Source organism: Puntigrus tetrazona, chromosome 20 (assembly GCF_018831695.1).
Source record: "Puntigrus tetrazona isolate hp1 chromosome 20, ASM1883169v1, whole genome shotgun sequence".
NCBI classification, from domain to species: domain Eukaryota; kingdom Metazoa; phylum Chordata; class Actinopteri; order Cypriniformes; family Cyprinidae; genus Puntigrus; species Puntigrus tetrazona.
In genome coordinates, this window is record NC_056718.1 from 9400695 (window position 1) to 9459131 (window position 58437).

At 38.5% G+C, this 58437-nt stretch overlaps 1 protein-coding gene across 1 annotated transcript; it reads left to right on the forward strand.

The window, feature by feature from the left end:
- The first annotated feature begins 9040 nt into the window (after positions 1–9040).
- On the forward strand, positions 9041–47221 carry adcy1a (adenylate cyclase 1a). The gene is made up of 20 exons (XM_043220091.1): positions 9041–10272; positions 14802–14951; positions 20675–20793; positions 22281–22392; positions 24542–24669; positions 26515–26673; positions 26807–26948; positions 27896–28051; positions 29392–29586; positions 31925–32022; positions 32188–32272; positions 34004–34093; positions 34473–34726; positions 34994–35120; positions 39142–39258; positions 41161–41307; positions 41437–41535; positions 42908–43022; positions 44140–44264; positions 44344–47221. Exons 1-20 carry the CDS (start codon positions 9655–9657, stop codon positions 44650–44652), a joined length of 3345 nt encoding a protein of 1114 aa, XP_043076026.1. The 5' UTR covers positions 9041–9654; the 3' UTR covers positions 44653–47221.
- Positions 47222–58437: the final 11216 nt, after the last annotated feature.

The following is a 58437-nucleotide window of genomic DNA, read 5'->3' on the forward strand; positions in this document are numbered from 1 at the left end:
CTCCTGGGAAGACTAGCTTGCTGTTGGTAGAGGTGTTAGAGGGATCAGCAGGGATGCTCACCCTGTGCTCTGTGTGGGTCCTAATGCCCCAGTACTGTACTGTCAAAAGAGCACTGACCTTCGGATGAGATGCTAAAATGAGGTCCTGACTCACCGTGGTCATTAAAAATCACTTCCCGTAAAGAGTAGGGGTGTCCTCCACCGACCCTTGTCAATCACTTCCGCTGCTCTCTCATTCCTCTCCATCTGTAGCTGGTGTGTGCGAATGTGCAAATCCTTACGAATCCCCACCAACACCCTAGCAACCGCCTAAAAAAAGGTCCTTACATACTAGCCCTAGTACCTGCCTCCAGAAAATGAATGTGATTTCTTTACAGTGTGATAGCACTTTTTGCACCAGAAGCACCACTCACATTTTGTTCATAGGTTTTATTAATCTAATTCGTCTAGTGACTTTCAACACATTCTCTCGGTATAATGAGTAACCTCAGCAGCATCTGCTTTGTCTTCAAGCATCAGTGCAGTAAAGCTATTCATGAAGTTAAATCCATAAAAGAAATTGTTTAGACAAAGTGCCCTTTCACAGATCTTCACCTCAGGTGCTCCTTTCATTATCATCTGAGTGATGTGTGGCTGAGGTCTCTTATTCAAGATAAACCTGCAGTCAACGAGTTCTTCCTGCTTGAAGCAACCGTTCCATTAGGGGGTCTCTAATCCCAAATCCCACCGCAGACAGGTTTTCACTTGTCTTTTTTATTGAGAACCTAAAGGATCTAAGAATGAAATTAATTTCCATTTCTTTGGGGATTACATTTTCAATCCAACTCTGTTCTTTCTTTCTGTATTTTTGCCTTTCTGAAGAACGCTTTCCCAGCATTTGTTCTCCCGTCTGAATTAATTTACTTCCTGGAATGCAGCTGAATGTGAATACAGAAGTAAACACGGTCTGTGGTCTACTCGCCGTGTTTTCCTTAAGCGCTATGCACTCAACGCTATTATGAGATTCCTCTCGAATGTTAAAAGGAGCACAGAAAATGCTGCCAGCAGACATTAGGAGAAAGTTTATAAATAGTTCAGTTACTGGACTACAAGGTGCAGGCGGTTATCCAGACTATGCCTATTTATCTGTGCTGCCAATGCTGCTGGCTACTGCTGAGTGTTATGAAGAACAGGTCAGTGAAGAGCTTCAGGCTTGTTAGCACTGCATGCTAATAAATGTGTCAAAATCAACAGCACAAGCAGCTTTACTAAATGCTTCTGAAATTGCACGCCACACTGTAGATAATAACTTTATTACATTTTTTGTACATTTCTTAACCCTTGCGTTCTGGCCATGTTGAGTGGATTCTCACCGTGCTGTGTTGGGGAGTACATGTTACATCATTTTATTACAAAATCAGGTAACACTTTATTTTAAGGTGCCCTTATTACATGTGCTTTCTATTTTAATAACAATTAATTAGGCATAATTGCATTAAATTAACCCTAAGCCAAGCCCTAATACTAACCCTAACCGTATTAATTAATTAATATTACTCACACCTTAAAACAACGCTTAGGACACCTTAAAATAAAGTGTTATTTAAAATAAATGTCACTGTGATCTGTCGCAGTTACTGATATTTTTTAATTAAATTAGATATTGATTATTACAAAGGGGGTTACATCTGAATTTCCCTTTTTTATTAATTACCTATTAATATTTACTAATTCTTAAATCTGTAGCCTATTTAACCTCAGAATGAGCTCAAAGCAGAAAGAGGTGCTCAAGTCTGATTTTGTGGTGGCTGTTTTAAAATGAAATTATTAATTAATCTTATTTGAAGTGATGAAGGATTTTGAAACTCTGACAGTAATCATTGTAGAGTACGGATAATCCTGCCTGGTTTAAATGTTTGAAAACGATTAACAGTTGAAAACATTAATTAGAGATTTAGAATAGTAATCAAAAAGTAATCAAACGCAATCAGTTTCATTACTTTTATAAACTAATTTAAATATTTACACTACTTAGGGTAACTTGTAATCTGTAAACTATTACATTTCCAAAGTAACATTCCCAAAACTGACTATAAGTGGTGCATGTGTGATATCAATACATCTTTTCTATTTATTTTATTTCTATTTAGTCTTTTTATTAACTGGTTTTCTTTCAATTAGCAAAGGTTTTGTATTTCTGTCTAAAATCGATTTCTGTAGGCTCGGATGGTCCAATGAGCCGATGCAATTCAGTTTTTGAGTAAACGAAATCATCAAAGCTAGTAAAGTTGGAAGCTTCAGTGTTGTTATTTTTACTTCAATTTTTGCCCTGATTTTTGACGCTAGGTGAGGAAAGTCAGAGCCAGTCTGCAGATTAAAGCTGACAGATTCCACAGAAAATCTGGTAGCGTGATGGTCGCAGACTTTGATTCCATCCAGTCGGAAAAACATGTTTGATATTTTCAGCCCACTTTAGAACAAATTCATTTTCATTTGTCATGCACACGTTTCTGCGTGAGTTTGTTTTGATCGGAACAGAGTCGATAAGTGCATGATGCCTAGTGTTTAAAAAATCTGTTCAGATTAAAAAAAACTGTATTCCAGCCTTTGAACTAAAAATCTTCAAAATGATTTTTAATACCTAACATAAAGCTGAAATGCTTGGAAACATTTCTAACACATTTCTAACTTGGTCCAAGCTGTGTTAGCTTTCACCCAGTTTCTCTGTATTATGTCACATTAAAGAACGCAGCATTCAGGATGTACACAGTTACTGATAATCATTAACCTTTAAACAAATAAAATGCAACAATGACTCAAAGTTCCTAGATTTCAAGATAATAAAAACCTTTTTAGCCAGTGTTTACAGAGACAGGTGTGTAAAACACGAATATGGCCCTCCTGCTGATAACTGTACCTGCAAAACAAATGCTAGCATAACCATGTTGTTTCTTTATATGCCTGCTAACTCGAGTTGAAATATCCCACATCTGAACTGAACGGAACTCAGCAATAATAAACGTCCTACATTTCCCGTCAACACAAAATGATGAACTCAATAAAAACTTTTAATTGCTGTTTGATGTCTGGCAATTTGTCTCAAAGTACCCTTGTGAGATTCAATTTAAGTGGAGGTGGCATACAAGCTGGATGCTAATAAAGAAAAATCATTATAGTGAGTGTACAGTGACTCAGTGTAGAACAAGGGAATTAGCAAATGGTGAATATGCAAAGATTAAATCTATTCATCGTCCCTTTGGAAAAGTTGTGGAGTGATAAATGTCCTTGTTGTGTGGGTGGAGTGTTTGTCTTAGCCGTGGCTTGTAGGTGGCTAAAGTGTGAGATTATGGGTCGTGTTTCTGATGTTCTCGGCTAGGATTAGCTGATGTCTCTTGTGGGGCTGCAAACACGTTATAACACAAATCAACACTCACAGTGAAATATGTCCCTGGAGAACACACCCACCAGCTCCTTAGTACTCACGCAAATAAGAGCTGAGGAAGCTAATTCATCCACGTTCTTTACTTTCTCTGGTTTGGTGGTCTCCCGGCCTGATTGTGTTTGTCTATTAGCTGGTTTTTAGGACCGTTTAAGGTGCAACCCCCCCAGTAATGCCATTAGCAACCCCTCAGAAACCAGACCTTGTGACTCCCTAGAAAACATTAGCAAATGCCATCCCCTAATACCACCAACATCCTATAATGCCTTGGTAATTACATGTCAAACACCTATCAGTGTCCTCACAACCACTTGAACACAGTGGCAAACCTTTAACAATGCCCTGATAACCATGAACACAATACAAAAAGCCCCTAGCAACCACCCTGAACACCCTAGCAATGCCCTAGCAACTACCAACACACTACCACACCCCTAGCAACCACCCAGAGCACACTTGCAAAACCCTTAGTGATACCATAATAATAAAAATCTAAAATTGCCTTAACAAAAACAGTACCAAATCCATAGCAATGCCCTGGCAACAACCCAGAAAACCTACGAACGACATATCAATGACATAGCGACCACCCAGAATGTATAAGCAAAACCTATACAATGTAATAATAATCTAATAATAATCAGAGAGACGCTAAAATTACAACCAATACACTAGAAACGCCATAGCAACAACCCAAATGCAATACTAACCCCCTCGTAATGCCCTAACAATCCCTGACATTTTAAAAAATCATAACCACCTAGCGTAAACCCAGAGTTATGGTCTAACAACCACAAACACCCTTTAGCATAGCAACCCCCAGAACACAGTTGTAAATCCCTCGTGATGCCATAATAATAACCAACATAGTAGAAATGCCTTAACCAACACACTACCAAACCCCTAGTAACCACCCTAGTAACCATCCAAACCCCAAGTGATGCCCTAAAAATAACAAACGGTGTTACGATGCCCTAACAACCACCCAAAACACACTACCAAACCCCTAGTAATGCCTTAACCACCAACATCGCACTTTAAATGCTAACGCAACCACCTAGAACACGCAGTAACCCCAGTGATGCCCTAATTCTAACCAACATCGTAGAAATACCCTAACAACCACCAACATCTTAGCAATGCCCTGGGTCAGCAAATCAGCTTAGTTAGGGTTATCAACACACAAAATATCACATCTTCGCTCGGTAACTCGTAAGCTGTGAGTTCATGAGTTGGGTTGCGCTCTGTAAAGGGCAAGCACTGTGTGACTCATCCCCGAATCAGACATTTGCACCAAGCTTCAGAACAGGAAGTGACCCGTGTCCGGTCACAGGAAACCAGCAGGAAGTTTCTGGGTCATCCGACCCTTTTATTGAGGTGCCTTAAAAGTTCTTTTTGACATTTTGAGAAATTGCGACTGGTTCGCTTTAGCGTTTGTGTATACTTCGCAATACCCACATAAATGTCATATCGTAATTGCGGTTTTGTAACTCGCAGCATATTACTCGCCTTTTACTCGGGTTAACAAAAAAAAAAAGCGTCTCACCAGCGCGAGAAAATATTTGCGTGGTGAACTTACAGCACTTGTGCACATAGGAGGGGCCTGGGGAGCTCCCTTTTTCTGTTACTATGGAAACGCAACCCCTGCCCACCAACCAGGAGGTTGAACGGAGGTTCCAAACTGCAAGCTGTCATTGCGTGTGCATATCTGTTTTGTTTGAGCGTACGTGTGCGTGTGTATGTGTGTTGTTACTATCCAAATATAATGCAAGGAGACTGGTGCGTGTAAAGCTGTCTGTTCTCATTTCTCTGCTGTCTCTCTTACTCCCGAGACGCGCGCACGCGCACACACACATGCACACACACACACACACACACACACACACACACAAACATGCGCGGCGGAACTCCTTTGGAAGCAGACGTTCTGAGGTGTTCATCTGACTGACTGCTATTCTTAGAGTCTCTCTACTCACAAAGGCCCTGGCAGAGAGGAATACACACAGATGAAAAGGAAAAATGTGTTAGCATATGTGTGTGCGAGCGCGTGTAGGTGTTAAAAATGCAGGGCCGCTGCCACCAGTAGGTAGCTGCGCTCAAAGAGAGCGGGAGAAATTGAGAGAGGGAGCAGGTGAGAGGTAGATCAATAAAAAGCTAATCTGTGAAAACAGGATGGTGTAGAAGCAGGGGACCTCTCTCTCGCTTCTCTTTTTTTTGTTGTTGCGTCTTTCCCCACCCCCTTGCTTATCTGTCCATTTTTAGCTCCTACTGTGTCTAAGACTGGCACGGTGACACGAGCGTTAGCTGAGTCTTACTCTCTCGCACAAGAGGGCGAAGTGGTGTAACATCGCAGACAAAAGGTCTCGCGAGCATGCGGCGTCGTTTGTCTAGTCAGGGACAATAAATATGACAAATGTGATGGAGAGAATTTCACATGGCCATGGAAACCATGGCCCCCGAAACATCTGTTCTGCAAAACAGGGAATATGAAATGCCATCTATCAAATGTTCTGTTTGTGGAGAGTTTGAGGTAAATCTTTAGTTAATTGCTCAAATGCAATCTGCCTTCAGTCAAAAAGTTCAAAAGTCATAACTTTTGGGGTTTTGACAAGAGCTCATCCTAATTTAAAAATTGCATGTTCAAAAATTTCAATCATTTAGTCAACAAAAACTACTGCTCTGCGTTGCATTATTAAATTACAAAAGTTTTGGAGTTATACATTTGGAAAAATAGTACAAAAAAAATTATTATGTGTGTGTGTTGTGTAGATTTTTTTACGTATATATAAATACACACACATGCAACATAAATTTATATGTATTTACACGTATACATTTATATTAATGGTAACGTTTCATTTTGCACTTACACCTATTAGTTGCTTATTAGCATGCGTATTATTAGAATATTAGCCACAATCCTTATTCTACATGACGTTTTCTGCATCTCTAATCCTGCCCAATGCCTAAATTTAACAATTACCTTACTAGCTATTAATAAACAGCAAGAAGTCTTACCTATTCTAAAGCGTTACCATATTAATACAGTTTTGTGTTTGTAAAATGTGTATTTATATATACAAAATAAATATGCACAGTACACACACATATGCAAACAAATATTTATTTTGGATGCGATTAATTGTTTGACAGCACAAATATTTACATATTTTTAATATATTTTAAGATGTATTTCAATCTGCATCTTTTTCAGCGTCTGACGCTGACGCTTGAGGCCCCAGAATAAAAACAATTACAAGGCCCCTTCTGTAAAACCCCTTCTTTTGGACGTCCCTCGAGACAATGTTTACGATTATCCCTTCATGTCAGCAGACCTGGATTGATGAGTAAATCAATAAATAAAAAACAGAAAGAGTCAAATGTGTCTGACATGTTGCCCCCAATTAATAACTAATTTATCATATGCATGTTTTATATTCATTTCATTGTACGATATAGAGAGTAATTAAAAAAGTTGGTTCATCTTAATTGCACTATTCAGATTCATTTGGGAATATTTTTCAGCAGATGAATCTGTGTGAGACATGCATAGAGATCAATAAAACTTAAAAAAAAAATAAATAAATCAATCACTCAAACTCCTCAAGCAGTGTAAAAGTATAAAAGGTGCAATAAAACGAACAGAATAAATCAATCACAAGTACAGATCAATATATAGATTTGGTTCAGTGAACAAGTTTAAAAGTAGTCCTGTGAAAATAAACAGAGAGAACAGCAAATGAAAGCATTTTAAAATAGACTAGGCGAACAAATCGGTGACGCCTGATAAGCTGAAAAGGCACAGTAGAGGTTTAGATTTAATTCATAACGTTGACAGAGTTTTCATGAGGATAAAGTTGGGACAACTCAAGCAGCCATCAAGGGCATCTGCCGCATGCTGTGCGATCAAAAGCAGGCCATGCAAGCAAGACGCTCCAAAAATACACACCAACTCAAAAGCGTTTTTGAGGAAGCGACTAAAATAACTTCCAACCGCTCTGTCAGTCTGCGAGTCAATGCCAGTGAAGGAGGCCTCGTGTCATAAATTGTAAGAGTACTTCACTTGCGAGTCTCTCGAAAGCTTGATTTGATGTCAGCCTTTAATTATCGCGTTTATAAAGATTCACGGATCCCTCGGAGGTGCTAACGGTTATGTATTGTGATAGTTATGACAGTTACCGTTCTGTTGAGTGCCAGCTCTGCTTATCTGAAATGTATTTACTGAGCATAAACAGCTTCTCCGCAATGAATCTGGGGAGCAGCCAGATGGATATAAAGTTACGGATCGTACTCACTATAGCGCAAGCTGCAGTCGTGTTTAATCAAGTGCTCATAAATAATACAAGCATGCTCCCTTGCCGCACAACCCACACACAATTCAGTATTTTAACGCGTCTAACCTCCTCTTTGGTGTCATGGTTTGATTGAATGATGTATTTTTGATGCCTGCTGATCCTGAGTTACTAAAACAAGATGATCCTGGGTTATTTGACTGCTTCGGGACACATTTAAGGGCCCTACGTAGACAGCAGAACCACTGACTTCTCAACTTGAACATGATCTTATGTGCTGGTTCATAACATATATATATATATATATATATATATATATATATATATATATATATATATATATATATATATATGAACATTTTCATGAACAAAAAACAATTACAGAGAGAGCGAATGTGGAAAGGGGGCTAAAATATTAGTTGGGAAAACTCTATGTAGTAGTTTAAACATGACTTTGCATCAAATGAACAGATTTCTAGAGATAACTCGGACTAGGGTTTCCCCTGAGAAGTGAGAAATGAAATGGGCTTTAAGGTTATAATTATTCAATTTAATCTCATGAAAGCACGGCAAATAAAAGTAAATACTGAAACACAAAAATGTACTTTGGCGTATATAAGCTGCTTGATGGGTAGATAAGGATTGTGGGGTAGATGTGTATCATATGTACATTTATTTTAACTGTGCACACTTTAGGTTCGGGTGTATTTAAATCCACTTTATATTAATCTTCCATCAGGCTGAATAAAATCTCTCTGAAAGTGTTTCCAATAGTATTACTTTTCTGTATTTTTATTAGCTGTGGCTAAATAAATACGGGTTTTTCTTAGACTGCTATTAATTTTTAAAACTTCACTGGGAAGTGCACTGTTTGTGTCGTGAACCATCCCATCAATAAGATAAACCACACTAGCTAAATAGCAGCAACTTTATGTTTACCTGTTTCGAAAGTTTCGGGTCTGCCTGAAATGTGCTGTTTTTGGTGTGACCCACTGAGGAGATGAATGAAACCAACTGAATAGCTAAATAACTTCGTTTGTGTGCTTTTGAAAGTTGTCAGGGGTCTTAACGGCGCCCGTATACTCTGGGTTTAGGGTCCAGCGCTTTCCTGCCGGGCCATTGAACAGCAGCCAAGTGAACGCAAGAAGCTCATCGTGAATGGAGGAGCGGGCACACCTCCTCAACCCCATTGTCCCAACGCAAAAATCCACTTAGGCACCCGACGGTAATCAATTTAGCCGCAGATGCGCGAGAATAAAAGATGAATGCGATCTGTAATCCGCAACACCTGCTCCGCCGCCGGATCGGTAACGGCACTCCAAACAAAGGCTCGAGCTGGAATTAAAGTGCTTAATTAAAAGGCCACTGATCAGTGCGCTATTTATAGGCGCGCGGCGGGGAGAGTCTCCTGGGTTATTTCGGTAGCGAAAGGAAAACGTCGTTCGCTCGTTTCGTAAACACCGAGGCTGCCCTACCGCTCGCCGTTTTCCCCGTTTAAGACGAGCCCTGTCAGAGCCGCGCTGCTGTCTTGTCTTATCTTTTTTGAGGACTGGGAGACGTGCCTGGGTTCTCAATCTCGCGCCTGACATTGCGCATGCGTGATCCGGCCGCGGCGCCGAGATGCAGCTGTGGGATGCGGAGAGGGGAGTCCCGACTCTGCGCGGTCGATGTTAACCTCTTTCTGGGGCCGAGCAAACGCAGCGGGTGGTCTGCTCCCCGGAGACCGCCTTGAGGAGGGAGGAGAGAGAGCGAGGGAGAGAAAAGAGGAGGCGCTCGTTACAGCAGTCACCAACCTGTGGATGGTGGCGGCGCGTGCTGCGGATTAGAGACAGTCTCGCGCTGGGGTCAGTGCGCGCGAGCTCGTCTCGAGGCGCGACGGTTGCCGCCAGGACCGCGACCACAAGTGCCAGACATGCGCTGCTTGTGAAGAAGAGCTCTGGCTGTATGAATGGCCCCGCTATGGAGGAAGTTCCGTTTCCCAGAGTCCGCACGCGGCGGAGGAAAAGTCGCTGCCTGGCCGGCGCGTGCGAGCGCGAGTTTGACTGCAAGGAGCTCGAGACTCTCTTCCAGAAGTACAACCTGAAGCTCGAGCAGACCGCGACGCTCAAAGCGCTGGCCATCCTCATCCTCGCCGCGTCCGCGCTGGCGCTCGTGGAGCTGCTCTCGGCCGGCTCGCGCTTCACCGTGTCCAAGGGCTCGCACCCGGTCCACTGCGTCATCTTCACCTCACTCTTCATCGTCACCAACGTCAAATATCTGCAGGTCACGCAGCTGCAGCAGATCGCGCGGCTCGCTCTGCTCTTCAGCTTCACGTTCGCGTTGCTCTGCTGCCCGTTTCCTCTCGTGCTGGGTCACGGGACGCAGGGCGCGCAGGGGCCTGACGCACTGAGCGCAACACCTGAGCAAGGTGTCTGGCAGCTGATGCTTGTTACGTTCGTTGCCTACTCTCTGCTACCTGTCAGGACGATCTTGGCGGTTTTGTTCGGCATCCTGGTGGCCGCGTCGCATTTCATTGTGACGGCGACATCGGTGACGGCGCGTAGACCTCGCGTGTGGACGCCGGTAAGTTGTGCCATTTGTTTTGTGCTTTTGGCTTGTCGTATTGGGCGATGCACTAGAGATTGCCGCGCTCAGCGGAGCGTGAGGGCTGTGGGCGCACGCACTGCACGTGCACACAGGTGGCGTGAAGAGCGCGAGAAGGCCAGTCTGACTTCAGCACCACTGAAGACGGACAGCTCCTAGAGAGAGAGAGCAGCCGGTCGGAAACCTCTCGGAACTTATTTTACGAACAGTAAACCACAAGTGTCAAACAGAAGTCAGTTATTGGTTAATTCAAAAATGCAATTTAATCATTGCAGTCGTTTGATCATTGCCAACATTTTTTTTAGGGTCTGCATTGTGTGCATTTTAAATGCACATTTAAAATCACTTCCAACATTGATTTATTATATATATATATATATATATATATATATATATATATATATATATATATATATATATATAAATAAAAAAATCTGAATAAATAAAGATCTAAATTGTTTTCATTTGAAATTTTCCTCAAACTGGGACTATAGCACAGCTTTATCAAACAGTTCAGTAGGTTTCAGACCAAAATTGGTCAGGAACGGTTTGCTCGAGTGTAGCTACAGAGATTTACTTTTACCCCAAAACTGTTAAAAATCCATTTTAATACTTCTAAACATTTATCATTTAATGTACCGTTTGTGGTTTAACTTGTTCATGCTGGCTTTTTAGCCAAACAAGTTAAACCTCTTCTTTTTAGTTTCCAACTAGGTCATCTACATGAGTCAAAAACACCCCGCACGTGAGCATCAGGCTGATACTGAAAGAGTCAGTATCAATTCTGTCAGCATTTGTCCGCATGTCATTCAAAAACACTGACTTTTTTCTTCTGTGCAAGATCAATTTTGGAAAATGTCTGTACAACGGAAGTCGGTGGTAAAAATAATCAAAATTATAATGACAGTGAATAACGACAGAACCTCGTTTTTAGACCCTCTTCTGCCAGATGTTTGCTATGTGTTTTAGCTGAGGTCAAATTGATTTAAAACATGAGCAGCATCACTGAAATGGATATCAGCCACAGAGGGATAGGGCTCCACTACCAGAAGTGAGATGTGATTAGGTTAGAGAAACATAATTTAAGAAACCGACATCAAAGAGGCTAATTTCTTATAATTATACATACATCAATGGCGTCTCTGAGACATTAAACAGCGCGAATCTAAACAGAACAAGAAAGATCAAACGCAAGGAGCGAGGCTGTAAACAGAGCAAGATAATAATCCTGATATTAATAGGGAGAGTATTTGTATGCATTGACCTTTCGTTTAATCTGGCAGACTGACAGAACGACACATTTCAGTTCGGCTCGTAACCTCTACGCGACAGCCTCACATGTCTCGCCGCGCTCTCGCTGGATGCTAAGTGATGTTTGTGACAAACAGTCGCGCAGGAGACGCAGCTTCCGTCATCAGAAACCAAACCTGCGAGAACGGGGACTGGATTTGGTGACCTACTAAGTCTTGATTGCATCGAAAAGACCGGCAGAGCGCCTAAAATCCAATCAAAACGCTCCAAAGACCCTAAGCAACGAGGATCGACATAAACTCATTAAAAACACCTGATCTAAAAATACCAGCACGCCACTTCATATTAAAACAGCGGCACGGCGCAGCGTATACAGTATTTCATTATTGCTCTCCAAAACTTCAAGAGCACTTCACATCCAGACACGAGTGTCACCGTTCACATGCTGAGTTAATGAGGGGTTTTTTTTCACAGCCTCTCGCTCAGACTGTCACAGCGTAACCTTGATGGACATCGCGGATTAAAATACAGGACGGTCAGCCATCTACAAGCCAATAACGTGGCTTTAAATCCTCGATCGATGATAGGCAAAACCAATAGCCCAGCTGGCCGCTGTGAGAGATCGTTTCCATCACTGGATAAAATAAATAAATAAATAAAAGAGGCAACTGTGACTTTTTAGCTCACAGTGCAGGTTAGATACAGAAACAAATATAAATGCAGAATTTTGAGATATCAACCAAACTGTCAGATGTAAACTGTAAAGCGGAATTGGGAGATACGAGCTCAGAGTTGCAAGATGTAAACATAGAAATGTGAGACATGAGCAGAATTGTCAGACGTATACTCAGAGTTATTCAGAACTGCAAGATATGAATGCAGAAACGTGAGAAATGAACTGAGGAATCGCAAGATGTGAACACAGTTGTCAGATATAAAGAATTGTGAGATATAAATTCAGATTTGCCAAATATACGCTCATAATTGTGAGATATAATCTCTGAACAGCCAGATATAAACCCATAATTATGAGATAAAAGATAAGAACTCAGCATCGCAAGATATAAAAGGAGATGCGTGAAACTCATAATTGCAAGATGTGTTCTCAGAACTGTAAGATATAAACACACCGTTCTGAGAATAAAAGTCTGAACTGTGAGATAAAAAAGCAGAAACGACAACTAAAAACTGAATTGCGAGAAAAATTGCAATTACCTTTTTTCTGAAAAAAAAAAAAAAAAATTTTAAATTTAACCCCAGTGCGTTTTTGTTTTAAAACACATAACGTTTTGCTGAACCTCGAAAACAGAGCCCATTTTAGTTTGCATTTCAGTGTAAACGAACCCACATTCTCTCTGCCTATCCTCGACTACCACGTAAACAATAACAGCATGCTCATTGTCTTACCGGGAAGAATGGTCATGTGACGTGTGTTTTCGGTCGCGTCATATTTCACGTCAATTTTTTGTTTCTCACAATTGTGAAAAAGTATTGAACTGTGAGAGATAATCTCGTAACTGTAAGGAAAACAGTCTGAATTGTCAGATTCAAAATGAGCGATTTTTTTCATTCCTTGGAAGAAACAGGCTCCCGTAGGCCACGTCGTTTATTAATTATTTGTAAAGCTCATAACCTTTCTGAGGATTTGTAATAATGTCGGCTACTTTGTGCTATTTAGCAAATCGCCTTCACTTTCATTTACAAAGGGCCTGTTAAAAGAATGCATAGACCAATTAAAGGGATTCTGGGTAATCTAATTTTCTGTTGCTCTATATGAATGAACAATACAAAGCCCTTAATAGGCGCCCGTTTGAAGTGACATGTCTCAAGAGCTAGGCAACTGATTCAAAGGCAAACTGGTTCTTTCAGTCGCAGAAGCTAATCCGTAGAGATTTTTAGGCTATCTAGCGTGTGGGGGGTTGTGTCCATCTCCACACTTGGGTTTATCATTTCAGGATGGACTGAAAAAAATGAACCCACCGGCCCTGTTCTCAGCATCTGTTTCTGTCTCTCCTTTAAACTAGTTTTGCTCTTTGCCCCCATTTTTACTCATTCACGCGCACACACACACGCACACACACACACACTTAACCCTGGTGCAGGGTAATTTCTGACCGAAGAATTTTACATTTTAATTTTTTTTTCAATCGTAGCTTTACCGGAATGCTATGAAACTGGGTGACTTTTATGACTCTTGGATGCGAACATACACAGAAAAACTGCTAAATAGTAAAAAAATAAAAAATAGGCACACTCATGGTCTTCGGTCAAGTATGATGGGCCGTAGGAAATTAATGGGAAAGGGGAAGAAAATAAAACATTCTGAAATTGCACAGCAATGAAGGGGTGAACCTCTAAAACATCTAGAGTGCAAAATCAACACATCCGCTCACACACAAGCCCACACACATTTGTGCACACACACACACACACACTCCTATGAGCTAGTGTGACTGTAACATAGCAACTATGTAAAATAAAATCAATAATTAAACTAAAATGCAGTAAAAAGCGGACAGCGAGGAATGGGTTATACTCTAAAGCATCAGGAGTGTTATACAGATACATCTACTCACACACACACACACACACACACACACACACACACACACACACACACACACAGTAATACACACTCAGATGAACTGGTATGGCTTTAACCATATAGCCAAAATGCGTTAGAAAACTGTAATAAGATGTATAAATCAGACCAGAACCAGGATAATATACTATGATAACTTATATAATAATAATAATTCAAAAGAAAAAAAAGTAGTCTTTGAGAATGCCTAAATATATATTTAAGGCTTTTTTTTTTTTTTTGCAGGTTCTAATCTGCATTCAAATTCATTTAAAGGCCTAGTGTCTATTTTCATCTGAAATACTGCATAAATTAAAAAATATTTTTTACAAATTCGAAAAAAGTAACATTTTCATTGGGACAAATTCATCATAATTATTGCCTAACTATTAATTAGTGCCATACATTCTCTCAAAATACAAAGAAAAACAACAAAATATATATTAGATTGGATGTACTAAACAAAAAATGAAGTTTTTCCGGCATACGGTCACTTTTGACTTCGGGTCAATGAGTGTGACTCCCAAATGAGTAGCGCACCAGGGTTAACAGTAATCACTGAAAGTTCATACTCAGTCGCCGAATGTTGTTGAAATGTCAGAATCCTTCAGCACGGTCTGATAAACAGAGATGGTCACACAAACCCTGTTGTTTTTCTCTCTCTCCGTGTTCGTAGCTCGTAGCGAATGCAGTGTTGCTGGTCGGCGTGAATCTGTCGGGTGTGTTTGTGCGAGTCCTTACTGAGCGCGCCCAGAGGAAGGCCTTCCTGCAAGCCAGAAACTGCATCCAGCAGCGCCTGCAACTAGAGGACGAGAACGAGAAACAGGTCAGAATCTCACGACACAAACGAACAGCGGCGTGCTTCGATGAAATGATCAGCTGTTAAATTTTCTCCCGCGAGTTAAAGTTTCAGTTTTGACAGGTAATTTACCTCGCAAGATTGCCCCCCAAACCCCCCTCCCTCGACCAGCTTAAAGGTCAAGCTTTCTATGCAAACACGTACTACCGCAAGCGCACTCAGATGCATGTGTGCTAAGACACACAAAACAGTTGTGAAGTCGGGTCTTAGGTCAGGTGCTCGACTTAGTTGGTATTCAGGCTGTATGCAACTTTAATGTCATTACAGCCCACCAAAAGCACCTCAGACCGGGCTCTCTATGCTGCTGAGTGTGAGTAATGGTGTAGCATTTTAATTTGGCTTACTAGCTGCAAATATAAACTTCTAGGTCAGCATGAAATCATTATAGATCCTTTTTTAGTTGCTTTATTGTGTATAATTTAGCAGTACATGTTTTTGCAAGAGAAAAATACAGCTTGACTCAAAGCTGAATTGAAATTTAAATCGGAATGAAAGGAACTGGAATTCAGTGATTTGAAATTAAACAGATAATGGCTTTCTGGATATCAAGTTTCTTTTTTGTGTTTGAATGCTTTATTTAGCAAGGATGCATTGAAATGATCAAAGGTATAAACGAATAAGTGTTTCTGAATTTCGCTATTGTCAACAGTGATTTCAGAAGGATTATATTACACTGAAGACTGGAGTAATAATGCAGAAAATTTCATCTTACATAAAAGAAAAACATGCATTTTGAAATGCTATGCATTGGATAATATTTATTATAATATTTTGCAATATTACTATTTTTACTATGCTTTTCAAATGAATGCAGGTTTACTGAGCATACAATAAAGAGTCTTACAGACTGCAGACATTTTAACAGTGAAGTAAAAAAAACCAACTTTCAATCAAAGCTGTCAGGCTAACATCTGAAGTGTGTCTTGATATGATACTCTACTAATTTTAGTATACATTCCTATTTGATTTTGCATTTAAGAGTTAAAAATGTAATCATTATTAGAAATTGAATTAGAATATTGGAAATGATACAGAACATAGTTTTACACAATCTATGGGAAACCGATCTAATTCAGTTCTCTAATCACGCAATTTATTTTTGGAAAATATGTGCTACAATAAAATGAGCGGCAATTAAAATGTTTTTTTTTTTTTTTTGCATTAATGCTGTCTAAAAAAGTTTAGACTAAAATAATATTTTAAACAAACAGTTAAACAATTAAACCATAGCCTTAATATATATTAAACAGCTTCCATGCCTTTGTCTAGATACACAGCGGCACCTGTACTGTAAAGGCTCAATTCTGAATGAAACGCAACTTTCTATACTTAGAGCATCTCTTTGCCATATCTGTTGGCGTATTTGCGGGATGGACATTTCTGGAAAAAAATTGCACACACAGCAGATTGCGGCGCACTTATTCAAAGATTCTTTTGCAGCGGCAGCCTACCAGAACGAGCCAGATCCACCATCCCACTTTATTTCTCAGTGAGACACCGCTTCATCTTTCGCTGTCATTGTGGATTATATCAATGATAAAGAATGTGAATCAAATAGCAACATTAGCATAACTTATCTCCCTCGCCGAGCTCCGGGTAGATTGCAGTGGATAATTACTGAATGATTTATAAATGAAGTGGAGAGGGGCATAAGATGGAAAGATGCAAAACACACTCATACAAACTAAAGTGGAGAGGACACTTTCCCCTTGTTCCTTAGCGACTGAAAATTGGTTATAATTGTTTGCACATGACTCATCCACCTCCTACCCAACAAACTCCCTGAATAGAAGGTAACACCACCCACTCTATACATCACACCAAGCTGTACCACATAACTCTCTCTCTGACACACAAACTCTCACATATGCGTGTGCACTCTGTCGTCTTTCCATTTGGACATGCATATATGTCATTTATGTGCACTAAAGTGCATATTCAGAAATAATAGCTCACGTATTGATTTCAAAAGTTTGAGAGTTTTTTGCAAAGATGAAGTACAGCTCAAGGAGGAAGGGTATTTGAGGAAGAATGGAAATTTGAAATGAAAAAGGGAAGGCCAGAAAGAAACAATTAAACCATAGCCTGAATATATATTAAACAGCTTCCATACATCTCTATATGTTTTTATCTGTTACTACAACTACTTCTAATATACAGTGGTGGCCAAAAAACTTAGAACTCTTGACAAGAGGTTTCAGTTTTTACCAAAGATAAATAAAATGATAAAAACAATACAATTTACTTCATCTGATAGGCCTATATATATATATATGTATTGTGGATTGTGTTTACCGACAGTGGTTTCTGGAAGTATTTCTGGGCCAATTTAGTAATGTCAATCAGAATCATGCTGATGAGTGATGCAGTCCTCTGAGACCCCGAAGACCATGGGCATCCAACAAAGGTTTTCCGCCTTGTCCCTTATTCACAGAGATTTCTCAAGTTTCTGTGAATCTTTTGATGATGTTATGCGCTTTAGATGATAAAATTTAAACCTTTGCAATTTCACATAGAGAAACATTGTTTTTAGTATCATTTTCATGCACTCATTTCACAGATCGAAGAGCCTCTGCCCATCTTTACTTCTGAGAAACTCTCCTTTTATGGCTAATCATGTTGCAGACCTGATGTCAGTTAACTTAATTAGTTGCTAGCTGTTCTCCCAGCTGAATCTTTTCAAACTTTCTAGCATTTGCAGCCCTTTATAGCGCCTGAGCAGGCGTCACATTTTAAATTAGCTCATTTAGTCAATAAAAGTATAAAATGTCTCCATTTACACATTTATGCTCTCTGTCTTGTATTGTAAATACAATATTGGCTTATGTGATTTGAAAGACTTTTAGTTTTAATTTTATTCAAATGTAACATTTCCAGAATATATATATATATATATATATATATATATATATATATATATATATATATATATATATATATACACACACACAGTATATATGCTCATTCCAGTTAAAAATTACAATAAAATATTTTTATTGATTAAATCAATACTTCTATTCAGATAAAGTAATATGACAATGTTACAATGCATTTGTATTACAAAATAATTGCTGTTATTTTGAACGTTTGAATATTATTAAGGAGTATATCACAGTTTACCCCAAAATTCCACAAAAGTGATGATAACAATTGTTTATTGAGCAACAAATTAATATTTTATAATGATTATGTATGCTGCAGATAGATATCCAGTTCCATATATATTTTTAGGATAACAAGAAAAATCATGTAATGTATATAAAACGTATAATGTATATGATTTTCAAAGTTTCAAAATTCTTAGACAATTATAGTCATGCCGCTACAAACACTCAACCCAACTCTCAGCTCAACTTTTGAGTGCAAGCGAGTGACAAAGCGACCCGTTGGGTTTCTAACACAGGTGGCATGGCTCGCTGGGGTTTGCTCATCGAGAAGGCATTTATCACCTGCTTTTAGTAATGCATGGTTTGGCAATGAACTATATGCGTTTCCACGGAAACTTACCTTTGCCATGCCAACCAACTCCAACGCTCAGAACTGTGATCTCTCACAGATATTGGCCACTTTACAGCTATCAGCGAGTTCATTAGATAAAACGCATACAGATAACAGAAGTGGCCGGTTTTAAACTAACACTAACGTAATACAATGGCCATCACGGTCTTTTTAATGGGTCTTTTTATGGAGATGTTCAGTCGTGACGTCAATTTGAAGATCAACCGGAAGGCCATGGCTTTCCTTGGAAATTTCCATGTCTGTGGTGAGCATTGCTTAAAGAGGCTTTCGCATTTCTTATGCAACATACATTACATATTTGCATGTTTACGTAAACAACAGTTCATAAACAAAAATTCTCATGTTGGAAAGAAACATTTCCAATTCAAGCTGTTTGAGCAAATGTCTCCCATTTGTCTAAAATATGAAAGAGAGTTTTTGAATTTTGTTGGTCATTTGTGGTCACTGCAGAATTCTCCTAATCCCATTTGTGCTATTTCCTAGTTTGGTAACACTTTAATATAGGGACTGGTTCTCAATATTAACTGCTTGTTATCATGCCTATTAATACCACAGTTGCTGTTTATTATCGCTTTATAAAGCACATATTCTGCATGGCCATATTCTGCTTTCCTAATCCAACCCAGTACCTTAGCTTAACAACTACCTTATTATTAAGTATTACTAAGTCACTGTTAATGGTTTGTTTTAAATTATGTGTAAATAGCAATGTTAAAGAATGAGTAAATGCAGAGTGCAAGAATAATTTATTACTTTGTTCTTGAGTTCAATTGAACTCTTTCCCCACCATTGATGGAATATGGTTATACAGCGCTATTAGACGCAAGAACAAGAGATCACACATTTAAGCAGATGCATACACAAAACAGTGTTATTAGCAAATGAAATGTTGACTCGGGAAGTGGTATAGAATTATGCTTTGGGGGTATTTTTTTGGAAGCAATCTACTCCATCTATGAGTAGTTTCCTTTGAATCCCTTTTGGAGCTAAAAAAAAAATGAATGAAACTTACCACAACTTACCAAATGCATTAAAGGGTTAGTTCACCCAAACATTACAATTCTGTCATTAACTCATGCCATTCCAAACCCATAAGACATCCTCAGAACACTAAGGCCCAGTTTCACTCTCAACTTGCACCAATGTAAACCATCTTTTGACCTTGAAATTGTACTGTCAAGTTTCACTAAAGATGCACAGTGACGAAATAGCGCGGACAGTTATTTTTGCGCCTGACCTAACTGAATATACATTTGTAGTTTCCCTTTCAGACGTCAAACTACTGCCATTTTGCCATTACGTAAAGTCCCAAAAAACATGTCTTAAAATATTTCGCGCTTGAAATGGCTGCAGTTGCTAGGAGGAGGCACGACAGAGAACAGAGAGCGCATGGTAGAAGGGAGAGAAGTTTTATGCACTCATTAATTTATTTGGAAAGAACACATTATCTGAACGTATAATTTGCCAACTTGAATTTTTGGGCCTCCTGTTCTTTGCGATGTACTGTAGCTTCTTTATTTCTTTTTTCCTTTATTTGCGACTACGCTTATTTGTGCTATGTTTGGTATGTTGCATTGGTTGATATGTAAATGAAGTGAAAATCTGTGTTCTTTAATTTGCACATTGTTAGTAAACAATTCCCTTTCCATCTACGCTGTTTTGGAATTACGTCCTCATGTTTAGTTAAATCTGAAGAATTTCTGATCCTGCATGGACAGCAATGCCACTGGTCCATGAGACATTGAAGAGCATTATTAAGGTTAAGGTTGAACTACTGATGTCACATGGACTATTTTAATGTCATTACTGTCTATGCAGGGCCAAAAAACTTTCGGATTTTATCAAAAATATCTTGATTAGTGTTCCAAAGATGAGTAAAGGTCTAATTGATTTGGAACGACAGGAGGGTGAATAATTAAATACATTAATTAAATTCATTGTTATGCTAAAAAAAAACTTTTGTGTGTGCGCGTGTTTTGTTGAGCTTGGTTGTACAGATATTGATAAATATCAACTAAATATTTTGGGAGCCGTGAAAATGTTATGAAAATGATCAAAAATAATTGCAGTGGCTGGCAACTTTTTAAAAAATGCTGGCAGAGAAAGAGTTAAATTTGACTGAAGACTTTCAGAAACTTGCTGTTTATCCCAAAATAATGGACGCATTGCAGGAACGCCTTCTCATGAGCCTGCTGCCCAGAAATGTTGCCATGGAGATGAAGGAGGACTTCCTGAAGCCACCAGAAAGAATCTTCCATAAGATATACATCCAACGACATGACAACGTCAGGTACGGAAAGAACAAGAGAGAGTGCGTTTCAACAATCAAACCATTCACTCTGAAAACCCACACTTCTTCCATGAATGAAAGATGAGAGCTTTTTTTTCCCCCCAGACTAGACGGACATTGTCAATTCCATTGTACTTAAATTGTGATTGCGAATACTGAATCAGTGAGTCAATAAGAGTCAACAACTCTCCACTCACGCGCAGTCGTCTAAGTTCCTGAATCTGGCTGCCAACCAAAAGCTCGCACAGCGTGTACGGCGCCCACAGCGCTAGTGCTATCAACTCAAGAGCTGCTCAATTAACCCACACTGCCCACACACACAGAGAGACGGAGAGCGAGAGATGGAACAAGGCAGTGCTGGGGGGCAAATTCACACAATAGCGCGTACACTCATATACACACACATATGCCACCTCAAAGACCCGTTCCAGCCGAGAGATTGGGGAGTGAAAGATGATGCATACAAGTAACTTTTGCATGACTAACTGATTGGCTAAAAGATGGGGTTAATGTAGGCCCAGCTGCAGATCAAAGATGAAGAGCGGGCTTTATCTGTGAGCTCTATAAAAGCTATATGTTTGTACGGCCATTCATATCTTGCTGCCTTGTTTGCTTAGTTTCGAGATATAGATTTATTGAGTCCATAACCTGAGTCAGAAATGCCATTTAACTAAAGACTCTGGAGCCATTAGTGCAGTTTTGAATTTATTCTTTAGTTTACTTCGTGTCCTTTCAATTTAGCTGTTATTAGCGATTAGTGAATTTTCCTAAATCTTTCTTTTGACCTTGTATTTTTTAATCAAAATGTCAAAATTGTCTAGAAATTGCAAATACATTGCATAAATAATTAGAAAGAAACAACAAAAAACATGCTGAAGTAACATTAATAATAGTAATAATATTTTCTTCTAAAAACTTCAATAATTGTTATTTTATAACTTTTTGTTTTTAACAGTATATACCAACTTCTCTGATCATTTGTTTGCTTGAATGCCAGTTTTCTTAGACTCAGCTGGAAAGTCACGTTTAGATCCGCCTTCATCTAATCAACGGCGCAGAACCAAGTCTACTACTGTACATGTTCATCACAATACAGTTTAAAAATCTGTATTTCTGTGTCATTGCACTTTTATGTAGTTTTTGTTAACAACAATAACATTACCAACATGATAATTGAACGATTGAAGTGGTTAATTGTATTATTACACTAACCTGCCAAACCTTGACCCCTCAGTTGGGTTAAACTTATGACTGTGTGAGCTAAGTACCCCGTGGACCCCTGACCTGAGCTAATCTGACTGACTGTAACGTTTTCATGAAAAAAAACAATCCAACAGATTTAGTAGATCCTGTATGTTTATTCAAAAGCATGTTTCTGATAAAACCGTTTTTGTGATTGTCCATGTGCCTTTACAATGAACAGTGCAGGCGTAACACTAAGGTCTCTTGTGAATCACCATAACCTGTTGTCCTCTCGTTCTGTGCAGCATCCTGTTTGCAGACATTGTGGGCTTTACCAGTCTAGCTTCACAGTGCACGGCCCAGGAGCTGGTCAAACTGCTGAACGAGCTCTTCGGGAAGTTTGACGAACTCGCTACAGTAAGAAATGCTATTGACACATATATGTGCGGAGAGAATCTTAAATCACTGGGCGTATGCCGTAACTTATACGAGTGCTCACAGACTGACTGCAGCATGCTAATCGGCATCCAGCTTCTCATATAGAGTCGCTCTGCGCACTGCAGGAGAGAGGAAGCACTTAAGTTGGAAACAGTATTACGCTATAGCATCGTAAAAATCACAGTGCACTCGAAAGTAAAATTTATATGCACAACTGATCATAAGTGGCAAGTAAAAACATTTTTGTTATAATGTTACAAAAAAATATTGTTTATCCTGAATTTTTTGTTTTTATTAAAATTAAGCAGCAGAACGTTTTTCCGCTCGATACCTTCTTGAGTAGCAAATCAGCACATTAGAATGATTTCTGAAGTATCACATATATATATATATATATATATATATATATATATATATATATATATATATATATATATATATATATATATATATATATATATATATATATATGTGTGTGTGTGTGTGTGTGTGTGTGTGTGTGTGTGTGTGTGTGTGTGTGTGTGTGTGTTTTGACATTTTATTGTCCAAATCATCATTTGGATTTCTTCGAAAAATGCAAATGTTAGCAAACCTTGTTGAAATCCTGAACTAACAATATTACGTGTCGCGATATCTGGTCTCTTTAATGATCACAGAACAAACTGGGCAAGACAGGTTATTTATTGAAGTTTAATAAAAGCTTAAGAGTTTGTTCTGATCCCTAACAATAGTAATAGAGATGCTTGTCTTAGCAAACACTAGTAAATATTTCAGCAACCCCTGACAGTAAATGCTAAATTGCAGTCCTGACAGCTATGATTGTGTTTGCACTTTTCAAAGGTGCTGTCTGAGATCCTACATCAGCGTCTTTGATGTCGAATAACTGCAAATTACCACTGCAGCTTTTACTAGAGGCTTTTGCATTATTTGGATCTTCGGCATGGCTTGTAATTATCGATCCTCCAATAAGTAAAACTCTGGTTTCCTGTGTATTAGAAAAGATAAAAGCAGATTAGCTTCGTCATTTTCCTTTCTTCCGACGCTTCCGCGGCTCGCTTTGTCCTTCTGTATCCCAAACCAGAAAGTGTAAATCTTTGTCTAAATACAGTCTGTTCCAGAGAAAAGAAAAAGTTTTTGTGCAGTGCAGCTCTCTGTCACAAAAGATAAAACTTTTTACGAGTTTGACATCAGTTTGAAATTCAGACAACAGTTGGAAATGACTGGCACAGATGGTGTGTGTGTGTGTGTGTGTGTGTGTGTGTGACAAGGGGTTTCCCACAGTCTCCTCCTGCCCTGTGGTGCCAGATGGTGCATTTCTAATAAAATAGAGCAATCGATCTGTAGAGTTTCTGTCTTTGTGTTTGTCTTGCTCTCTTTAGTCTAATGTGTTTTATTGTTCTGTTTAATCAATGTGGAGGGTGTAATCCTGATAAAATATTTGGTATGTATCAGTATCTGGGTGTGTGTGTAGTTTAGGGAAAAATTCAAAATCTGACAAGGTGTCTCTTTGGCTCCCTTTGGTCACATGTTACTCAAAAATTAGTCTAACGTGCTGATTTGGTGTTCACTTTTCTTTTCTTCTTCTTATCAGTATTGCATACATTTGTGCTGCTTATTATTTATGTGAAAACTGAATAGAATGTTTAAAAGAACTGTATTAGATCTTTACATTATAAATGTCTTCACTGTCACTTTTGATTAAATAAATGCTGAATAAAAGTGTTTCGTCTGGTAATAAGCTTTCTGACCCCAAACATTTTTTGTTTGGTTTATTATTATTTATTATTTGGTTAATTATCATATAGTTATCTCAGCGACCATTTTGTCTCCCCTCAACAGAGAACACGCTGAAAATGCGCTATGAACCTATTTATCAGCACACCATTTAATGCGAGGTCCAAATAAAGTGTCAAGCACAAGAAAGCTTAGAAGTGTGTATCATAGATCATTGATAGATCAAAACAGGGAAAAATCCTAATGGTCCATTTCAGCTTTACTATAATCATTCAATCATAAATATGTAAGAAACACATATTTATATCGGTATAACCTGGTGACATTATTCATCAGACATCCCATTGGTTTTGCGTGTCTCTTAATAAACTCCCACCGTGTGTCTGATTGGCAGGAAAACCACTGCAGGAGGATTAAGATCTTGGGAGACTGTTATTACTGTGTGTCCGGCCTGACCCAGCCCAAAGCGGACCACGCTCACTGCTGTGTGGAGATGGGTCTGGACATGATCGACACCATCACGTGAGTGTTTGTGGCCAGATCTCGCAGCAGCTACGATCATCTGACAGACCGTATTTGAAAGCTATGGTGATTTTGTTTGTGTGTGTGAGACCTGCTCCACTATATTCATTTCTCCGCTCTGAATTCTAAGGCGGCTTTCACTGCTGCGGTCTCTTATCACCTCACACAGGTGCTAGAGCATGCACACACACAAACACATACACACGTATGCATACGCAAAACAGAACTCGCACAGAAACACATCTCTCTCTCTCACACACACACACACGCTTTCTGTCTCATATTAGTGTAGATCTCCTGCTTTGTGCTGGTAGCAAACAGAGAAGAAATTCTTCCTGCCAAAGCTCTCTCTCTCTTCAATCATCAGATCCGGCATTATAGTGAGGGATGAGGAGAGAAAAAGGAGCTTTGAAAAAGAGGCTAAAAACCTGACTCTAGTTTTCTAGATGGGAATATAGAGTGCTCAGGGTTCCCACAGGTTTTCACCAGTTAATATTTCTAGGACATTTCTTGTTGTTTGTGATTTTTTTTGTTTTTTGTTATGGTGATTATACTCTGTAATTTAAAATACATTTGTTATATAACTCACTGTATATGATTCATCCATGCATATGTTTTTTATTTTATTTATCATAAATATCAAAATGTCAAAACTCATTTTTGTGATTTACAACATATTTCTTTCTGGCAGCATTGCTATACATCTGCAATCATTTAGTGTTATTTTAGTGCCATTAAGTTACTATTATAGTTTTTTGCTTTTGTTTTCATTTTAATGAAGGTTTTTGAGTGTTTAAACTTTAATGTCTATATGGGTTTTAGTAATGTTTACTTTAGTTTTAGGTTCTTTTTGCATGTTGAGTTAAAATGAATAAAACAAAATTAAGATAAAAAAATTAAGATAATTAATTTTAATTAATTTTTATTTTATTATTTTATTATTTTATTTACTGTAATTTTATATCTTAAGTACTGAGGTATTTTTCATGGTTTTCATGTTTTGTTTTTTTGTTTTTTTAGTTATAATAAGTCCCACCTACATTTATTTATTTATTTGTTTCAATAAATATGATTGAAACAAATGTTATATATAGTTATATATATATATATATATATATATATATATATATATATATATATATATATTTTTATTTTTATAGTATGGAAGAACATATCTGTTGCTACTTTTCAAAAAAGTTACTTTTATGAATCAGATAAATCTTCTGTTAATATTTTTATTTACTAATGAATGATTTACAATGGTTTGTGAATTGGTTTAACAAATTAATAAAAAGCAAACAATCTAGAAACTTAGAAAGGAGAACAGGTTGTTCACAGCTAGGACATTAGTTTACAAGCAATTATTTAATAATATTTATACAATAAGATTCTATACAGCAGAATATAACTACAATTATAACTTAAATTTTAATGACCTTTTTAATAACCTCCAGTTCACTGGGCTGGAATTACAATTTCCTGATATGAGCGTATTTTCTTGTAAATCAGTTAATTAAATTTAAGTTAAATTAAATTTCCACTTAAATAAATTGCAGCCTACTGGATGAATGTTTACGTGCAGTCTCACAAAATAAAGTTTCCAGCCAAAGGTTATCAGTGGCTTACAAAAAGGTCAGCATTCTGACATCACCTAAATTTGTGAAAATTTACTTAAAATAGTAAACTAGTGTCAAATGTGTGGAGAACCTATTTCTAAAACTCAATCTGTAACTGAAAACTTTCGTTTTTTTGATGCTTCATCCACACCAGTAGGTGTCAGTATAAAGATCACTCATTTGGGAAATGAAAGATTGATCTTTTTTGTGAATATATGTATGTAATCAGGTCAGTGGCGGAAGCGACAGAGGTGGACCTGAACATGCGTGTGGGTTTACACACGGGCCGCGTGCTGTGCGGGGTTCTGGGGCTCCGCAAGTGGCAGTACGACGTCTGGTCCAATGATGTGACGCTGGCCAACATGATGGAGGCCGGAGGACTGCCTGGGTCAGTCGCGCAGCACATTTAACGACAGGAAACACAAATTCAGACATTCATGCCATTTCTTCCTAACCTTCATATAGCCAGGACTACATAAGCAGAAAGGTGAGAGTGTGATCGTTTGCCCCTCCCCCAACAGGAAGGTTCATATCACCAGGGCAACGCTGGAATGTCTGAATGGAGATTACGAGGTGGAGCCGGGATTTGGCCACGAGAGACACTCTTTTCTTAGCAAACACGCCATCGAGACGTTCTTCATCGTGCCCTCACACAGACGCAAGGTTACAGACACATCATCATCATGTCATAGGCAGCACCAAACCACACTACAGTACACACTTATGGATTATTATTATTAAACTAAACTGTAAATAACGCAAAAGGGAAACTTGGTTCTCATCCAGAATTTGAATGGATTGTGTTCCTTGCTAGTGTTATTTTTACTGCTAAAGTGATATAGTACCAATAGGGAAGTGTTCGTTTTTTTGGGGGATGTTCTCAGCGTGGGCAAATATTTGTTGTGAACTTTGAAATATGTGTTTGTTAAATAGTTTATTACAGAATAACTATATTCTTCATATAAAAAGTTCTTGAGTAGCAAATCAGCATTTTAGGATGATTTCTGAACGATCGTGAGGCACTGAGGACTGAAGTAATGATTCAGAAAATTCAAGTTTAATATCACAGAAATCAATTTAATTTTAAAAAATATATTAAAACCAGAAAGACTTGTTTAAAATGATAATACTATTTAAGAATTTAGGGTTTTGCTGCATTTTTTTTTTATTCAAATAAATTAAATAGTTCTTCCAAAAATGTTTAGTAAAAATCGAATCAATCCCAAACGTTTAAATGGTTGTTTATACACATGTCTCTCTCAGGTCTGATAACCTTAACACCCATAAAATCTATTTTTGTTAAAGGTTTGAGTTTCTTCAACTTTTTAACTCTTAACTTTATCTCCCAGATCTGAAAGATAAGTGCAATGCAATAAAACGATCCACACATGCACGATCAAAAAGCCTTACAAACATCCAAGTCCATCTGGAGTTCTTTACAAATGGATTAGAAGGGTCTTCTTTATATCACTTTTTTTAAGTCACTTCTTTTTTTCAGCCAACAGTCACCGCAGCCATTTTCTCACATTCAGCTAATCTCTTTCCTTTCCTCATTCCACATTTCCACCCCCTCTTTCTCTCTCTCTCTCTGTCTCTCTCTTCCTCTGCAGATTTTTCCTGGACTGATCCTATCAGACATAAAGCCAGCGAAAAGGATGAAGTTTAAGACAGTCTGTTACCTGCTGGTGCAGCTCATGCACTGCAGAAAGATGTTCAAGGCTGAGATCCCTTTCTCCAACGTCATGACCTGTGAGGATGATGACAAGGTGCGTGGTTACTGCAGTACTCACAGACTCTAGCTTAGAGGATATTAAACATGCTTGATATTTCCAGATCATTTTAGAACAAGCTGTTTTCATTTGGTATGTGTCTGCCAGCAACAGGGCGTAAGTTTTCATGTGTACGATGTTTTAAATCATTTTTAAACTCCGAAATTTCGTTAAAATTGTTAACAAAAAAAATATATATATATGATCACGCTGCCTCTGAAACTGTTTGTTTTTCTGCATTTTCACATTTGTATATAGCAAGCATTTTGATATGAAAGGATGACGAGTACAAAAAAATGCATAGGAAAATTTCAGACAGCTATTTAAAAAAGAAAATAAGGCGGACGTCTGAACTAAGCATCTACTCACTGACCCCCAAAATGTCTTCATCCACAGCAGCAAAAATGAACAAAAATGATAGTTTACTCATACAAATGACTGTGATTGGCTGAACTCATGTTTACTTATACAGTACACCAACTGCTAATGGATATTATTAAATATTTATATTTATAAGTGTATATTAAAGCTGGCTATGGAAGAAAACGTAATTGACATGAGATTTAAAGGTCACTGGGTTTTATTTTGTCCAAACATCAACATATATTTATAATGTAAAGTGATTTGTGGTCTGATGTTCAGACCCTAATGCGGTCAAGTATACCTGCACAACAAACAGATTTACTAAGGTTTGGCTCATGAATATGGATTAATTCAACTCAGTTAATATTCACGAGGTAAGACATCATCATGTCAGAGGACCGGTGAGAAAAAAGTTATGTTGCTGCTGATTGCAGTTTTTTTTTTTTTTTTTTTAGATCCTCCGCAACATTTACTAATCCAAGATCCTAAAATCAGTCGAAGTCACCTTTCACTCCCACACAAATCACATTCACCGTGTTAATCCAGTGCGCTCTCTAATGCCACTCCTTCAGATGAGTGGATGATTGAACACAGATCCAATCACTACTGCAGATTTACTGTTCTCATCGTGTGTGTGTGTGTGTGTGTGTGTGTGTGTGTGTGTTTTGACTTGTATCAGTGCATAATTAAACATCTTATCACCATGCATGTGTGAGAAAATATGCTGAGATGTGTCGAACGCCCATCTGTCACCATGTACTGTTGATGTGTTTGTAGATGAGTTTAAAAGTATACGTGAGCGTGCTGTTCTAAGTCTGCATTTACAAAAATAAAGTCATTTAGTAATGCATATAGAACAAACAAAAATTCATAAACTACAAAAAAAAAGTTAATTTCATCCGGAAATGTGAATTTTCACTTTTTTTGGAATCTGCGATACTGTAATTCGATGCAAATTTTGCCTGCGTTTCCAGAGACGGGCCCTACGAACAGCTTCCGAGAAGCTGCGCAATCGAACGTCATTTTCGGCAGGCATGGTGCAGAACTCTCCCGGGACCAGAGTGAACCGTTACATCGGCCGTCTGATAGAAGCGCGACAGACGGAGTCAGAAACGGCAGACCTCAACTTCATTACCCTCACATACAGGAGCAGAGACAGAGAGCAGAGAGTGAGTACACGCAGATGCATGATGGGTAAACATATAGGTGAGAGCAGGACTAGTTGTCACAGACAGGGTTTGAACATCTCAAAATAGAATGATTTCTTAACAAAATTACAACATTTTTGGGGCTATTGCTGGTGGGTAAAAGAGTAATTACCATAAAACCACAAAGTCATACATCTGTTATATGTTATTTTTTAAAACAAATGTCTAGTTTTAAATGTTATACCTTTTTAAATGCAATGTTTGTTGGGCTAAACAGAGGTATGAAACGATTTCCTTTTTACATTTTTGCTCTAAATTTGATTTTTGTGATTTTTTTTAAGTTGAATTGAGACAACTCACCCTATATAGTTTGACAAGATGCCCCACTATTGGCCAAATATATCGAAAGCCAAGGCTTTAAAGAAAACCACCATTATATCCTGGAGTCTGTGGAATTTACACAGTAACACATTCATGATTCTTTGCCAACATTTATTTGAACACTATAAATCCACTTAAGAGTCCTTTTAGAACAGAAAGAATCGATTTCTGTGAAAATGATACTGACCCCAAACTTTTGAATGTTGGTGTATGTCTGTGCAAAAACTTAAAATAAACCTACTTTGTGAAAAGTGTGACAACGTGCCCCGGTGTCCCGAATACAGCAGCAACCGATCCAGGTCATTGACAGGAGTGACTTGGCGAAATGTGAGCGAGATGGATTGAAGAATTTCCTCAGACACACACGCTGCATCCCCCGCATTGTTCTGTTGTGCTTCGTGACTCCCTGTCTCCTCTCACTTTCAACATCCTCTCTCCCCCTCATCTCTCTCGCTCTCTCCTTTCTCACTAGCTCTCTCCATTGCTCTGTTCTCTATTTCTTTGCCTATATTCAGTCCTCTCCAATCCCTCCCATCTTCAATTCATGAAAGACGTCCGCCCACCCTAACAGAATGGGGGCAACAGTAATGATTTGGGAAAATCTGTCAGAATCACGACATATTTTCTCTCACTCTCTCTCTCTCTCTCTCTCTCTCTCTCTCTCTCTCTCTCTCTCTCTCACACACACACACACACACACACACGTGCGTACAGGAGCGCAGTGGCTTTCCCTGCTCTCTCTGGGAGTATAATGACATTGCATCTGGCTCTTATAAAGAGGGGGATGCTGGTTTTTATACTCTAATGAAGCTGACGCACAAAGCAGCGTGTTGCATTGATCTCCTGCAGACTGCACTGAAATGACAAAAATACATGTTACTTGTGACACTTACAAGAGATACAACAAAGCATATGCTTACATGAACACACACACAGGTCTTTCTTCAATTTTGGGCACTTTTATGTGTAATGGTTTTTTTTTTTTTAATCAATTTTTTTTTCTTTTTTTTAGAAACTTAACCATGTCTCAATGTTTATCCTAGCTACTTTTTAAAATGCCTGTAGATTTAATCGTTTTCTCATCTCCCAGACTTATTAAAATACAAACAAATAAAGACAAATTTCGATAATGTAAATGAGAGCAAAATTACTTCAATCTCTTGAATTAAAATTATAATAAATTAGGACTTTAGGCCCTCTTTTCACTTTGAAATTAAAAATGATCAGCTATGAAATCAGATCTTTGCATATACAGGAAACACTGGCAAAAAAACAGTTCATCTTAAAAGAAATACAACAGACAAAAATACAAATGTCCTATTCTGTGTGCTATACTCTTAAATCATCTTATATTTCAAAGCAGTCACTTTAGTTTATTAATTACATTTTCATAAATAACTGTAATTTTTTTCTCAGTAACTGTAACTGATTGCAATCACATTTATTTTGTAATTAACCTATGTAATTTATTTACATGTTACTGTTTACTCCTGACACTGAATGAATATGTATATATATATATATATATATATATATATATATATATATATATATATATAACAATTTTATATAACTTTATGAAGTTTGATAAAGTGTTATTTGTTACCAAGGAGACAACAGGACTGGTGAAGAGAAAGAACATAAATATAGAACATAAAAGCATAAAACATCATTTGAACAGACTATTTTTGTGTGTTTTTATTTTCAATCAAGCTGTAATTTTACAGAATCTTGTGGAATATATGTAATTGTATATATAATTGTATATATATATTTAGGATAAAAAATGCTAGTTAACCACAAGACACCTTTTAATATTAAATAAGTAAGCCGTCACTAAATAAACTGTGGAGTTTATTTTCCAAACACACCCAAACAGTAGTTGAAGAAACACCTGTACACGTTTACTGTTAAAAAAAGAATGATTGCATAATTTCTACAAGCGATCAAATTTTCTCTGTCTCTCTCTGTCACACAGTATCAGCAAGTGTATGACGATGCCTTCATCAGTGCGGTGGTTATCTCGCTTGTCCTCACTTCATTTTTTGCAGTGGTCTATTTTCTCATCATTCCTCAGTATGTAAATCACACACACAATACCTGACACATCAACATAACACACCTTTTCTTTATTTGCCAGACACACTAAAGTGATCACACATTTTACATGCTGCATCACACAACACCCAACACACATGCAAATAACATCCTCTCTCTTTCTCTCTCTTTGTCTTGCTGCAGAGGTCTTCTGGTTGTCATTCTGCTGGTTCTCTGTTTGTGTTTCCACATGGCAAGTGTGATGTACCTTCACATCACTCATGTGCAGGTAACACTGGTTTCCAGGTTTTACGGGGACTTTCCATAAACGTAATGATAGCTATATTGTACAAACTGTATTTTTTTATTCCCTTACCCTAACCCTACCCCTCATTTAAAACTGTCTGCTTTTTTACTGCTTTTTTGGCCCATAATGTAGAGGATGCCAGATACACACATTTTGCTTTCAGTTCTTGACTTTATTTAACAGTTAATCTCACAACATTATATTATATATTTGATTTCTGAATTTAAACTTGGACCAGTAAGCAACCACCTAGCAACCACCAAGAATACAACCACCTAGCAACCACCCAGCATCACTCTAGTATTCACCCGGGGCAGTATAGAGCGAACTAGCAATCGTTCAGAACATACTGCAAAATAACCATAGCAACATTGTAGCAATCATATAGACACACCCTAGCAACCACCAAGACCTCCTTAGTACCACATTGATGCAACCAAAAACCCTGGCCACATCAAAACAACCACAAAGCAATACCCTAACAACCATCCACAACACCGTAGAAATACCCTAGCGAATATCCAGATCTCTGTAGCAACAGATGCCCTAGTAACATCTATAACTCCCTCAACATATCAGCTTTCAGCTCATCTGCCATATAACAACATCCTAGCAACCACTTAGCACCTTTACAACTCTCCAGAACACTAGGCTTGCTGCGACAGTGTAACGAAGGCACGAAGGCGGAGTTGGAATCCATGCGCGGAAGTTTAATAAGGGCAAGGCGATACACAGAGTGATAGGCAGGCAGAGAGTCAGCAACGAATAAGGCAGTGAGCACAGTTAACAAATACAGGGAAATATCCAGAAGCAGAGTCAGTAGGCAAGCAACAGGTCAAGACCAGAACACAGTCCAATCAGGCAAACAATACAAGGGGGCAAGTTCTAGAATCAAAAACACAGGAATAATATGGTAGAACTGGCAATACTTCGCATTGAGTTAGTGAAGGCCCTTTGTTTAAAAAAGGCTTCCCAACAGGAAATGGATGTAGAAGAAGCAGAGGGAGGAGTAGTGCTAGAACTCCAATGAGGGCTGGAGCGATTTAGCACCACCTAACAACCATCCAGAAAATGCTAGCACCATCTAGCAGCCAAATACCACCTTAACAACTACCCAAAACACCCTAGCCTCACTTACCAACAACATAGCAACTCCTTAACAACCACCCAGAGCAACCTAGCACCACTTAACAAACACACAGAATACTGTAGCACCACATAGCACCTTATCAACCATCCAGAGTGAACTAGCACAGCCTAAAACCCATCCAGAACATGCTAGCACCACCTAGCAGCCACATATCACCTTAACAACCAACCAGAACACCCTAGCACCACCTAACAGCAACATAGCAACACTTTAACAACCTAACAACCCCTAACAACCACACTGAACACTGTAGCTCCACCTACCAACCACATAGTACCTTAACAACCACCCAGAGTAAACTAGCACAACCTAAAACCCATCCAGACCACACCTTAACAATCATCCAGAGCACTGCCTAGAAAAACACACAGAATACCATAGCACCACATAGAAGCTACATAGCATGTTAACAACAGCACAGAACAGCGTAGCTCGTCGTGGCAGCCATCCACAGTGCTTTAGCATCATGGTCTTTTTTTTCAGGAAATGTCAGACTCTAGTTCTTTGTGTGCATTTGTCCTGCAGGTTTTTTTGATTGCTCTTTCCTATCTTTATGTTCCCAGTGCTCTCCTGACTGTCTGACCCTGCAGATCAGAACAGTTCTGTGTGGGTTTCTGGTGCTGCTGATGTACTCCGTGACCCAGGGGTGTGTGGTGAGTGTGTGTGTACAGTAGAAGAGAGTGTATATATATATATAGGTGTGTATGTGTGTGTGTGTATATATATATATATATATATATATATATATATATATATATATATATATATATATATATATATAGGTGTGTATGTGTGTGTGTATATATATATATATATATATATATATATATATATATATATATATATATATATATATATATATATATATATACACACACAGTGTATATATATATATATATATATATATATATATATATATATATATATATATATATATATATATATATATTCCATTATTGAAATTTCAAATGTGTGTTCATCTATTAGATTCTTCCTGATGTTGAATGTGTACGTGTTGCTGCACCTTCACAGGTGGAATGTGTACCGTGGTCACTGGAGGGGAATTCCAATGTCTCCATGGTGACAGTTGTCACAGTCAACGGGACCAGCGTGGGCTCCGGGTTGTGCAAATACACTCCGTACGTATTTTTATCATGTGTGATGGCGTCGTTATCTGTGGCTCTGTACCTCCGTGTGTCATCACTACCCAAGATCCTCCTGCTTCTCCTTCTCAACATCCTCCACACTGTCGTCATGGAGACTAGCGGCTATCGGAAGGCCATAGGGTGAGTCGTGCTAAACGCAAAGGTTGCAGAAGTGTTTGTAGTTCATATTTGTTTAATTATCTCAGGGTTAGCCAAACTGGGATTTTGAGAGAAATATTTTGTTTACCTGCAAGGAATGTCACCATTAACTGACACCAAAGAACAGTGAACTGTAAATGTGTTGTTAAATTGGTGAAACATCAATTTAAAAACTCAGGAGGCAAATTTAGGTAAATGTTTTCGGTCAAAAGGCTGATGATCTGAAGGATGTCGTGTTTGTGTGTGTAGAGGTGGATTTTTTCACACACACAGCTATGACCCGGTTCTGGCAATGCTGCTGTTTTCTGGAGCTCTGGTGCTTCACTGCAGACAGCTGGATCTCAAACTCAGACTGGACTACCTCTGGGCCACCCAGGTGAGTGCACCTGTGTGCATGTGCAAACATTACGGTTTTTGGTGTATGTATGTGTGTGTTGGGGGGTAAATGCATCTGGTGAGCTAACTAGAATGCATTCTCTAGTAAAAAGTAAAATATTTAAAAATCATACAAGTATAGATAAAATCTTTTCCCATTTTTGATGTAAGGTCTTGATATTTAGCCTAAAAAGTGTTTTAATATGATGAGGATTGTATGATCTTTTTAATAATATCAGTCTTTAAAAATAAAGTGTACATGATATGATGTATTGCAATAGTTCCACTTAAGCACAATAAAAGGTAACTTTAGAATACTGTTCGGTCGTAACTACTATCACCTAACAAGAAACTCTGATTAACATTTTAATTAATTATTAGTAATAAAACACTAGTAATAGTAATAGCAGTAATAGCACTCAATTGAAACTGGTCGTTTCTTTTTTTTTATATATATATATATCCTTGAGAACTCCTAAGAAATACTGTATTCAGGTTCATAATTAATGTGAATTATGCCTAATAACTAATTAATTCCAAAAAATAAGATAATGGTAACCCACTAGTAATGACTTAAGTATTACCAAATCCTCCTGAGGGAGAAGTGAAAATCATCATGACTCCCTAATATTAGATTAGATTAGATTAGATTCAACTTTATTGTCATTACACATGTACAAGTACAGGGTAACGAAATGCAGTTTAGGTCTAACCAGGAGTGCAATAAGCAGCAAGTGCAGGATATAGGTACAAATATAAATATAAGTTACAAAGATAAATATGTGATATGTACAAGTTAAATTACAGATGGGAAGGGGGAATTTACAGTGATTATGTGTAAACAATTTACAGATCGTTATGTACATAAGAAAGAGCAGGATATACAGGATATGTATAGACAATTTTACAGGAGTATGTACAGTGGATATGTACATACATTTACAAAGATATATACAGTGGAGTGCAATGAATGTTAACAGTGCATTTTTGTATTTTTGTTTTTAATGGGGTGGGTGGGGCAGACATCAGTGGGGGTAGAATTCAGTAGTGAGACAGCTCTGGTAAAAAGCTGTTCCTCAGTCTACTTGTTCTAGTCCGGGGAATCTGAATCGCCTGCCGGATGGCAGGAGGGAAAACAGTTTGTGGGCAGGGTGAGAGGAGTCCTTAAGAATACTGCGTGCTCGACGCAAACAGTGTTTCTTCTGGATGTCCTCAATGGATGGAAGTGGAGTTCCTGTGATGCGCTGGGCAGTTTTCACCACCCGCTGCAGTGCCTTACGCTCAGCAACAGAGCAGCTCCCATACCAGACTGTGACACAGTTTGTTAGGATGCTCTCTATTGTACAGCGATAGAAGTTCACCAGGATGGCTGAGGACAGCTGGTTCTTCTTAAGTTTCCTCAGAAAGAATAAACGCTGGTGAGCCTTCTTGACCAGGCTGGAGGTGTTGGTGGTCCAGGACAGATCCTCCGAGATGTGGGTTCCCAGGAACTTGATGCATGAGACAGGCTCCACAGCAATCCCATTAATGTGGATGGGATCATGTGAGCCTCTTCTCACCTTCCTGAAGTCCACAATGAGCTCCTTGGTTTTGGTGGTGTTAAGGAGCAGATTATTGTCTTTGCACCACGTGGCCAGATGCTGGACCTCTTCTCTGTAGGCAGTCTCATCGTTGTTGCTGATGAGACCGATCACCGTAGTGTCATCTGCAAACTTGATGATGGAGTTAGATCCAAACACAGGCCTGCAGTCGTGGGTGAAGAGGGAGTAGAGGAAGGGGCTCAGCACACAGCCTTGTGGTACACCGGTGTTGAGTATCAGCTGAAGTCTGCTTTTGAGATGTATGTAAGATTTTGGATAGTAATGACTCAAGTGTTACTACATCCTTCTGGAAAAACTACTAGTTATTTGGATCCGCATTCTAAAGTGAAGATCATGGTAACCCACTAGTAAGTGAATTACTAACCAGAACCTTACAAGAACCTTAAAAGTTTACAGTGACTAGAGTTATCTTCACTTTAGTCATTACTAATGGGTTGCCATGACCTTCACTTTACAAATAATTATACATTATGTATTATTCATATTAATTATGATCATTACCTGTATACAGTAATATTCTTAGTAGTTCTTGGGGAGGTATGAAAAAATAATAGTTACTGATTAGCTAATAGTGAACTACCACATTCGACTAAGTACTATTACTTACTAATTCGTTAATCAGAGTTTCTTGTTAGTTAGTAGTAGTTACTAGAGTGCTAATATTACATTACTCATATGTTCTTGTGTACTTATTCATCAATGATGGAACCATATTCTAAAGTGTTACTCATTTAAAGTGTTCCAAATTAGCACACTTTAAGTATATCTGTTAAGTATTTTTAAGAACATAAAAATAAAAAATGTAGTTTACTTGGTATAAAATAAAAGCATGCCAAATATACTTTAGTATCACACAGATTCTAGACTCAGGAACAACATTCAATTCAATTTCTATTTTAATGTTACATAATTGTGTCATATGGTCTTTTAGAAATCATTCTGATATGCCGATTTGGTCTTCAAGAGACATTTCTCTTTTATCAGTGTTGAAAATAGTTAATGCTGATAATGCTAATATTTTTGTGGAACCTGGAACTTCTTAGGAAGTTCAAAAGAAAAGCATGAATCGTATTGTAACATACTGAGAAATTAATGAGACTTTACCATGCTTAATAAAAAAAAACACAACGTTTGAACAGTAGCATATATTTTCAACAGAAAACAAAAAAAAGTGGAAAGGTGGTAATCTTGGTAAGGATCATCAGCGCTGTGATAGCAAGCTATTTCAACAGTAACAGTGCCCTCTAGTGGATGGTCACCGGCCACTTTATTAGGTACACCTGTCCAACTGCTCGTTAACGCAAATTTCAAAAAAGAGTTTCAAAAAAATCAGCCAGTGGCATGGCAGCAACTCAATGCATTTAGGCATGTAGACATGGTCAAGACGATCTGCTGCAGTTCAAACCGAGCATCAGAATGGGGATTTAAGTGACTTTGAACGTGGCATGGTTGTTGGTGCCAGACGGGCTGGTCTGAGTATTTCAGAAACTGCTGATCTGCTGGGATTTTCACGCACAGCCATCTCTAGGGTTTACAGAGAATGGTCCAAAAAAAAGAAAACATCCAGTGAGCGGCAGTTCTGTGGCGCAAATGTCTTGATGCCAGAGGTCAGAGGAGAATGGCCAGACTGCTTCAAACCGATAGAAAGGCAGCAGTAAGTTTGCAGAAGAGCATCTCTGAACGCACAACACGTCGAAGCTTGAGGCGGATGGGCTACAGCAGCAGAAGACCACACCACGGGTACCACTCCTGTCAGCTAAGAACAGGAAACTGAGGCTACAAAAGAAAATTGGAAAAACGTTGTCTGGATTTCTGCTGCGACATCCGCCTGGAAGGGTCAGAATTCGGCATCGATATTTTCTTGGCACACTTTGGGCCCAATAGTACCAATTGAGCATCGTGTCAACACCTGAGTGTTGTTGCTGATCACGCCCATCCCTTTATGACCACAGTGTACCCATCATCTGATGGCTACTTCCAGCAGGATAACACGCCGTGTCATAAAGCACGAATCATCTCAGACTGGTTTCTTGAACATGACGACAAGTTCACTGTCCTCAAATGGCCTCCACAGTCACCAGAGCTCAATCCAATGGAGCACCTTTGGGATGTGGTGGAACGGGAGAGTCGCATCATGGATGTGCAGCCGACAAATCTGCAGCAACTGCGTGATGCAATCATGTCAATATGGACCTCAATCTCTGAGGAATATTTCCAGTACCTTGATGAATCTATGCCATGAAGGATTAAGGCAAAAGGGGGTCCAACCTGGTGCTAGTGAGGTGTACCTAATAAAGTGGCCAGTGAGTGTAAATCCCCATAAACACAAACAATTTTTATATAACATTTAAAATAAGCAGCGGCTGTAGAGGTAATGAGTTGTTTATACCGTTAATATGTCAGTTTGTGTTTCGTCCACAGGCCGAGGAGGAGAGGGATGACATGGAGAGAGTGAAGCTGGACAATAAGAGGATCCTCTTCAACCTTCTGCCTGCACATGTAGCTCAACACTTCCTGCTGTCCAACCCACGAAACATGGTCAGATTTCATTTAAAGATCACGATGAACCAATTAACATCCAATAATGTGACATATATATATATATATATATATATATATATATATATATATATATATATATATATATATATATATATCTCTAAGCAAAATAGCACAGTCAGGTGAAGGGCAGAAGATTGTTGGGGTTTGTCAGATGTTGTAGTTCCCAAAGTCTCCACCTCATGGCAATGTTGTTTCGATCCGGCCGCTAATTAGGTGAGAGGTCAGTGCAGATGCTTTGATGATAACGCCTGTTTTGATTGTGCAAATGAGATAAGATTGTGATTGTGTGTAGTGTAAATGCTCAGAGCATCTGGCTTTGTGATCTCGCTGCCAGGCTTCATTGTGAAGCCTCACGAACACAATGAATGTGTGATTACACTCCCGTTACACGTTTTGTTACTTTTTTTTGTTGTTGTTATGTTTGCTGCATGCTCAACACATGCTGCTCGCCTCTTTTCCTGTCCAAGATCCTTCACAGGAATTGATGCAATCAGACATCCTGAAATCTGTTGCAGCAGCTCTGAAGCAAGCATCCTCTCCTGAGCGTGGAATTATATTGTAAACAGTGGCATAAGGAAGTGAAAATCTTGGACACATATGCAAAAGTACATACAAGATGCAAACATTTTAAGTTAAATTTAATTTTTTTTTTTTTTTAATTGGTCAAAAATTACAGTAAAGACATTCTTAATTTTACAAAAAAAATTTTTTAATAAATGCTGTTCCTTTGAACTTTCTTTTCATTAAAATTCATTACAGTTTCCATGGAAAAAAGACACTATAACACTTAACTTAGCCTTTATAAAGTAGTTTTAATGCATTACCTTATAATGCATTGTACAATTTTATGAATAATTGTAACCACAGTTAATACATTATAACATTAACATCAATTAATTGTTGCACTATGCATTTTAATTTCTAAAAGTAAGAATTATTTACGACAAGATATAATGCATTACAACGCACATTATGAATAATTATAATGCATTAAACCCTCTAATAACCCTATGAAAATGACTGATAAAAATGAAATTTTCCCACCACAAAAACATGTATTTTTTTCAATTTATATATATAAAAAAAAAAAGGTTTACATTTGATTGAATTTGCATTTTTAAAATAAGGTGTACATTTTATTTTAAGTTGTAATAATATTTTACAATATTGCTGTTATTACTATATTGGTGATTACATTTTGACAAAATTTAAATTTGGCTTCTTTCAAAAACCCTACCTTGAATGCTAGTGTAAAATGGCCAACCTCTATAAATGATTTTAGCCTGACACTTAAAAGGAAGATTAAAATGCTTTTTTATTAACGAGTTAGTCTGTCTAAACTCAAACATTCATTTAAACAATATTAGTCTGGTAAGCAATATTATATTAATCTTTTGGTGCCATGTTTCTTGTTTACAGCCATGAGACGCCATATTGTTGCTATGGTTATGTCTAAAATCATAATTTTGGGAGTGACTCCTATACTCCATACAGATACTGAATGATAATTAAAGGGAGTTACTTCTGTATTTAAATGCGGTTGTCACTCCCAAAACTTTGCAGCGTGTACGTGGCCGATATGTCTACATACTAAATCAAAACCTTCTATTTCAGAAGAGCGAGAAAACCCGCTTGTTTAATGCGCGTGAACCACTGTGACGCGATCGAATCTTTAATTTGAGATGGACAGGTCATTCAAATGCACTCAAATGCATTTTCAATATCGAAAGCAAGTTTTGTTTTGACCGAAATCAACTTGTCCAATTTTTGCGTGTCGTGACTGATTACCGTAGACCTGACTTCTCTAAGCCTGGATCAGTGGTATCATCCCCTGAGGGTCTCACGGCTCTTTCCTTTCCTGCTCTTTCACTGTTCCAGGACTTGTATTATCAGTCTTACTCTCAGGTGGGCGTCCTGTTCGCCTCCATCCCCAACTTTAATGACTTCTACATTGAGCTGGATGGAAACAACATGGGTGTGGAATGTCTCCGGCTGCTAAACGAGATCATCGCCGACTTTGATGCGGTGAGAATTTCTTGTCTCTCATCCTGAGATATGTATGTTTTGGCTCAGTGCGCCAGTTACCTTAATCCCACTCTAGGCTTCATTTATTTCTCCATCACATCATCTCTCTCTTTCTTCCTCTGTCTGTAGCTGATGGATAAGGAATGCTACAGAGACATTGAGAAGATCAAAACTATTGGCAGTACTTACATGGCTGCGGTCGGACTCGTCCCCACTGCGGGATCCAAGGTACACAGAGAGAGTGTGTGTGTGTGTGTGTGTGCAAACACAGCAAAAATCATTTTACAAATCACATTTTCCAGTAAAATGATCTAAACGACTTTAAAAAAGATTTATTATTTGAGAAGCAAAAAGACTTGTTTTTTAGAGCATTCAAAATATCAGTAATATAATATTACTTAAATCAGTAATTAAATATTATAACTTAAAATAGGTTTTCTTTTTTAATATACTTTAGCATGTAATTAATTCCTGTGATGCAAAGCTGAATTTTCTGCAGTCATTGGGTTGTAGTCAGATGTCCTGTTTTTCTGAGCAAAGAAACATTTTTATTATTACAGATGTTTTTGCTTCATATTTTTGTGGAAACTATATATTTCTCTGGATTGTTTGATGAATAGAAAGTTAAGAACAGCATTTCTTTTTCTTTTTTTGGAAATAATTTTTTGTATGATTAAAAAAAAGTTACAGTGAAGTCATTTATAATCCGTTTAAAGCATGGTAGTGAATGGTAGTGTCTTCAATTAAAATTTTTGGTTGTTTTCAATATAAATCTAACAATATTTACTGCAGTTTACACATAAAAGATAATAAATTTTTTATAAAGTTATGCAACTGTTTTTTTAAATGTAATTTCTTTTGAGGATGTTTAGATAATTAGTGTGAGCCGTTGTGTGTGTGTGTGTGTGCGGGCGTGTGTGTGTTTTCAAGCTAATCTCAGTCTAGGTGTATTTGCATTTGGCCTTGAAAGATGAAGATCATGTCATGGCACCACTCAAACCTGCCACTGCTTTGAAAGCAAAACTAATAGCAAATGCAAGCACACGTGCAAGTTTGTTTTCTGTCATAGCGGAGACTTTCCATTGACTTCAGTTATTTTTATACTGAGCTAATGATATTTTCTCATAACCCATAAACACAGCCCACGGCTTAATTAAAGGGACAGTTTACAGAAAAATGAAAATTCTGTCATCATTTACTCACCCTCATGTTGTTCTGAATCTTTATGCATTTTTTTTTCTTCTGGAGAGCATGTTGGGAAACATTTTGGAGACCAATCACTTACATTGTATGGGCATCTTAAGAAAGCAGCTATATCAGACACACCGCTGTCTATCATATGACTTCAGAAAACATTTGTGTCTTTTTTCAGCTTTACAGATCACTGTGCTACGTTATTTAAGAGGAAAAAAGAGCTGCATGAACATTCTTCAAAACATCTTCTTTTGCGTTTCACAAAACTTCAAATGGTTGAATTAATGATAACAGAACAGAAAACTCTCATACTCTGATCATAAGATCATCCAGCAATTATCACCATCTCAGAAAAATCGCAGAGGTGGTAATATATGAATAATATGTTGGTTTTCTCTCCGAATAGGTAAAGAAGTCTATTTCTGAGCACCTGTGCACAGTGGCAGATTTCGCCATTGAGATGTTTGACGTACTGGATGCGATCAACTACCAGTCCTACAATGACTTTGTGCTTCGAGTTGGTGAGTGGCCTTTTTAAAACGAGGTGTGAGTTAGTGTGTGTAAATGAGTGTGTGCTTCTGCATAAGTGGAGGAAATTCGTCAGTAAGTGTGGACATTGTGCCGGACATCCCGCATCCAGTAGGATGTCCTGTGTGTAACATATAACATATGACAAACACACAGTTACACACATGCATGAACAAGCTACACTTCTTAACAAAATGGCATGAACTGGATCACTATTAAAGCCATTAATGGTATGCTGCTGTTAACACTATATCCGTCCCTTCAGCTCTGGCTGCCTGTAGTTGCTGAGTAGATTTTTTTTTTTTCTTAAGCAGACAGACAGCAGAAAGTGAAGGTTTTGCACAGAGACCTGCTCAGAAGAACATACCTACTGCAAGTCATTTTTAATGAGAAGGGCAGACAGAATGGAGCTGGTGCAATCCTGTAAAACTGGCCCAAATTAGCAATCTGTAATTACATTTTAAGCCGCTTGACAAGTCGCATTTGTAAAATGTAAAATTGCAGTTATGCAAAAGAATTTTGCAACATACTAATGACAAAATGTAATAGCTTTCTCCGCCTCTGAAACACATTTTCAGCTGATGTAACCAAGGCCACATAAAGAAAACAATAAGAGAAATTATACGATTTATATTAGTATTACATTCCAAAAAACACACTACTTTAAAATTATTATTTTAAATATATATAATTTTTTCAGTGTGTGCATATATATATATATATATATATATATATATATATATATATATATATATATATATATATATATATATATTTTTTATATAATATATATATATTTTTTTTTTTCTGTATGGTTTTTAGTAGTGTGTGTGTGTGTGTGTGTGTGTGTGTGTTGCATCTAGAAATTATTTTTAATACCTCCAGACCAAGAACAATCATGTAATTTTTTTTTTACAATATCATTTATGTTTTTACTGTTTTATTGATCAAAAAAACATAGCTTTGGTGTGCATATGTGACAATAAAAAAAATCGAATTAAACGTTAAAAAACCTTAACAAACCTTCATTTTTAAACAGAGTTTGCTTTACATGTACACATATCAGATAAAGGGACTAAATCGAATTACTTGATCATTTTTGTTGATCAGGTATCAACGTGGGTCCAGTAGTTGCAGGTGTAATCGGGGCTCGCAGGCCTCAGTACGACATCTGGGGAAACACGGTCAACGTCGCCAGCAGAATGGACAGCACTGGAGTTCAGGGAAAAATACAAGTAAAACAAACACACCATCATTTAAACGAACAAGCACACCACTCAAACAAACCTGACTTCATCTGCCTCCTCATCCCAGGTGACCGAGGACGTCTTCCGCCTACTCTCCGGTTATTATCACTTCCAGTGCCGTGGCCAGGTCAGCGTGAAGGGCAAAGGTCAAATGCTCACCTACTTTCTTGAAGGCCGAAGCTCGCAAGGCACGCAGCACGCGCGATCCAAGAGCCCCGAGAGCGGCTCGAGCCCCTGCATCCGGACCAAACTGGGATCAGCGCCCGCTGTTAGCAGCTACGGGGTGAAAAGTCACACCGTAGGACACGTCAGCACCCCGAACAACAGCATTCTGTACCTGCCCTCTGTATCCGTCGACATGGAGATGGAGGTGTGATCGCCAAGACGACGGGTTCCACGGTGATCAATCGATGCATTAGTAAATCAGAGGCAGGGAGGGAAACCCAGCACAAGGTAAGAAGCGAGACAAAAAAGCGAGGAGAGACGAGACACTCTTTGCGCATTCAAACGTGCCAAACCGAGAAAGGCCCTCCCCCTTCACGCAAGTACATAATAAGCATGTATGTCTTTCTGTGTGCACGTATGCGTGTGTTTTAATGAGTCTTCCCCGACCAACAGGATATCAGGGTCTCCTAAACGGGAGCATGCGATCTACTGCAAAAGGCAGCTTCACACCAGCCGAGGAGACACCCACCGTGTGTGTGTGTGTGAGTGTGTGTGTGTTATCTTGCATCTGAAAATGTCAAGAGATGCCACGGCGATGAATATTTTGAACATGTGAGCGGTGAGGACCAAACGTTTCGTTTAAAACAGCGCTGTATTTTGTACGAGACTGAGTCAGGCCAGTTTCTGAGACGTGTCGGGGGTTTTTTTTCCCCCCCAGCGAGACGAAGGAAAAGCTGGTTGCTCATATTGAGATCCGCTTCGGATAAATTGTTTACATGAAGAACACGTCACGGGTTTACAGACCTGATAGCAAAGCTATTCCCAGCTCTTCGGGTTTCAAGCCCTCGTCTGCGGTCGCAGAGAGGCAGAAGTACTAAACAACCGCAGTGAATCAGAGACTGCCGTGATTTACTAGCGAATGCTAACGCTATCCTGTTTTGTAATCATTTACAGAAAGTCGGTCGAGTCTGTGACGTGGGTAAATGTTTAACTTTGCGTGGGTTGAATCAGCACAGTTTTCCTGTATGCGATGTGTGTACGCACTTGGTGCTTGGACAAAACATCTGTATGCACTTGCTGCTGCCCTTTGCCCTCTGGGATATCCTTTCCAGTAATAACGCGACAACCGATCCCATTGCGTCAGATACAGCGAAACGACTGAGAAGCCAGCACAATCGAGGCCGCCGCCACGATGCTATTTGCAAAAAGCAACCAAATTGGCTTCCAGTGTGCGATCAAATGGCTTAATATACATTTATTCCGCATCCGTTTTGTCGGCGGTGGCACTTCGCTTTCAGATTCTCCTATCAACGGTAGCATCTCTCACTGTGCTTGCGGAACGATCTCTACCACGCGGTTGAACATGCATGATATTTTAGTGCTGGATGTGTCATGTGCTCTCTAGATCTTAGGTTAAACATCTGGATTTTAGTGCATCTGTTTCAGAGCATGCAGACGTCCCAAACCCGCTCTGGGTTGGGAAAGCCTCACGAGCCTCATTTCGGATTTCAGAACGATCTTTTTGGTTTCCTTTTCGTGCTATTACTGTATCTTTGATAGATTTCCCATGATGCCTAGCGAAAAGAAGTTTGGCTTCAAGCATGCCGTTCTGCATGTCCCTCTCAGCATGCCGTAATTCTGTCACGTCGCTCTATTTGATAACTGATTTGTGTCTCTAATGCATGCCTACTGGAAAAACACAACCGAGGGTGAAAAGTGTCGAAGATATGTTGCGAAAACATGCTTTAGTAGCACTGCATGAGCCCAGAATAATGGCCTTGATGAAACTAACCATCTTTTCTTTTCTTTATTTCTTTTTTTTTCGTTATCCGACGGCGTATTTGCTTACCTGGTCCGTGCGTGGTGCTGTGGGGAAAGCTTTCTGGGAGTTTTGTAGCATTGGCGCCTTGTCGAGCTCTTGAAGTGACTGCCTTTTTATCCAGGGTCTGTTGGAGAAAGTCTGTTTCTTTTGAATATGTGCCAACAACACGCATACTGTACGGTTACCAACATATCAAACTGTGTTCCTTTCTAGCGCGACTTTGCGATTTATTGCGTGCATTCAGTTCCGTTGCGAACTTTTACTCTCATACGGAGTGATCGTACCACGTGGGGCTCAATACCGACTCGCAAATGGGCTATTCCTTTTTTTATTTTTTCGACGTTTACTTCGCGTTAAGCTACGTATTCAGGAATGCTCTCTCCGATTCTGTTTCCCGCTGCATTTAGCTTCATTTTGCCATGTGAGGAATTACGCATATTTATTAACGTAAAGTAAGGAGCTGTTCATTCGAGTTTCATATATGTAGATTTTTGGTTTTTCTTTAATGAATATGAATGCCAAATGCCAAAATGCTTATCGTTATCACTGAATATTTCAGATTCTATGATCCAACAAATGTAGCCAAACAGCTAAATGGTTCTATTTGATATGGCTTAATATGATCTATTTTGACTACAGTGGCCTAACTTACTGCTGTTATGAACATTAATGATATATTAACTTTATTAATGCATAAAGTGTGCACAGTAAAATCATAGAATAGATTTTCATGTCGATTAGATATTTTCATATTTGATACGGGTCAAAATTATTGTACGTATTAAATATATTGTAGAGTAAACTAAAAGAGTATTTTATTGATGATTTGTAATATTTGTGCTATTTTTGGGGTTGCAATGTATTTATTGTGATGGTTCTATGTGAATGTAAATTTCATATTGAGATCTTTTATACTTGTGTTTGCACTGTTCGGGAATAAAATAACAATGAGAGATGACGTGGGGCTCCCGTGTGATGTTTGCAGTGCTTGTGTTGTTGTGGCCGTGGCCTTGACCCTGAATAAGGAGACGTCAATCTATGGGCTGATTGTGAGAGTGAATGACCTGGGAGTTCTGACATTGTATAACTTGAGGAAAACAAATGGAGCAAACAAGAGAGATTCAGACCCTCTAATGGGATTTTTTTTCATTTTATTGACTGATGGAAAACCCACTTGCTTTTTAATAATGATGGAAAAACTTTCTTTCTCACAAAAATGTCTCCTCTTTTTTTTTTTTTTTAATTTAGATTGAATTTAATAATACTTTATTTATTTATTTAAAATTTTTTTTAATTTTTTTATTTTACAGATACTGATAGAAATGATTCCCTTCCATGTCTTCACATTTTATTTTAATTTAGAAAACCAGTTTTCTTTCACTCAAATGTTTTTTTTTTTTTTTTTGTTTTAGTTGATACAAGACCCTGAAAACCCTATTCCTATTTCACAGAAAATTTTAATTTTAACATTTTTTTAAATTTAAATTTGAATGTATTTTTTTTATTTTACATTTTTATTAATTTATAATGGATTAATTATTTTATTTTACTTTGAGTTGAGACTTGACAAGACGAGACCTTTTATAATTGAAATTTAATTTAATAATTTTAATTTAATATTTTCTAGAACTGATGGAAATATCCATGTCCAATGATCCACGAGTCCATGTCTTCACTTTATTTTATTTTATTTTACTATTTTATTCTTTTGAGTTTATGAAGACTGATGGAAACCCATTTTCCTCTCCCACAAAAGACTGTGTGTTCCCGCCTGGTTATTTGCATTAGATTAATGTGTGAAATAAACAGCAGCGCTTCTGAACATAGAGACTTTAGGAACTGTCGTAGATCCGGCCTATTGTCCCACTTCTCGTTTCTGCATACTTCTACGGCTTTCCGACCGGGAGCTGCGTTTTTTTTTTTTCATATACAGGATGTGCCCGTTCCGAAGCATTTTGGGGAACAGGGGAAAACAAAGAAGTCTTATCAGGCTGGCATGTGTAAGCAGCAAATAGACAGGATGTGACACATCGTACTGCCGGATACAACTTGCAAATGTTATTTGAGAGAGAAAACGTACACAGTCACATCAGGGTGTCAGGATGGATGGACCTTTCAGCATGACCCACGCGTGTCGCCATAGTTACTGGTTATTATGGACTATTTAGGTCAATATTTTTGTCGCTGTTATAAACTCTTGAAATGCTAATAATTTTAAATTTTAAAGACTTCCAAGAAAAGATGGTCTGTTTTTCACATAACAGTGTAAAAATTTTAGTCATTATCTACAACTCTCTTTTCACTTAATTTGTATAAATTATTCAAATTGAGCAAAATGTCTAAGAGGCTCTTTTTCATACAATAAATTTGCATGATGCTCAAAGCTGTCAAGTTTTCACATTTTGCATGATTTGAAAGAAGTCTCTTGTGCTCGTCATGCAAGGCTGCATTTATTTGATTAAAAATGCCAAACATTAATTGAATTCTGCGATGGCTAAATTTTAAGCAGCATTACACGTCTATAAATGTCTTTACTCTTTCTTTAGATCAATATAATGCATCCTTGCTGGAAAACAAGTTTTTATTTATTTATTTTTTGAATGGTAGGGTATATACCAGGGGTCAAACGATAAGATTGTATCTCAAAGGTGTATATGTGTGCTTCAGAGAAATAAATGTATGCACAAAAAACATGCAATGCCTCTCTTCCTCATGTAAAATCTGTCACAAATGGACCGTGTTCAGGTGAATGACTTCCACATTCCACAGTGGTTCAACTTCAGTTTTGCAACACTGCGAAAATCCTTTTTTTTTGCACAAAGAAAAAAAAATGTAAATAATTTACTCAACCATTCATCTCCCCTCAACTTAATTTGAGTTCTGAAGATGAATGAAGGTCTTAAGAAGGAACGAAGGTTTGGAACGACACGAGGCTGAGTAATTAATGATAGAACTTGGGCTGAACTAACCCTTCAAATAGTAAGTTGACGGTATCCATTGACTCCATTGATTTTTTTTTCCCAAAGCAATGACTACCGTCAACTTGATTATTCTTAAAAAAATATTTTTTTTTTTATTCTCAATAGAAACTCATACAGATTTGGAACAACTTGAGGGTGAGTAAATGATGACAGAATGTTCTCTTTATAAGCACTGCACTAACGCGTTTCACAATCGGATAAACAGCTCTATTATTAGAAAGTGTTCATTTTCCTTTCTGTCATGTCTTCTCTCGCTCAGAAAATAAAGATAAGAATATCTAGATCCGAGTTCCATGGAAGAAAGAAAGTGATAGGGGTTTGAAACAGCATGAGGGTGAGAAAATGATGACAGAATATCTTTTGTGTGTGTGTGTATTGTGTATGTGTATGTGTGTGTGTGTGCGTGTGTGTATGTGTCTGTGTTTATGTGTATGTGTGTGTGTGTGTGTGTGTGTGTGTGTGTGTCTGTGTCTGTGTATGTGTGTGTGTATGTGTGTATGTGTGTGTGTGTGTGTTTATGTGTGTGTGTGTGTGTGTGTGTGTGTGTCTGTGTATGTGTGTGTGCGTGTGTGTCTGTGTATGTGTGTATGTGTATGTGTGTATGTGTGTGTGTGTGTGTGTGTTTATGTGTGTGTGTGTGTGTGTGTGTGTGTGTGTGTGTGTGTGTGTGTGTATGTGTGTGTGTGTGTGTGTGTGTGTGTGTGTGTGTGTGTGTGTGTGTGTGTGTGTGTGTGTGTGTGTGCGTGCGTGCGTGCGTGCGTGCGTGTGTGTGTGCGTGCGTGCGTGCGTGCGTGTGTGTGCGTGCGTGCGTGCGCACGCGTGCAGTCTATCCCTGCTGAATTACCTGTGTCCCTGCACAGAAGTGAACGCAGTGGAATAATGAGCCCAGCCCACCGAACCCATTGTGAGTTAACAAGGAGCTTCGCTTATGGAAAATCTCCAGTCCGTCCTGCAGCTCACATACTGTAGCGGTGTCAGATCAGGCCCGGGCTTGCTTTTCCATTTCTTAACCAAGCCCATTCCTTTCCTCGTCTCTCAAATGATAATCTCTGCCCTCCAGCACATCGACGCTCACAATGAATTTCATACGAAGATGCTCTCGCCCATTTTTCCTCCCATCGAACGCCTTGCCAGAACTTGTCTTTTCCCCCTTTTTTAACCGTCGGTCCCCTCTTACTGGAAACTGTAAACGTTTCCTGCTAAATGAAGATGTGTGCGTATTCTGTGTACACGCTGATGAGTAAGGCGTAGGAGTGTTTATTACCTGCGGGGAGGAAATGACTCATGGTAGAAGATAAACAGCAGCGCTAACAGGTCATCGGCTTGCACACTTCAAACCCATCCGCTGTTGAGATCGCAGCGACGCAGCTACTTGATTGGATAAGACGGCCTCAGATCAGCGTGGGGCTAATGATCAATTTCCACTTCGGGTTAGCCAACTGAACAATCGTGACAAAACACTTTCACAACAGCTTTCAGGCGATTCGGTGCAGCGTATCTGATCCAGCGGCGGACTTCTGATGGTGTGTGTGCGCTGATGAAAGATTTTACTCGAAGCACAATGGGCTCTATTTTAAGGTTGTAAAACACAAAACTGTCAAGGAGCACTGATTGTGTAATTAGTCTTCAGATAAATCAGTGTTGCAATGCCGTACACGTAATACACAAGTTTCACATGTTGATATTAGAGATGTTGTCGCTTCAGTCCTACTAGAAAAATGTTAATATATATACAAATCATTTGTCAATAAGAAAGAACAAACTTACGAAATTTTGGAAAACTGTTCTCTGTTAAACCCGTTATCTATCATAGATTTTATTTATATTTCATTACCTTAGAATTATAATCTAACCCCAACGTATCTGACATTTTTATTATTTTATTACATAGTTATTATTCTTTTTCCATTATGTGATTTTTTATTTTTTTTTTGTAACGAAAATATCAGGCTTTTTTATTTTGAAAACAAAAGATTTTATGTATAAGGTACGCACATAAAAATAAGGGTTTAAAATGTTACTTCATGGAGTACAACAGCTTTCAGTGCCCTTAAAAGTACATTTTTGTATCTTTTTTGCTCCTAACACGCACATATTAGTACCTTAAGGATACGTGTTACTACTCTAAGGTACTAATATATACCTGTTAGAGGTACAAAAAACAAAAACAAAGTATGTACTGCTCCAGGAAAACAGCTTGTTTTTTTTTTTGTTAATAAATTTTGTTGCGAAATTTATTAACAACTCTTTAATAGTAACGTTAATAGAAAGTTTATTCAAGGTTTTCTGGTCTAATGAAGTTCTCAGAAATATTATTTAAACATCCATAGAACCATTTTTCCCCTTTTGGATGTTAGTCTAACCTGTTACTAAAATGTTATGCATCGATTTAGTTCAAAGATAATAAAAAGTGATACAATATTTGCACAATAATACAACTGAATGTTCCCTTAATTATTGCATGTGAAAAAAGTTGAAGTCTCTCTCTCTCTCTCTCTCACACACACACACACCTAATTTCACAGATCATTTGTTACAAAAAAACCCCAAAACGTTCCTATTCATTTACTTTCATTCAGTTTAGTTTCAGACCTCTTTTTGTGAAACGTGCCACACGTTCCAGTTTGCCCTTAAAAACACAACGAAGGCTTTCGGCGACGTCTCCTCGTTAGAGAGCGCAATCCGCATCATCAATCACACTCTCAAACAATGAAACTCAGTTGCACGGATTAACAAGCTCAAACTTGGCAACATGAAAGACACCAAAATAGCAGCAAAACAGACTCCGCCATTCATTTCAGAATACGATGAGTTCTGCACAGCAGGTCGCAATGTAATGGGCTTCTGGCAGATCATCAATCCACTTTACTGCCACCAACAAAAAGCATGACTCACCGGTATAATAATTACGTTTAAGTATTAGCTATAAGGCTTTTAGTTGTAAGATTTTACTGAGGCAGGTGATCAGGAATAATCGGAGAACTATGCGGCACAAGAGGTCGTCGTCATAAAAAACCGAACGTTTTATGAGGATCGCGGCAGTAAATGTGAAGAAATGGCATTTTTTATGCTTTAGTCAGAGCTTGCTAGCAGGAGGGAGGTAGTTTCGTAATTGGTTAAATTATTGTCAAGAATGATTTTCTTTAAAGGTTGCTTTTCCATTTAATTCGTCTTTTTATGCCTTTTAATAAAAAATAATAATAAACACAGTTAAAAGTGGTGTAAATTTAACAGAGTGACATGGCACAGACCTGCAAGGTTTTAATAAACACCACGGAAACAAGTAAACAAATGTAGAAATAAAATATTGGCTAATTTAATCATGTTACTGTTCTTGAAAACAGTCATTAAATTATTATTTTATTCGTTTTTTATTTTATTTGAAGCACTGGTTTGCCAACTTCTTGTTCTTGTCATTAATTTAATAAAGTCACAAAAACGCCGGTTTTTCTCAAAAGACAAAAACTGCAGTAAATGGCAAAAAACACTGGAAGATGCATTAAATTCAAAAGTATTTTATGTGCTGTATTATTTGCATTTTTCAAATAAACGCCGCCCTGATGACCATTAGAGACTTCTTTCATAAGCATCAGAAAAATCTTACCAAGCCCCAAACCGTACACCTGCGGCTTACGTCCGGCCTGCGTCACGAAACCTGCGTCCTACAGGAGTGGCCGGACTCTGACGCGTCAACGTCATTGTTACCTAAACTCCGTCAGGTTTAACGACTGATCTGTAATAGACGGAAAACAAGTCAAAAGCTAAGCTGGCATTTACAACGCCTGCCAAAAATCTGTCCACCTCTGTTGTTAAAGACGCGGCCGCGCGTTTGCTGAATCCAAGAAATGCGGGATTGCTCAGCTCGATCAGACACGGACGAGGAGACTGCGTGTGAGTGTATGTATATAAATGAGTGCTGGATATGCCTGGACTTTACCGTTGACCAAATAAACACCTCTCGTTTGGCCATTTCCATGCTGGCTGGAGAGACGAGCCGGAGGAAGCCGCACACAATAGAGGCCTGCGCATGAGAGCGCATACGAGAAAGTTTTCCCACACACACACACACACACACACACACACAATCACAATCACATATATATATATATATATATATATATATATATATATATATATATATATAAAAATCATTTCGACCCTTCTGTGCACTACATGCGCACATGAGCACAAACGCACGCTGCATCCAAGCTGATAATGGAGTCAAACTGCCGTTCGCTTACAGGCCACAATGATTTCCTCGAAGGACGCGGCGTATGTAACATTAGCCGCCGAGAAAGAAAGACAATTCTTCGGGTCCGGCGAGGCGAGAGTCGTCCTATATATGCGTGTGTACATCTCGGGGAATAAAGGCTCGCATGAGAATTGATGGAAACGCATGCTGTGACAGGAGATCTGGCACCAAAGCAGCTGCTTCTTTAAACAACAAACATCTGCGGTCACACCCACAATCATCTATGATATTTCTGATCCCAAGTCATGTATTCATAAGCAGCGAACGCTTCATTCAGCTCCCGGCGGACAATGTGGGTGAAAGGTGGCGAGCGTGTGACGGGACACGTGAGTTCTCGTACGTGTGTCGCTGCTTTTATCTCACATTTCAGTTCGGCTAAACTGATGGGTCTCTTCGTGCGCGTCTTGCGCAGACATCTGGGAGGATTTAAGATGCGCTGATCACCAGATTATCATCGTTAGCCGTACCTGACCCTCAAGAGCATTCCACAATCACGCTTTTAAGGAGCAGGAATGGGAAAAATGCCTTCACTCGCATTACCTTACTTAACCTTTCCAGTAGAGTGAAAGTGATATGCCGTATATAGAACAGATGGAGGTGCAGGTTATCATATCACACAATCGCCTCAAATCAATCTGCACTATTTTTTTTTATTCCATTGTAATGCACTGGAACTAAAGAGATAAACACATCACATGCATCTGTTTACATTTTTGCAAACTCCATAAATACATATGCACCCGCTGTACACTTTCCGGCTGAAATGAGAACTGGCTGCAGCCGACCACCACTTTTTCCTTTTCGCATAAATTATGACAATGAGATGGATTATTGATTACCGATTGATTTTTTTGCACAGCTTCTTGCACATTACTAGCTATCTTTTATCATTGAAAGTTAATGCATTTTAACATGTTCATATATGTCCTTAACCCTCAAGATTTTCCAAACCTGTTTTTCTGCTGAACACAGAATATATTTTGAACAATGTTTGCAACCAAACAGCTTCTGCTAGTAACTGACTTCCAAAGTAGGGAAAAAATAATTACCGGGTAAATGATGATGCAATTGAAACACCCTTGAACCCTTTAAGTAAACGAATACATTTTTAAACACTATCAGTTAGGTTTAGGGTTTAGTGCATTATTTAGTGCAGGTGGTGCATTATTTTACGCCATAGAGCGTAAAATAAACTGACCTTTTATGCAGTGTGTGACACAGCTGTAAGCGAATGAAAGCATCCTACAAAGTTTCGCATCTGAAAGTGCATCGTGTACAAAGTTAGTCTCTCAAAAGAAAGCGTCGACTCTGATTTTTTCCAGTAACGAGTAATTAAAACAAATTACCGTTTCCTCCTTTACAACGCCGTTGCCTTTAATAAAATGCTGTGTTATTACAGATTATTATAGGCTTATATTTATAGACTTATAATAAAACACGTCAGTCCCTCTGAATGGATGCCTGTATTTGATGCACAGTAAACTAGTGTATACCTCAGCTTCGTCTCACACACGCAAAGAAAGGCACAGAGCAAGAGAGTCTCACGTACCACACAGAAAAAGCGTTTTGTATCACTTTAGCATTTGTTAACGCTATTTGGGTATGTTTAGGGTTGGGACACTACTCGAATATTTGAATACTAAAGCGCTATAATACGTACCTTAAGGAACGTAATACGTTTATACGCGTAACAATGTGCCAGGGTCACGCACTCAACTTGCATTTTAGTGCCCCTCACTGGACGTTTCCCTTTGAAGCTGCCGTGAAACGTACAGTAAGGTAACATTTAATGACGGTGCCGCAGATATGTGTTTAGAGGCACGTATTTCCAACGAGCCTGAGTCGCAAAGTCTTGCTTTAAAAGCCGATGCCTGTCAAACTGCGTTCATGCAGGTGATCTGCATCTTCTATATTATTTAACCAGCAACTCTCCCGTGTCTTTCTGAATGTTTTTGTCTTCCTCGATGGCTCTCGTTGAGTTAAACGCGAGAGCTTTTGCAATGCACATGACCTTTTATGTCCTGCTGTTTATGCTGGATGTGCTGATGTCACTGTGGGTGTGCATGTTGTTTCGCTCTCTTTCAAAGCAGGTCTGGCCCTGACCCTAAATGACACTATTTTTTTTTTTTCTCGGTCTCTTTGATGTCAAAGTTACAAACACATTAGTGACACCGGCCTCCTGAGATCCCCGAGACATCATGTCTAAATGTCTCTCTTTAACAACGGATTTACTTCATTAAGCTTGTCGTGGAAAACCAGATTCAAGAGTTGTTCTCTCAGCACTTGCTCTCCCACAAGGCTTAGCACACTTCCACATTCTTTTATTCAGAAAAACAAGGTCATTCGAGCAGGCTGGTAATGAAGGTGGGCTTGTCGGGGGTGGAGTGGGGGTGATGGTTATTTAAGGACGTTGACCTGATGTTTTCGTGATTTTATTGCCTCAAGAGGGTTACATTTTTTGAAGCTAAATGTCTGACTGGTTTGTTTTGTCTTATCTGAGCTGAAAACACAAACATGGAGGCCCTGCTGTGAATGGAAACATAGATGCGCATGGCTCCTGCCGGACAATAAAACGAACACCTGTCATACTACAGCAGAAAGACCACTTGCTATTTAGTGACGTGCACAAGTGCACTCTTGTTTAAGTTGCAGCTCAAGCAACTCAAGCTCTTTCCATTGGCTTGAAATATCTTTTTCTTAAAGATTTAGGAACGTCAGCAAAAAAAGCGTTAGTTTGATGGTGACATGTGAATTAATAAAAAATAAACAAAACCTAAAAAAGGGGGTGTACATATTTGTAGCCCTAAAGTCTTGCATTATATTATAATTTTTTAGATATATATTTTTATATTTTAGTAGCTCATATGGAAGACCTAAAGTCTTGCATTATATTATAATTTTTATAAATATATTTTTATATTTTAGTAGCTCATATGGAAGCCCTAAAGTCTTGCATTATATTATAATTTTTATAATATATTTTTATATTTTAGTAGCTCATATGGAAGCCCTAAAGTCTTGCATTATATTATAATTTTTATAAATATATTTTTATATTTTAGTAGCTCCATATGGAAGCCCTAAAGTCTTGCATTATATTATAATTTTTATAAATATATTTTTATATTTTAGTAGCTCATATGGAAGCCCTAAAGTCTTGCATTATATTATAATTTTTATATTTTTAGTAGTTTTCTTTTCCTGGTCTGATGTTATCAAATTCATTAAATGCATTAAATTGTCAAAAGTGTCAGTAAAAGCATTTTAATGTTGCAAAAGATTCATATGTGAAACGAATGCTGTTTATTCAACTTTCTATCATCTTTCTGTTTTTGTTTCCACAAGAACGTTAAACGGAAACAACTGTTTTGATAACTGACGACAATAAGGAATGTTCCTTGCGCAGAAAAAGAGCGTATTATGATTTCTGAAGGATCATGCGACACTAAAGTCTGGAGCGATGATGATGACCAATCGGCTTTGCATCACAGGATTTCGTTACATTTTAAAATTTGCACTATTATTAAGAACTAAATACCCAAAACTGCTGCCTCACGGATGAGCACATTTGTTTTTACTTTTATCTGGGACTCACTGAAGTAAAAAATAACTGTGTGCTCTGTGATAAAGCTCTTCCAAATCAGTGTCTGGCCGTTGAGAAGCAGGCTGCAAAATTATCGTCCTAGACATTAGCGACCACCAACATTTGAAGCTCAGACGTTTGCATGGTTATTGCATGATAAAGAAAGAACATGGTGTGACAAGAAGGTGGTATAATCACCCCCCCCCCTCCAAAGGCCAGTGTGAAGGAGCTGCAAATATTTATTTGTTATTCATTTATATGCATTGTTTTTATGTGGTTTCACTGTCTTGCTGGCTTTGTGGAAAACTACGTTTTGACACAAGCTCGTGTATAACCCGGTCAGTACGCACACTTTCAGGTTATTAATGCCAGATGAATGACTGGCGTTGGTGGTTTTTGTGAGAGGAGTAGAGTACAGTTACCGGTATGACGCGCGCGCCTCTTTATCTCCGTCAGCAGATACGCGAGCTTCCACACGCACGTGAACTGACAACTCTATCACGTGACCGCGCAGAGAAACTATCCAGGAGCTGAAGAAGAAAAAAAAAATGATGCAACTCCGAAAGACAATTGCGTGGCTCGCGTGATCTCGCGAATCTCCCCTCGGAGACAATCGGAGAGGCCCGCGGTTGACACGTTATTAAAGCGCCCTTCCCCAGCGGAGTGTTACATCCTGTAGCCCATTCATAAACTCCGTGGCGAAACCACGACAAAAGGCCTCGCGACGCGCGTCGAGGAGAGGAGGAGACGTGGAGCTGGCCATGTCTTTTTTTTTTCCCCGCGCGGCTATTATTACCTCAAGCAAAGGGGGCGATGACAATAGAGGTGGTCTCGAGTTGTCCAAAACGGGGTCCCGTCCTGACCTGAGAGAGGTCACGTACCACGATGCGAGTGCACGCGGCGGCAGAGCGCGCGCGCGCTGTTTCATTGCTGTGCCAAATAAACGCGTCAAAATAAATCCCAGACCAAAGGAACGGGACGCGACAATCTGGCGTTGGAAATCGGTTGTGTAAGAGTTTTCAAGAGGGAACTTAATGAGCGAGGAGCTTTGTTCGCCCCGTCCTAAAATGAATCACAAATTGCATTACTTAATTCTTCAGCTTCAGTAAACCACAACACGAACCTGAATAGAATCTTTAGTTCATCAAAGCTGCATGGAAAATTAGTTTTGGATAGCGCTAGAAATAGGCCTACTTTCACTTTTTTTTGTCGTAATGAATGAAAGACACATGGTCCAGAATGAGGTTGCGGAAAATAGTTCAAATAAGTGCATATTCATTATTACTGCCTAGTTTAACTCAGCAAGACCGAACGTTTTCTAATAGTGCAGTTTTGAGAAAAACAATATATATATATAT

Bases quoted from the DNA above. Each gene is read 5' to 3' on its own strand.
- adcy1a (XM_043220091.1), top strand. From the start codon at position 9,655: ATGAATGGCCCCGCTATGGAGGAAGTTCCGTTTCCCAGAGTCCGCACG. The intron at 20,794-22,280 runs GTACGGAAAGAA...CGTTCTGTGCAG, and splicing joins CAACGACATGACAACGTCAG to CATCCTGTTTGCAGACATTG. The intron at 24,670-26,514 runs GTGAGTGTTTGT...GTATGTAATCAG, and splicing joins GACATGATCGACACCATCAC to GTCAGTGGCGGAAGCGACAG.